The sequence below is a fragment of the Micromys minutus genome (assembly GCF_963924665.1).
Source record: "Micromys minutus genome assembly, chromosome: 1".
Classification (NCBI taxonomy): domain Eukaryota; kingdom Metazoa; phylum Chordata; class Mammalia; order Rodentia; family Muridae; genus Micromys; species Micromys minutus.
The window spans coordinates 219,038,520-219,110,608 of record NC_137969.1 but is presented as its reverse complement, the minus strand read 5'-3'; the positions used below and the strand labels follow the sequence as shown (position 1 = coordinate 219,110,608).

The window sequence follows — 72,089 nt, the reverse complement described above, 5'->3', positions numbered from 1 at the left end:
TAAGAAAGCACTCTCGTCAAGTGATCTACATCCCCAGCTTCTCCATTAACTATACTCTAAAGTGACAGTAGATTCTATCCTACGAGTCATGTTCATATGTATTATATGTGAAGTGTTAAAACACATAAATACAATCGTGTCTTACATCGGTGGTTAAGCAGCTGCTAAATTCAACAGTCTGTGTAACGCCACCACTTAGACTTTCAGCTGGATACTGTGGACTATCCACTATCAATATTTCATAGCCCCAACGATTCTCATTTAGGAAAACTCTCAGATGTAAATTAAAAGCATAAGGACCCATCTGTGAAGCACAGTAACACTGAGGTCTAAAGATGTAAAAACAAAGCAGCCATATATCCCCCCCTTATGTAAAAGTTCGTCTTCAATGTCCCCGCCCTCCCTCCCCCTTGTGCACTTAATGCTTTCCTTAGCAACGGCTCTAAAAAGGAAAGCCTATTTCTTGTCGCAATGAATAACATTGTCTTACAACATGCTGTGCAGTTGGGGCTCATAGACACCCTCCCCCACAGCACTCACACACACTTAAGCTGCTTTTACCCCCAAAATTGCCCGTCATGTTTTTTTGAACACTAACCAGTGTGATTTCTGAAGGTATTGTGTGTTTATAATAGCAGCCGCCCCTCACTAGCCATGGCCAAACTTCCAAATACATAAGAAAAACTGCCCTCCTCTTTTCCCACACTCTAGAGATGGTTCCCACCAGTCTACAACTTCTTAGAAGGCCATGGGTTAGAGAAAGCATTTACTCTGTTTGTCTGTCTTATATTATGATAGATAGCCTTCATTGATTCTCAAGATAATGAATAAATAACTCATTAATTGGGAACATTTTTAGGATTGCTATAGGTCACCACAGGAAAAAAAGTCTGAAAGAACTGGGAGGGTTTATTGTTGTTGTTTTCCTTTGGTTTTTTTTTTTTGTCTTGAGAAGAAAGGGTAGGGCAGACTCAGCAAAAAGCTGGAACTTTCTACAGTATTGCAAAGGTATTAAACTATCTTACACTGAAATGAACAAAAAATTTAAAACGTTTTAATTTAAAAATGTATCAAAATTAGATAGGCTAGGTTTGTTTCCTAGAGGTGGTCTAAACACTGTCAAGCCATCTAACCAAGGTGAGATGGGTAAGCTAATAGCAGCCAGAGCCCTGGGAAGAAGCTTCCAGGAGAAGGAAGGAGAAAGGCACTAACTGGAAGCAGAAAGCTAGCATGGGTAGAGGGAGGCTGGAGGTGGCTCTATCCTCTGGACCCCATTTTATTCCCAACAGCTCTATCGACTTTGTTGCCTTGAGAATAAATACAAAGGACCGTGACAGACACAGTAAAGACCTGACTCCTAGGATCCAGCTGATTTCAGATCATCTAGTGTGGGGAGATCTCTTACAGGGTTCCTCTTGAGATGAAGGGCTGGTCTAGCAGCCTTTCTCTTTTGTTTAGGGAAAGATTTACACACTTACAGCCAGTGGCTGACCAGTTTGCCACAGCCAAACATTAAGGCCCAAGCAAGATCACACGTACTCAAAGCCTATGGCTTTTACAGCTCATACGTTAACTATTCCCAGGAAAGATATATCTGTGGCCAAAGGGTTAGTCCACCCATTCTCAGCAAAACACATGGGCCCTTTTAAGATGATTCCCATAGATGGAAAACAAAACAGATAGAGCTTTAATTAATTTGTCAATGGGCATACTGTATCTATGTTTGTGTTTTGCTGTGGTTCCTTTCTACACATGACCCCAAAGCAGATTCTGTGAATACTATTGCTTACAGAAAAGCCCAGTAAGACATTTTTTACTATACCGCAAGCTGTTTATGCAAAATTAAACTTGTTCTTTAGAGGACCAAAGAAGAAAAAGCTAAAACCTACCTATGAAAGGGGAGGGGGAGGCTCTGAGCTGTGAAGGCAGTTCACCCAGTCTGTGCTTTCCAGAGCTCATAACAACATCTAAAAGGAGCTCTGAGTGGGACACACCTCAGTCTCAGCAGCCCAGTTTCCGGCTGCCCATCCTTCTCCTCACATTAAATACTGAGCAAGGCTCCATCCCCAACACCAAATGAGAAGAGTCCGAACAGACACAAACAAAGAGTTGGCTCTTCTGGAATGTGGCTAATTTAGGGATGAACAAATGCAGAGAAATCTCTGACATGAGTTTCAAACCAAGACTCATGTTCAAATTGTCTATATTAAAGATTTTTTAAATTTTTACAAGACTGTTTTTAGCACTTTTTAAAATCAAATATCCGTTCTCCAACTTCTAAATAATGGGTTCCATTATGATATTCACACATATGTATCACTGTGCTCTGCTCCCTTCCTTCCACCTCCTTGCTCACCTCCTGCTGGCTCCCGTCTTCCCTCCCTTCCTCTCCTCTCCTTTCTGGTTTCATGTCACAACTGTGTATTTAAATCTAGATTCCTTCTATGCAAGAACACATAATATTTGTGGAGTCTTTTTTTCTTCCTCACAATCTTCTCTATTAAGTCCTTTCATCTCCTACATGCCATAGATGGGAGATGATAGATAAATGGATGATAGATAAATGATTGATAGACAGGCAGGCAGGCAGGCAGGGAAAAAGAGATTCCACATATAAGAGAAAATATGACCCCCGCCCTTGGTCTTTCTTATTTTACTTACATGACGGTTTATGGCTCCACCCATTTTAGAAGACAGCTGTAATATAAAGACATATAATGGAGGAAAACTAATTATAGAGGACCTCGACAGGCAGGGGGTTGGCACATCTGGAAAAGGCTGCAGTGGGCAGTCCTCTGCTGCTCTCTGAAGTGCCCCGATAGTTTATTTACTTACTAACAAGGTGAACTCATCTCAGTGGCATTTTGGGCTTTCTGTGCTGCCTTCCCAATTCAGAAACCAATGTTTTCTACAAACATTTTCTCCCAGGGAAAGCCACATGATAGATGGATAAAAAGACTGAAGGCAGACAGCAGAAGATTACATAACAACGTAAACATATTTAATGCCACTGAATTGTAGCCATATGAGAGTGAAAACGTAAATGCTATGTTATGTATCTCTTACTACAATAAGAAATAACTGAGGAGAGAAACATATTGTGTTAATGGTAAAGTAACCTATGCGTCCAAAGAGGAGAAGAATTTATGACTGTACATTTAGGTATTCATCGTGCATCAAATGAACACTAAAACAATGTGGTGAGTGTTCACCACTGGATTAAAATCAGCATATTGACTGCATATGCAGTGCAAGCCAACTACTAACAAAGACGGCCACTCACTTAACAGTTTCCAGATGTTTATAGAAACACAAACTTACTAAACAACTGCCATACTTCAGCCCCTGCTCAGTGCTGCCGGGAGGTTTAACCACCATCCATGTACTTTAGGATTAAAAACAAGAAGAACAACTTAATTTTCCCAATGTTAAAAATAATAATAAATGATGGGATCAAACAGCAAAGCCTCATTCTACTAACAATGCCACCTGAAATATTCACAGAAACTATGGGACCATGTCAAAGTATTAAAAACGCAACTGCCCATGTGACCCAGCATTCCTGGGTTTGACCTTATGTCCTTTGTAGCACTAGTCACCAGAAATGGAACCAAGCCTAGATATCCATCTGTAAACAGATGGATAGATAAAATGAATATACGCATAAAGATAGAGTTTTATTTCGTCACAAAAATTAAATTGTCATTTAGTAAAAAATAAATAGAACTAAAAAACGTTAAGTCAAATCAAACTCAAAAAAGACAAATATTACATGTCTTCTCTCATGTATAGAATTTGCACTCAAATGCACATACATACACACACATGTGTACACGTGTGCCATGCAGCTGGCCACATGTCCATAGAGTCCCAGAGAAGTAAAGTGTGAAAGAACATTAAATTCCTGTGATGGTTTGTATGTGCTTGGCCCCAGGAGTGGCACTATTAGGAGGTGTGGCCTTGTTGGAGTAGGTGTATAGGTGTGTCACTGTGGGCGTGGGCTTAAGATCCTCATCTGCCTGGAAGTCAGTCTTCTCTTAGCAGCCTTCAGAGGAAATGTAGAACTCTCAGCTCCTCCTGCCCCATGTCTGCCTGGATGCTGCCATGCTGCCTTGATGATACTGGACTGAACCTGTGAGCCTGTGAGCCAGCCTCAATTAAATGTTGTCCTTATAGGAGTTGCCTTGATCATGGTGTCTGTTCACAGCAGTAAAATAAGACAATACCCAATACCCAAAAAGGGGGGGGGGTAGCTGGACATGTAGTACACAGGTTAATCCCAGCACTGAGGAAGTAGAGGCAGACGAATTTTTTGAGTTCAAGCCTAGCCTGGTCTACAGAGCCACAACAGCCAGGGCTACCAGGAAAAAAACCTTTATCCAAAAAGGAGGAGGAGAAGAAATAAACAATGGTCAATTTCCCTCCCCCCCCCCCAAAAAAAAAGTACGATGTAAAGCCATAATTCCAAGAGCTCAACAAACCACCAAGCTAATGTATATTACTGGCAAGTTACCAAAAAAAAAAAAAAAAAAAAAAAAAAAAAACAACAACAACTAAAATGCAGCAAGAAAGGGGAAAGGCTACAGTACATACAAAGAAATAAAGAACAACACAGGTCTCGCCCAAAACAACACAAACCAGAAGATAGTGCCATCACATCTTTGAAACAATAAACAAAAATAGCAAACCAACGGATTCAAGATGGCGGCAGGTGCCAGCATCTGCAGAGGCTTCCGGGGAGCTGCAGCAACTGAGGAGAGCACATGGTAGCTCCAGAACAGCCAATAAAGGCAGGGCTTATGATTAGATGCTTTTAAAAAGTGGCTTCGTGAAATTTGAACTGAGACGCATGATGCAGAATTCCCAAAGAATCAATAAAAGTATTATATTGAAAAAAGAGGAATGGCAGTCTGGAGCAACGTGCTTGTTGAGAGAAAAGACTGAGAGGCTTGGTGGCTGCGGCAGCAGCAGCAGCGACAGGTATAGGAACGCAGCTTTCAGCAAAGGAGCATGTCCCTGAAGAACAGGGTGTGTCCTCTGCTGGCCACCATCAGCCTACCCTGTCCCACGGCTGGCCAGGCCGCTCAACCTGTTCCTTCACACTGCTTGCCCTGATGAGAGGAGAGCCAGGGGCCACGGTACTGGTCATGGGCTGCAAACCCTGTGCCCGGAGTGCCAGACAAAAGCAAAAACAAAAAAAAAAAAAAAAAAAAAAAAACAGAGAAAATTATCAAAAAAAAAAGTTACTAAAGAGATTTATGCTAATATTGTACTGGACAAAATAATATGAACACAAAACTTCTTACGTTTTTATAAAAAGAAGTCCAACAATACATTTCAATAAAGTATATGACACAATGCAATTTATTCCCAACACACAAGGATAGTTACTCATTTAGAAACCAACTATTACTTCAACATATCAACAGACTGAATAGCAATATATACATACATACATATATACATACATAAAAGATCGCCTCAGAGGCTACAGAGAAGGTGACTGGCAAACCTCAGCCTCAGCTGTGTGTGTGTGTGTGTGTGTGTGTGTGTGTGTGTGTGTGTGTGTACCAGTCATGTGTGTACAGGTGCATGCATGTGACGGCCACAGTTCAGCCTTGGATGTCACTCTGAAGTTGCTGTCACCTTTGCTGTTTTTTGTTTATCTGACCCAGGGCTCCTCCTGTCTTTCCCCTCCCAGCTTCTTATGTGCAATCTGTGGAATGAGACTCCTCAGACTTGCCCAGTGGCACTTTGTCAACTGCTCTCTATCTCCAGCCCCTCCAGGTCTGTCTAACACTTGCAGCAAACTGTGCAGAGAACTCCCTCAACCTGATAAAGTACTCCAGGGAGCTACCGGACTTACTGTGGCCATTTTGCTCAGCAGTACAACCTCTATTGTCATTCCCATAAGAGTTCGCATTGTATGCTAGTGTAGACAATATTCTAATTGTAAAAACACATGGTGTTTTAGTTATAAATCATGTTGTCTTAGGCCGGTTGTCAATACAAGGGAAACAACAGCTGGTGTACTTGACTTTGCGTCTTGGGTACTGGTACGAATGTATATATCCTGGTGGGTCTCACACAGTTCTCAGTCCATATCTCTTATGTGGGTGGATCTTCTCTGAGCTCTGTCTGGGGAAATTCGCTGACAAGGAATCGTAAAGTCCACATGAATGAGGGTTCACCCTGAAGGTGAATCTAGAAAAGGGAATTTTATTGATCCCCTTCAGATTCATTTGCCTTTTATTTCTTACCATGCTGCGCTGTACAATACAGTGGGAAAATTATTCATAGAAATCTAGTCTGACTCTAAAATACAAGGTAATACAAATGCTTTAATTACTCAAAACTATGTCAAAAAAAAAAAAAAAAAGGAAAGAAGCAGAACTTTACATCCTCTACTGTCTATACTCGCTCTATTTAAAGCTACAGAAATCCAGACAGTGTGGTACTGACAGACAGACAGGCAAATGTACCCATGGATAAGAAAACAATATCCCATACAGCTATGGCCATTAACTTCCAATAAAGCACCAAGTCAGCTCATCGGAGAAGGGAAGGCTTCCCAATAAGACTGAGAAAGCAATTAGGTGTCCACTTGAAAGAAGGGAGAATGAAGAAAACAAACAAAAAGTTTGTAACATTAACAAAAATAGAAAATGCACCCCAACTTAAATGTAAAAACTAAAACCATGGAGAATGAGCTAGAGAGATAGCTCAGCAGTTAAGAGCACTGACTGCTCTTCCAGAAGTCCTGAGTTCAAATCCCAGCAACCACATGGTGGCTCACAACCATCTGTAATGAGATCTGATGCCCTCTTCTGGTGTGTCTGAAGACAGCTACACTTTACTCATACATAAAATAAATTGATTTTTTAAAAAGCATAGAGAAGACAGGAAGCAGTAATAGGTAGATTCTGGAGCTGTAGGCCAGCCAGGGCTACAGATTGAGACTCTGTCTCAAATAACGAAATAAACAAGCAAAGAAATAAGCAATAAAGAGTTAGAGAAAGGGGACAGTGAAGTGACACAGATGTGACCAAACATCATAATGAAACTCATTACTATATAGCATCAATAGATGCTAATAAAAATATGTTTTTAAAAACTGGAGAAAACCCTCGTTACTTTGGGTTAGGCAAACGTTTCTTAGGTGCAGTACAGTAAATACTAAGTATTTTAAGATGTGATAAGCTGGCTTATTAAACTTAAAACTTGCTATGCATGTTGGCATACACATGTACACTCAGTTCTACACAGGCTGAAGCAGGAAGGTCACAAGTTCAAGCCCAGCATGGACCACATCTCCAAAACTAAAAAGTTAACAATAAATGTACAATATTCATTCTTCAACATTCACTATGAGGGAAGTGAAAAGTGGGGCTGCAGACCACAAGACAGTATTTGCAAGTCACATGCCTGAGAAAAGACTCATATGTGGAATAAAGAAGCATCATAACAGAACAATAAGAAAACCCAGCTGTCACAGAATAAAAGCATTAAATGAATATAATCCTCTAAAGAAGATCTTAGGTAGTAAATAAGCCCTGAGAAGATAATTAACATTATTTCCATTGGGAAGAAACAAATTAAAACCAAAATGAAATATCAGGATTAGTTTATTTGTGTTGGATAAGCTCCCCCCAACATGGTGCTAGACAACCCAGGCTGTTTTAAACTCCTGAGTGCTTGGATTCTAGGCATTTGGCACACATGTGTACAATCAAAGCTGACAATATCAAACATTATAGAAGGTAAAGACAATGGAAAGTTCACAGTGACAATAAGAATGTGAACTGGCTTGGGCAGTTTAGAAGACATCTTCACAACTTCTATAGTATGCAGAATCAAAACACGTCCATCCATGTACTTTATATGAGCACCCATTACACATGTCCATCCATGTGGTTTATATGAGCACCCATTACACACGTCCATCCATGTACTTTATATGAACACACATTACACATGTCAATCCATGTGATTTATATGAGCACACATTACACATGTCCATCCATGTGGTTTATATGAGCACCCATTACACACGTCCATCCATGTACTTTATATGAGCACACATTACACATGTCAATCCATGTGATTTATATGAGCCACCCATTACACATGTCCATCCATGTACTTTATATGAGCACACATTACACATGTCCATCATGTGGTTTATATGAGCACACATTACACATGTCCATCATGTGGTTTATATGAGCACACATTACACATGTCCATCATGTGGTTTATATGAGCACACATTACACATGTCCATCATGTGGTTTATATGAGCACACATTACACATGTCCATCATGTGGTTTATATGAGCACCCATAACAGCTTTATTCAAGGTGACAAAAACTTGAAACAAGTCCAAGTCCACTAACTAACAAATTGATACCTATATTATGTGATATCCAAATGATAGGTTATTTCTATCCACAAAAGGAAACAAAGCCCTTAATTGGCTAGTAGATTATTGAAAACAAGCAAAAGTGAAAAATTGACACCCAATTTCAAAATATACTATTTAATGGTCCAAAAATAGCCCATTTTCTGTTGTTAAAGCAAAATAGTTAACTCGCAGGGCCGTGGTAGCATATGGTGGAAGAAGAAAACCAACCTTGTCCCCTGATGATCATATGTATGCTGTAGCCACATAGTACTCACAAGTGTGTACATGCATGCCTACACACACACACACACACACACACACACACACACACACAATGTAATTTTTAGCTATTTTTAAACTTGGAGTTGCTAAAACAGACTATAAACATTATTGGAAACAGGAAACTGATTTCATCGGTATAGGTACTTGGCACACAAGCCTGACAACGTGAGTCTGACCCCAGAACCCACATAGCTGTTAGACGTATGTATTCATTATCCCAGAACTCCTGTGCAAACCAAAGACTAAAACAGGAAAATTACCCAGAAGCCCACAGGCTCCTACCATGGCCTATACAGCTACAAAAATAAAACAACATATGTTGCTGCAAAACAAAGGTGGAAAGGCAAGGAACAACTCCTGAAAGTTGTCCCCTGGCCTTCACACATGTGGTATCTGTGTACATACTTATTAAAAGCACTGGTGAGTACTTAAAGGTTTTTTCATTAAATAAATCATCCATTTTTTTAAAAAGGGAAGATTATGCAATTTGCAAGAAAACCACAAGATTAATAAACATCATAATTCCCAGTGGTATGATCTGTAATTCATTTTCTTTCAATCCAGAAAATATATCTCTGGGTAAAAGGAATGTCTTTACATGTGCAAACACATATACAACAACCCCAATTGGACATGAGATCAAAATTTTGAATTTTAAATGCCTGGTAACTAAGAAACTATGAGAAATGCTGGTCATCACAAAGGGGACCACAGCTACAATCACCCTTTAAGTAAATGTGCTCCTGTGACAACCTCCCTGGGAAATTCCTGAAGAGCCCATTTGTGTCCTTGGGTTGCCTCCTCACTTTCAAAATGTCGGTGTCTTGGTCCTTGTAGGCTCCTGTCATAAAATACATCAAGCTGGGTGGTTTATAAACAACTGACACTTATTTCCTGCCCTGTGGACACTGAGAAGATCAAGCTGGAGGTGTCAGAGGGTTTGATGTCTGACAAAAATTGTACTTCATAGGCTCTCAACAAGGTGCCTTCCGGTTGTGACTTCGTAAACCTGCACGAAGTCAAGGACCTCTCTGACCTCCTACAAAGCACTAGTCCTATTTAAAGGGCTCTTGCCCCATGACATAATCACCTCCCAAAGACATTCCAACACTATCACACTTGGGATTCATTTGGGAGAGGAGGATACACATAGGCCATAGCAGTCAGTTTGACATCAAGGATGAAGAGATGGCTCAGCTGTTAAAGGTTAGGCTCACAACGGAAAAACCATTAAAACTAATCCTGACACTCAACTTCATCGGGGCTTAGCAAGTCAATGACTGCCCAGAGCTGGGGGCAGGGGGATTGCTCCCTGGGAAGCGTACAGGTGAAGAGCTGGAGTTACAAAAGCCAGGTGGGCTTCAGCTGAAATCTCAGCCCTTGGTTCACAGAGAAAGGGATGCCACCGTCTCCTGGGAAGTTGGCTAGCTAGGGTACCCTCATCGGCAAGCTGCCGGTTCAGCAAGAAATCTCATCTCAGAAAGTGGAAATTGAAGAATACACCTAAGGACAACCTCAAGCTTTTACACAGATGCAGACACAGGTGCACAGACACACACACACACACACACACACACACACACACTCCTAATTTTAAATCTCTTTTTAGGACAAGTAAAAGGAACAGCAAGTCACAGCCATTTTTCTGTTGTCAGTAAAGATAGTAGCAAATGACATCTGCATCTGCAGGATAGTCGGGCATTCCACGTTTTTATTTATGTTTACACGCATGGCTGTTCTGCCTGCATACATGTCTGTGCACCGTGCACATGTCTGTGCCTGCAGAGACAGGAAGACACCGCTGAATCCTCCGGAACCGGAGTTACAGATGGCTATGAATCTCAGTGCGGGTGCTGAGAATGAAGTCTGCAGCCTCGAACCTGACGCCTTCGCCTACTCTCCTCGACTCTCTGTGATGGTGCCCACCCTAAGGGCTTCTTCAAGGCTCGCTCGCCAATACTTCCCAACCTCAAGCCTCCAACACCAACAAGATCTACACCCAACCTTCCAACAGACGGCTTTGCCTCTATCCAGAAGTCTAGTGTGCACTTTAAGTGGACCCCCAAGGTCCATCTGGCCTGCAAGTCTGATCCTTCGTCTCAGTCTCAAACGAGAGCACTGCCAAGCAGCCGATTTCTAAACTTGCAAAGTCTCATCTTTCATTTCTCCCTCTCCCACAGTATCTCATCCCAGACACCTGTCAAGCCTCAGATAGAAAAGCTCTACACAGCACCCCTGAAATGATATACCCATGTCACCTCAGTTCAACCCCACACCTGCCCAGTCTAATGACAGCTACCTCATCTCTGTCCTCCTTCCTCCCCCCCCCACTTCCTTTTTCTCTGCCCATTTTCTTCCCTCTTTCCTCTCCACGGTACTCCCAGCTTAGAAACACCCCCCCCCCTTCAGAAAATGAAAAACACAGATGCTCAGTTAGCCCCAAGAGACTTGCACAGTCCTCTGAGCTAGCCCCCCTGGGGACATGATACAATAGAAAAGGTTCTGTGGTGTGCTGGGCTGGAGGAACAACTGTATTAACATAGTAAATGAAGCCCTCTGTGGCTAGCCTTCTGCCCAACCTCTTCTCCAATTAGCTCCTCCAGGTGCACCGCACTGAGCCACAACACGCTGCCAGAAACAGCCTTGTCTCCATTCCTGCTACTCTCACGTAGTCCCTGCTGAAGTGGACTCTGCCCGTGGTGGTTGCTTCTCTGGATGCCAGCCCCTGTGATTTACCTCCTGACCTCAGAGTGAAGAATGAACTTAAATTCATCTTGTGTTTCCGTGACAGAATATATCTTACTCAAAGCAAACAGAAGCCTAATTTTCAAAACCCTCTTTCACAACTCGGGAGGGTCTCACTACACTCTCATCTGACACGATATATCTTCACAGGGCAGAAAGGAAGAGAGAAACCCACTCCCGAAAGCCCTTTTACGGCCCTATAAACCCCTCATGACCCAGGCACCTCCCACTAGGTGCCAACATACCACCATGATGGCACTGGGTGCTTTGAGAGAGAGAGACTCAGACCCTAAGACTTTCTTCAGCGATTCTCCAAGCCCTCACTGAGGAACAGGAGACGTGGTGGTTCAGTGTGGTGCACCTAAGGTGGTTAACTAGAGGAGTGAGTGAGCAGAGGTGAGTTGGGCAAGTGGTTGACACCTGACAGTCATTCACCATCATGGTTATGACGTCATCTTCGTGTTGTTGGAATCAAGTGTCAGGCTCAGACTAAGGCTGCGCCTCATTGAAGAAGTGTTCTTCCAACGCTTTGGGGTGACCCAAGTAAAGGCTCACCAGCAGAGGCTTTCGATCCACGGCTGCGCCAGACACAGTGGAGACGTTGGAGGGTGCCTTCTTCCGGCTGCCGGCTTCTATTGTCCCTTCGCACTCCCTCCTAAGAAGACAGATGATTGGGCATGTGCAGTTCTAGATTGCTTGGGACCTAGTAGTTTATTACAGGCTCCTAACAAAGCTCAGAACACTTCCCATGTGTGTGCAAGACAGTAAAAGAACGCAGATATTCTTCAGTACTGAGAGAGGAATGACCTGAAGTGTGTTTTGTCTGGAACCCAAGTCCCATTGCCATCTCTGCCTGGGTGGGTAGGGACTGGAGAAGCTTTCCCAGAAAGCCCCCAGATGGTGGTCGCTGGGCACCGTCGAGCAGTGCCCAGTGGTGTGAATGGCCAGGAGCCCTCCGCTGCAGAGCACTGTGTAGTGGCATAACGGAGCCTTCTGTGTGGAGTGCCCTGGCACCAGCCTCAGACCCCCGTCTGAATGGAAAGGTCCCTTAATAATGACAAACTGCATTTTACATTCTCGGTCAAGAACAGCTAATCACAAAATTAATGTAGAAGAAAAAAAAAGAGGATGTGACCTGAAACATAGTTGTCATATAAATTAATATATGTAGCATTAACGCCTGCTATATGTGCTCCTTTAATCCACAGAAAATGTACAACCTCAGAGCATCGCCCTTAACCAGCTTTGTAACACAACTTTGGCCCAGTCTTAATTTGAACACACATTGCCTAACACAAGGTGTTCTTACACAACTGATAAAATTTACTAAAGACATTTTCTTTTGAGAATTATTATAAAACTTTAAAAAAAAATAAGCTCTTCACATTATATTAGTTCAAAGAGTTACTCCGGGTGACCAATTCCACCCTTGCAGGACATCAGGGAGGGTATTGCAGTTCTCAATGTGGCCACACGGTGGCAGGGTGATGCCGCACACCAGAGCTGATCTGTAGCGTATAGTCTGGAAACAGCGTGGTTAGTGAATACAGCAGAGTTAAGGCTAGCGTGGCTGAAAACCTATTCCTTCAGAAGGGCTTTCCTTCTGAGAGGCTTCTCCTCTGGTTAATGTATTTGTTTCACAGAGACAGGCTCTTCCAAGAGCCTTAATGAGGCCAACATGCCTCTCATAGACTGCATTGCCTTTTTGGAGAATGTTCAATGGAGTTCCATTAGGAACCCTGTCCCTGGTCTCAATAAGATCTTTACACAGAAAGAGACAAGCTCAAAGTCAAATCCTGCGTGCAACAGGCAGTCAACTGCCTCAGACAAGAGAGAGCAGTAGCTCAACAGGCCTTCATGTTTTCTTGGTCTTCCTTTGCCAGGACGTAGGTACCAGCTTACCTTCTGCAGGGGAGAAGGCAGACTGGGAATCTGACACCTGCTAGGAAAGGACTAAGAATCCACAAGAGAAAATAGAAAGCATACTGAGCATTCATTTGTGGGCCTCCCAACATGCAAAAGAGAGCTGAGGGTAAAGATGGCTGCCGCCAAGCCTGAAGACCCATGTTTGAACACTAAGACCCGCTAGAACTCACAGGGCAGAGGAGAAAATGAATTTGTCCACTGACTCCACAAGTGCACTGTGGCATGTACACATTCTGTGTGTGTGTGTGTCTGTCTCTCTCTCTCTCTCTCTTTCTCTCTCTCTCTCTCTGTCTGTCTGTCTGTCTCACATACACACAATCTTAAAAGAAGGTTTTATGAGCTGGAGACCTTGCTCAGTGGTGAGAGAACTTATTGCTCTTACAGAGGATCTTGCGGTTCCAAGCACCCACAGCCATCCATAATTTCCATTCCAGGGTATGCTATGTATTCTTACCTGGACAGGCACGCGGAGTGCGCCTGGTGTCACACGGCCCAAGGAGAAACACTCCTATACATAAAGTGATCAAAAGCTCGATAAATTCATTTAACTAAAACGTGGTTTACGTAGCCAAAGAAATCTAGAAAATCACGCCAGCAGAGCGGCAGCCGACGGAAACCCCGCATCGGGCCGCGCAGGCAGGAGAACCATGAGTTTGGAGCCAGTGCTGGCTCTAGTGCAAGGGCTGTGAGTCGAACGTGAAGAGAGATGTGAAGAAAATCGTCGTGAAGGAAACTAAGGCAAACGCGAGTGCAGACATCCCCGAGTGATGGGCAGCACACCGCTCCTCTGATCCTTCCACTCACTCAGCAAGCTGCCCTGGGGTCAGCAGCTCAATCCTGATTCGGTTTTGTTTGGTTTGGGCTTTGATTTAGCGGTTGGGTGGGGTCTCTTGTCTGTAATAAAAACCCCGGCTATTGGAAAAAAGGAAGACAAAATAAGAAGAAATAGGAAAATGGGAAGAAGACAAAATAACTCTATAGGAAAACAAAGATCATTTGGTAGGGAACACAAGACACTGGAATGGGCAGAGTTTGGATGGAGCAGAAAGGCTACAGGCGTGTGCGGCACAGGACTGGCTGATCTTCAATTTAAGGTTGTTTATGTTTCTAAGACGTAAACTTCTTTCTCTCCAAAACACCATTTGGCTCACGACACTCCGCACCAGTTACTTGCCGTTGCTGTGGTGGAACACCATGACCATGGCAACTCACAGAAGGAAGGGTTTATCTGGGTCAGAGGTTACAGAGGGATGAGAACATCACTGCCACAGCAGGGAAGCAGAGCACCAGCCACCAGGCATCCATAGGGCCGGGACAGCTGATAGTTCACATCTGTGGAGTCAGAGAGCAACCTGGATTCCGCCTGAGGCTTTGAACTCTCAAACCCATCCCCAGGGATGAACTTCTCCAGCAAGGTCACACTTTCTAAGGTTCTCAAAATGACACCAGCTGGGGACCAAGCATTCATCTGCCAGAGACTATGAGGAACACTTTTCTCATTTAAGCCAAAATATTAGAAAAACCGAATCCGTTTGTTCATGGCTCCGCAGCAGAGATGAGCAAGAGCAATTGTTCTCAGCAAAGCAGAGTTCTTAAGAGACACTCGGGAGTAGGAGCGGGCAGTTAAGAGACTAGAGATATCAACCCCAGGAGTTAAATCTCCAATTTGTATGAAGTGTCTGTGGATAAAGGCCTTGGGCTAGAAGAACAAAGAAGTGACAGTTACCTAGGCTGATAGATGCCATTACCCCCAGCTGCTCATCACATGCACTATAATCCCACACTGTCTCTCAGAAACAGGCAGAACTACAATGAATTAGTGAAAATTTCTGTTGGGGACACCAGGAGGTGCTGGGGACCAAGACAAGGACCTCATATATGTGAGCTACAGACAGCATTAGGAAATGGAGATAGTATTTTCTAAATAACTATATAATAATGTGTAAGTGAAAAGTATTATTCCACAGACGTCAGTGTATGGAGGCCCCAGGCAGAGAATATGGAAAATGTAACACTCAAAAAGAGAAAGGCTAAGAACTTCCCAGACTTGAAGAGAAAGGTGATATTTAAAAGCAAAAAGTCTATCCAGCAAAACTCTTAATTAACATCATGGAAAAACCAAGATATTGTATGACGAAATCAAATTTACACAATATCTTTCTACAAGTCCAGCCTTACAAAGGATGATAGATGGAAAACTCCAACATAAGTAAGGAAACTGCACCCTAGAAACTGCAAGAAACTACTCTTCTTTTAACTAACCCAAAAAAGGTAGAGCTACAAACATAATTCCACCTCTAACAACAAAAATAACAGGAAACAACAATCATTGGTCCCTAGTATCTCTCAACATCAATGAACTCAATCCCCCAATAAAAAGACATAGACTAACAGACTGGATTCTTAAAGAGGACCCAACATTTTACTGCAGATAGGAAACATGCTTCAGTGACAAACACAGACACTACCTCAGAGTAAAAGGGTAAAAAACAATTTTCCAAGCAAATGGTCCCAAGAAACAAGATGGAGTAACCATTCTAAATTTGAGTAAAAATGACTTTCAACCAAAAGTTATCAAAAAAAAAAAAAAAGATAAGAAAGGACACTTCATATTCATCAAAGGAAAAATTCACCAAGATGAAATCTCAATTATAAACATCTATGCTCCAAATGCAAGCACAACCATGTTCATAAAAATGACTTTACTAAAGCTCTAAGCACATATTGAACCTCACACAATAATAGTGGGAGACTTCAACACCCCACTCTCATCACTGGACAGATCTTGAAAACATAAAATAAACAGAGACAGAAAAACTAACAGAAGTTATGAACCAAATGAATTGAACAGATATCTATAGAACAATTCATCCTAAAACAAAAGAATATACCTTCTTCTCAGCACCTCATGGTACCTTCTCCAAAACTGACCTTATAATCGGTCACAAAACAGGCCTCAACAGATACAAGAAAATTAAAATAATCCCATGTATCATATCAGATCACCACAGACTAAAGATGGTCTTTAATAACAACAAAGTGACAGAAAGCCCACATACACATAGAAGCTGAACAATGCTCTGCTCAATGACAGCTTGGTCAAGGAGGGAGGGAGGGAAGGAAGGAAGGAAGGAAGGAAGGAAGGAAGGAAGGAAGAAATTAAAGACTTTTTAGAATTTAATGAAAATAAAGACACAAAGTACCCAAACTTATAGGATACAATGAAAGCAGTGCTAAGAGGAAAACTCATAAAACACCAAAAAGAAACTAGAAAGAGCATACACTAGCAGATTGACAGCACACCTGAAAGCTCTAGAACAAAAAGAAGCAAATACACACAAGAGGAGTAGATGGCAGGAAATAATCAAACTCATAGCTAAAATCAACCAAGTAGAAACAAAAAGAACTATACAAAGAATCAACAAAACCAGGAGCTGTTCTTTGAGAGAATCAACAAGATCAATAAAACCTTAGTCTGACTATCCAGAGGGCATAGAGACAGTATTTAAATTAACAAAATCAGAAATGAAAAGGGAGACATAAAACAGAAACTGTAGAAATAAAAAGAAAATTTTCATCATATCCTACTACAAAAGCCTATGCTTAACAAAACTAAAAAATCTGGATGAAATGAATTTTTCTAGTCAGATACCAGGTTCCAAATTTATATTAGGATCAGATAAACCATCTAAATAGTCCCACAACCCCTAAAAAAAAATAGAAGCAGTTATCAAAATTCTCCCAACCAAAAAAAGCCCAGGACCAGATGGGTTTAGTGCAGAATTCTATCAGACCTTCATAGAAGACCTAATACCAATGCTCTCCAAACTATTCCATGAAATAGAAACAGAAGGAACACTACCCAATTCCTTCTATGAAACCACAATTACACTTATACCTAAACCACACAAAGACACATGGCTCCAGCTGCACACGTAGCAGAGGATGGCCTTGTTGGGCATCAATGGGAAGTGTAGCCCTTGGTCCTGCCAAGGCTTGATGCCGCAGTGTAGGGAATGTCAGGGCTGGGAGGCTGGAGGAAGTGGATAGCACCCTCATAGAAGCAGAGGGAGGGAGGATGGGATGGGGGGGTTGGAGTGGAAACCAGGAAAGGGGATAACATTTGAAATACAAATAAAATATATCCAATTTTAAAAAGCAATAAGTCTAAATATAAACAAATTCACATACAATGCTTAAAACAAAAATGAAAGAAATATGAAGCTCTTACATTTGAGTTTCAGATTTAGGAATGCCCAGCAAAGAAACAAAAGGCAAGACGGGACCAGAGACTGACCTCAACAATGAAACTGTTTATTAGCACAGCACAGGGAAGGGAAGCCATTTTACTGTGGAGGAGCTAATTGGGACCCTTAAAGGAGTGGGTAAGAGGCTTACAGATGAATATGATGCAGCTGAGGAGGGTTACCCAGGTTAAGACATTCCTGAGAAATTTACAGCCCCCTGCTTTTGGAAATGCTCAGTTGCTCTCTCAGTGCAGGCTCTTGTGAGAAAGTGCCTGTGTCTGCGAACAGTCCTCACAGATACCGATATGGCAAACTGAACCCAGATGAGCAAAGACAGCAGGAATGATTCAGGGGGACTTCTGGATTTCTGCAGTCAGGGTGTTCTGTCATTGCGGACCCTGAAAACAGAAACAAAACAAACAACGAAAAGGAGTCTCTTAGCTGTTCCAAGCTAAGGAGGGCCATCTCAGGGACTGTGGAAAAAGAGGGTCCTCGCCAGATGTGGTGACACAAGCGTTTAATCCCAGCACCTGGAAGGCAGAGGCAGGAGGATCTCTGTGAGTTGAGGCCAGCCTGGTCTACAGAGTAAGTTCCAGGTTAGCCTGAGCTACGTAGTGAGACACTGTCTCAAAAAAAGAAATGAAGGGAAGGAGAGAAGGAGGGAAAAGGGGAGGAAGAAAGGGGTGGGAGGGAGGAAGGGGGAACAGAGGGAAGGAAAATGAAGTAAAGGTGGATCCTCTGATTACTTTGCAGGCAGAGAGTTTTAACTCGATTGGCCACGATGGATCACGTGATCGCCATCACGTCCTCTTGGAGAAACATTTTTAAAAGCATTGTTAGAGAGCTGAAACCAAAGGATTGTGTTACAGAATAAGCCTGGATTTGCTAAGGAAGGTGGGGGTGGGGGGAATGGGACAGATAGAGTGAGCCAGTGAGAGGAGGTGGGTGCCCATCAGTAGGAACTTGCATAAGGGCAAAGAGAAGGATTTGTATCGAGTCTGGAAGAGCTGCGGGTATTTGGCAGGGTGGATTGCAGAACGGAAGGATGCCAGGAGAGCTGGTAAGTTGGAGGAGAAAGATAGCTCAACGTTTAGGACTGTGGAAAGAGCCGTGGACGGTAAAGGGCTGGAGAAAACAGAGCTGTCTTGGGAGGTCCGCTGTGGGTGCAGGATCTGGGAAGGAGCTGGTCATTATACAGCTATAGCCTGAGAAGGGTGTGGATCCACAGTGACCAGGGAGCAGCTCAAGAGCGCTGACCCTTCGTGGACAGACAGAGCCAGCAGTTGGATGAGGAAGTGGGACAGGCTGCCTTGAGAGGGACCCTGCTCTCTTGTGTGGAGATGAAAGGGAGACGTAAGAACCAGAACACTTACTTTGGAAAGTTATCAATGAAGGGGCACCCTAGCGGGGGTGAAGTATGGGTGGCATTAAATGAAGCCAAGGGTTCTAGCACAGGTGGAGTAGAAGAATGTGAAAAACTAGTTCCTTCCAGATCCAGTCATTTGGCGTGACACTGGTGAGTCCCACTGCAGGGAGAGCTATAGCAGAAGCAGCAAGAGTCGGGACAGCATCAAAGGAAGGGGACCGGAGAAAACGGTATGGGGTCTAGGGTGAAAGAGACAAAGGACTCCTTGCGGCCCCAGCTCCTCCACAAAATCCAGGTACTCTTACAGATGTCTCAAGAACAAATGGAGGTGATGTAGGGTAAAAGCCACCGGCATCTACATAGAAAAGTCCCATTTGGGAATAGGTGACCTCTGGTTGTTTTAGGAGAGTTGTGCCCAGTAAGTCAAACATGTAAAGGACAGGGAGAAAACCTCAGTATGAGGTTAATAAGCAGGAAAGACTCTCATGGGGAGGAGCCATGGTGGAAGAAAACAGAAAGCCCATCCACAGGTAGAGGCCTGTGGTTACATTGTTTGGTCCCTGATTGTTTGAGCCCCATCTAGAAGCAGTTAGCATTGTTCCGGGGAGATGGAATGAATCCCATCCTTAGCGATGGCTGGGAGATCTTAGCGATTTAGGCAGGAGAGCTAGTCTTCAAGTTTGCGGTGCTGTAGCAGCTAACACGGGTGACCCTGAAGGGTGTTAGACTGATCTGGGGTTTCTTTAAGGTGTTCTGAGAGCTGGAAAGACAGAGACTGATGCAAAGAAGCCTTCAGTTGGTTTCAGTTCTGAGAACTGAAAAATAAATGCCCAGAATGGCAGAGTGATGAAGGGGGCTGTTCTGATGCTAAGGTCCTGTTGTCCAACTGGTTCTTGATCTGTCCTTAAAGAAAGCTGGGAGCCAATTACTGGGCAATAGATACAGGTGGTACTTCCGGGTCCAGGAAGAAAAGACAGCAACCACAAGAAAGGAGAGGAAGGTTTTCTGCCATACTTTGGGGGAAGAAGCCAACAGCCATGAGAGGTCTCGGGAGGAACTGGGGCCTGTGGCCACTGCTAAGGGTGGGTGGTCATGGATGTTTGACAGGGCCTAGGTGGGACTAGCCACTCACTGAAGTTTAGGGCCAGTGGGAGGAGCAGAGATAAAATATAAGGGGAACACTTTTCGAGGTGAGAGATCGGAATGCCCAGTAATTGTGTCCTAAAGCAAGTTTTAAAAAAAAAAAAATGTATGTGTCTTTTATCCTCAGATTCAAAACAAGCCAGAAGGGGGCTGGTAGTGTGGCCGCTTTCTCGAAGTAAAGGCAGTAACCTAAAACTACACGCAATGGAGGGATGAGCTGGATGAACCACTAGTCACTTTTCAGAGATCAGCTAAACTGACTTTAGGGGGTTGGGATCACAGATCTCTTCAAGTTAACAAAGGGGGAGGATCTAGCTACAAAGGCACAATCAAAAGCAACGTGGTAAAGATCTCATCCTTACCACGATAAAGAATGCATCCTTTGTGTCACATGAGTGAGATAACATTTGTAACACACAAACATGGGACCGTAAAGATTATTATAATTCTTACTGAGAGCATTGCTAAGAAAATAGTTTCACACTTACTGGAAGAAGTAAAACATGCAAGAAAACCACCAATAGTCTTCTATAGGGGTTAGAAATACTGATTGTTTTGTCACTGCTTTGTTAAAGCCATTACAAGATTAAAGTCAGGGCTGGAGAGATGGGTCAGCGGTTAAGACTGACTGCTGCTTCCAGAGGTCCTGAGTTCAATTCCCAGCCACCCACATGGTGGCTCACAGCCATCTGTAATGTGATTAAGTGCCCTCTTCTGGTATGTCTGAAAACAGCTACAGTGTACTCATAAATAAAATAAATCTTAAAAACAGAGAGAGGTAAAGTTAATAAGAAAAAAAATTACAATAGGATTAACATAAGCTTTGTCTGGTAAGGTTAAATACAATTGTTCAACTGGCTGGACCATATACCAGAACGCTATAAAAGGATAAAATAAAAAAGGTAATCAGTGGTTTGTCACATCAGACTCCAGCAGAAGAGCCTAGAAGCTTTGTAAGAGAAGTCACTTAAAGTCAGCATCTAATTAATAATTTAAGAAAAAAAATAGAATTCTACTGAGCCACTTTTACAGGATGTTCCAAAGATACCACGTGGATGTATGTCCCAAGTAATTCTCAAACCTGTGAATCGGACGGCAGAATATCTGACAGCCCCCTTTAATCAGGACATGTGGGTGGTTTAGGTACAGAAAGACACAGCTGTGAGGAGTACTCTTCCATATGTGGGTAGTGTCCCTTGGTTGGCAAATAGAGCTTTAAAAGCTGACCTCAGCATTTAAGAAGATAGACGTGTTTCCTAGCTGCAGATAGGCACTGAGGTGCTAAGGCAAGCCAGGGAAGGGCTCGCCATACGTCTGGGTGATAGACATATCAAGAAGAACATCCTTAGTGGCAAATAATTGTCTAAATGCCATTTCCTATGGTCAAATAGAATGTCTGAAGATACGATACAGTCCCTTAAATTGTCGTCAACAAGACATACAGTTAAAAATACTCTGGCCACCTCTGTGGTCTTAAACACCCACTAGGAGAGTAGACTCAAGATTAAAAAGAACTAAGGATGTTCTTCTTGATATGGGAGTAGGGGTGACCCAGAAGCAGTCACACTAAGAAGCCTTTACTCAGTATGTATGAGGACATTTTATAGTCACAGAAATTATAGATAATAGACTATAACGGCCTGCTCATCCCTCTTTTCTGAAGGAATATTAAATTAGCCTGCTGCAATCAAAACAACCCTGGGATTCCACCTCACACCAGTCAGATTGGCCAAGATCCAAAACTCAGATGACAGCAGATGCTGGCGAAGTTTTGGAGAAAGAGGAACACTTCTCCACTGTTGGTGGAGTTGTAAACTAATACAACCACTCTGGAAATCAGTCTGGCCATTCCTCAGAAAATTGGACATAGTACTACCTGAAGATCCAGCTATTCCACTTCTGGGCATATACCCCAGAGACACTCCAACATACAACAAAGATACATGCACCACAATGTTCATAGCAGCTCTATTTATAATAGCCAGAGCTGGAAAGAACCCAGATGTCCTTCAGTAGATGAATGGATACAAAAATTGTGGTACATTTACACAGTGGAGTACTACTCAGCCATCAGAAACAATGACTTAACCAAATTCTTAAGAAAATGGATGCATCTAGAGAATATCATCCTGAGTGAGATAACCCAGTCACAAAAGAACAGACATAATATGCAGTCACTGATAGTGGGATGCTAACCCCAGAGGCTTGGACTGCCCCAGAAACAACTCACAGACTGTGTGAAGTTCAAGAAAAAAAGAAAACAAAACAAAACAAAACAAAACAAAAAACATTATGCTCAATCCTTACACACCAAGAAAACATTGACTAATTCTGGGTTATATCCTGTTTTACATGTACTTTTTGCTCATTGTAACTAGTAAGACCTTAATGCAGAGTATCAAACCTTAAAAAAAAGAAAAAAAATAGCCAAGCACTGACAAAAATGTATTTGTATACATTTATGCAAAATGTTTAAAATTTTTTTTACTTTTATCTTTGTTTTTTAAAATAAAGTTTTAAACAAAAAATTAGCCTGCTGCTCATTGGGAGATATTGAAAACTCCATTTGTTCAGTTTTTCTGTTTAAAAGAGGCTATAGTGATTTGAAAAAAAAGAAATCTTACAATTCTTAAAATGCATGTGTGTGCATGTATGTGCATGGGGGGAATGTGTGTTTACTTACATACAAAATACATTTAGAAGACAGTTATTTTTATCAAAGGAAAGATAATAGTCCAATAGAAAATAAGGTATCCTTGAAGAGTATCAATCATCTCTTAAAGTTAATTTATGCCCTCAAGCAACAGGGACCATGCTGTAGATCCAGAATTGGGTAAGGGTCAAGGAGAGAACATCTTGACCAGAATCACAAGATTATGTATGTCCTATCCTTAAAGGCAGATTTGAGAATTTTAAGTTCCAAAGAAAGATTTAAGTCCATTAGCCATGTTCACTATTATAAATATTTTTTTTTTACATTTTAGTTTTACTATGAACAAAATTAATTGGGACCAAGTAAGACAATTTGGTATTAAGCATGTGATGTAAAAAAAAAAAAACCATAATCACACATTGTCAGACAATATACACACAATCATACATAAGATATAGTTTAACAAACCAAGATTTTTGAGTATCATAGTTTGTTGGAATTCTATTGTTATAACTTTTATTGTAAAGGGGGAACTTAAGAGATTTTTAGTAAAGCATATTGTTAGATTGGGCAGAAACAAAAAGAAGTCTCAGAAAAACTGAGATACCAGAACATGGAAATATAATAAACTTTCTCTACTCGCTAGACAGGATCCACAGGAAGAAAAGCCAACAGGCATGGCAGTGCTGTGGTTTGAATGTGATCTGCCCCTGATAGCTCATGTGTTTGAACACTTGGTTCCCAGTTGGTTGCTGTGGTTAAGTAGGTTATAGAACTTTAGGAAGTAAATCCTTGCTAGGAAAAGTAGTCACTGGAGCAGGCTGTGAGGCTCTCCAGCCCAGCACTTTCTGTTCACCCTTTGCTTCCTGTGTGGAGATGAAATGTGATTAGCCTTGTTTCCTGGCTACTAAGCAGCCTTGTGTTCCAGCTGCCAAGCCTTTCTGGTCATAATGGCCTATCCCCTCTGGAAATGCAAAGCCAAAATAAACCTGTTCTCCTCGAAGCTGGATACTCTAGTATACCAAGAGGAGAGTAACTAATACAGTCGATGATCTTGAAAGTCTTCAGTAGAAAGGCCACATTTAAACAATGCATAAGACTGGGGGTGGGGGGACTAGACAGAACAACATCAGGAGCTGTGAAACAAAGGAAATTGACAATTGTGCCATCAGCATCCTAAACAGGGAAGGGAAAGCTCCCATTGCCTCGGAAGTAAAAGACAAGGACTATGAAGGAGAGAATTAGAAGGCTATAGGAAAAGGTCAGCCTCAAGGCCGATAAGCAGCTTGGACCGAATCTGTTCTCCAGAACTCTTACACTCAAAGCCTTAACCTCTAGAACCTCTGAGTGTAATGATTTGTAAAGAGATCATTTAGATCCATCCAGGCTGTGGTAGTTCACACCTTTAATCCCAGCACTCAGGAGGCAGAGGCAGCCTGATCTAGAGTGAGTTCCAGAACAGCCAGGGCTAAATGGAGGAAGCCTTTTTTGAAAAACCTGGGGAAAGAGGGTGGAGGGAGACAATGTGACCACAAGGGAGACCCTAATCCTACAGGACCAGTGGCTCTGTAAGAGAACATTTCATGTCACCTACTTCCTTCCTTCCCCCCCCGCTATGAGGACACAGAGAAAAACAAGTCACCTACAAGCCTGAAAGAGAGGCCTCACCAGACACCGACATTGCTGCCACCGAAATCTTTGACTTTCTGCCTTCAGAAGTATGAATGAGCAAAGCTCTGATTCATAGCCTTCCAGACAATGGTGTTGGGCTGGGACTGCCCACTGCACTGACTCCCGAGACCTCTGTTTCATCAGTGGAGGAAGCAGAGCAAAGAGGCTCTGGGCTTGGGAACTACCTGCATCTCCTTGCCGTGAAGAGATTTTGTCCCAGATGTGGAGTGCTAGCGACTCCTCACCACCCGGAGTCACAAAATAGAGACAGCTAGGCTTCTGCAAACAGCCTCTTCACAGAGAACTGGAGACGGGATTTGGAACATCATCTACCTGTCTGTAAAGAAAAGTACTGCTCCTTCCAAAAACCAAGAGCTGGGTCCCCCGTAAAATGTATTCCTAAGTCATAGGCCTCCCTCATTCTCAAATGTGTATGGAAAACCAGATCTAGGTTTTTGAGAAGCAGAAGGGAGATTTATTTCAACCATGTTTCCAGAGGAGAAGAGAGCGGTTCTCAAACTTGTGTTCTAAACCCCTTTGGTACTTTGAAATTTTAAATTTCTCCAAGAACCTCATCATTATGAATTTTCTTTCTCCAATTTTACTTTAATTTATGGATATAGATTAATGAACAGAAATTAAGTAAAGTATATGCAAAACTTCAAAACCTAATCTCTTTTTTTCAAGTTTGTCTTTAAGACTTTGCATCATGAGACTCATCAAGAAGTTAAGCAGTGGGGCTGGAGCGATGGCTCAGTGGTTAGAGCACTGACTGCTCTTCCAGAGGTCCTGAGTTCAAATCCCAGCAACCACATGGTGGCTCACAACCATCTGAAATGGGATCTGATGCCCTCTTCTGAAGACAGCTACAATGTACTTGCATATAATAGATAAATAAATTGCAAAGAAGTTAAGCAGTGTATGAACCTCAACTGAATGTCAAAGTGTCTGTCTTAGTTAGGGTAACTGTCGCTGTGGTAAAATTAAAAGCAACTTGAGGAAAAGGTTTATTTCATCTTAACTCTCAGGTAACACTCCTTCACCGAGAGAAGTCAAGTCAGGAGCCTCCAGGCTGGAACCAAAGCAGAGGCCATGGAAGAATGCTGCTTACTGGCTTGCTCCCTTCGGCTTCAGCCTGCCAGGACCACCTGTCCCCAGAGATCTAGTCCCTCCCTCATCAATCATTAATTAAGAAAATGCTCTACAGACGTGCCTACAGGCAGTCTGATGGAGATATTTTCTCAACTGTGGGTCTACTTCCCAGGTAAGTCTAGCTTGGGTCAGTTTGGGGAAAAAAAGGATAGTGTTTATGACATACTAGTGAGTTTTATTTGTCAGTATTTGCCATATTTTAAATTTTTAAAAAAGAGGCTTATAATATGGAGAAAAATATAGACGTGTACTGCTCTGGCTGTCAGATGAAAGGATGTCACCATTATGTCCCCTGTGGAGCACTCTTGAACAAATAAGAGTGACAAGATAAATCCAATCTAATTACTGTAAAAATAATTTTGTCCTCACAGACCATCTAAACCTCTTGGGGACCACAACCTCAGTTCCCTGGAGGTCCAAAGATCCACCTAAGATACTATCTACTCCCATTGACACACAACTAAAATTTGGCAAATATTTGAGTAGCCACCATAAGTAAGCCATTGTGTTTGTTTTTAAAAAAAAAAAAAATTGGTGAAATCTCCCTAATGGAAGATATAAGAAAGATATAAAGTCAAAAAAGTGATGCAAGTTTAGAGCTATGGGAGGATTTGCAGTGGCTTCTGGATGGGAGGAGGTGGCAGAGATGTCAGTGAGAAAACAGCATGTTATTTGGGCCCCAGTGGAGAAGTCCTTTTTAAATACAGTGAAGTCAACCCCCTCCATTTAGTGGGACCCAATTTACCCTGGAATGTTCTTTCTCCAAGGTGCAACTCGGTTTTTAATGATCTCTGATCACAAGTGGCTGCTGAAAACTCATGCACCTCTTTTACTATGTATCATCTTTCAACTGATCATAACCAAAATTAAGATTTTTCAGAGTTTTGTGAACCACAATATATCAGTTTCCACTGTCCAAACTCTTTAAAGTGCTTCTATATTCTATACTCAAAGTCAGCCATTTAAAGGAGTCAGTCAGCTGGGCTGGGGTGAGAGGTATGGCACCAAAGCTTGCCAGCTCTTGGGAAGCCCTGGACACAAACACCACTAACGCCAGAAAAACGAACTGTTTATAAAAGAAGTTGATCAGCGACATGCTGCCATCCAGGGGTATCATGAAGTAGTCAGATCTAGATTGGTGTCTAGATCTCTGCAAATTTAGAGCACCTTCTTAGGAAGTCCAGAATAACAATCCTTATACAGCACATGGTAGCAAACTCAGTGTAAGCACAAAGAAAAACAGCAATGTAGGAAAACACCAGTTCTATTTGAATTATCACCACTAATATCTAAGAATTGATTATTTATAGGAGTACACTGTAGCTATTTTCAGACACACCAGAAGAGGGCACTGAATCAGTTTACAGATGGTTGTGAGCCACCATGTGGTTGCTGGGAATTGAACTCAGGACCTCTGGACGAGCAGTCAGTGCTCTTAACCACTGAGCCATCTCTCCAGCCCTATCAATTATGAAACACAATGCATGTACTTCTAAACAGTGCAGGGGAAAGATGCTGGGGTAGAGGAGTAGAGGGTTGTTCTCTATACTGCCCACTAAGGAGGGCTGGCTGCAGGTGACCTAGCTACTGGCACTCTACAAAGCTGAGATAGTCTACATGTATCTACCAAACCACAAAGGACTCACAAAAACCAACAAAGAAAGCAGATTGGAAATACAGAGTTCAGACATGAGCTGGAAAGAGGAGGAAATGGAGACCAGGAATGTGAAGACAGGGCCTGTCACAGCCAAATTCTACGGAGAGGTAAGTTGCTCTCAGAAGCAAGACCTAAAAGGGCAAGATCCAGACCAGTGGAGTCATCAAGCAAATGAGGTATGAGTAGTTCTAGAAAAAACAGCCTTTGCAAATGCTTGGTAACAGGACAATTAACAATTTCTCATGCTTACCGACACCACTGGAGGGTCTGTTAATGAGACTTCAGAGACAGATGGCATGGAATTGAGGAGGTTCCTGAAGGCAGAACCCTTCCAGTCCTATGATATGTACCCAGAAGAAGAAGAAGTTTCCAAAACTGGCAGATCCTCTCCAAGCCCAATGCTGAACTTTCTCAAGGTCACTACATCTGTGGTCATCAGCACATTCATCATAAGTGCACACACATATGGTATACACTACAGGCATACTTACACAAAACAATGAACATGGGAGAAGAAAACACTATAATTAATGCTTCTATTTAAAATCTAGAGCTTGACACCTTGCGTGGTTTGTTCTGGAGTCTTATATTTCTGAACAGAACATTTGGTCTTCATTTTATATTCCTCACAATAATATAATTAATCACTTGGTACCCTATTTCTGGATTGTTATTATGAAATTAGCTATAAGCTATGGGAAGCATTTTGTAGGATAGGAACAAAAAGATATTTAACACCTACTATGTGACAGGAGCTTTGTACCACCTCATTCGCTTCTTGTAACTCCCAGGAATGCAGTAAGCAAAGTCCTCTAGGAAGGCAGTTTACCTGGAATCATCATTAAGAGGCAAAGTCAGAGTTCACAGTTCAGGCACCTCTGAAACCAAGCAGAGGTCCCTTCCACTGCATCACACCTGACTGAGCTACCCAAGCTTCTAAGATGCCTGACAACCCAGTGACTGGTAGCATGTGTTTAGTCCGTTCTCTCAACACACACCAGGGGACTTTTCATGTAGGGTTTGGATAAAAATCATCTTAAAAATCTTAACCTTCACTCCACTATGAGTCAAGCTACGAAGTGTGACTTACTGCATTCCTAAAATTAGAATCCAAATATCACACTCTGACAATATGAAAATCTATGCTGCTAAAAAACTAGAAATTGATAGTCAATTTAAAAAAGAAATCCATTCTAAAGGGATGGCATCCATCCACAACTGTAAACTCCCTAACATGAGACCTGCATCATCCTTCATAGGAAGGTACCGGAGCAGAACTTAGTGTGCTTCAGATACCTCCCTCAACCACTAGAGCAGTGGTTCTCAACCTGTGGGTCATGACCCCTTTTGGGAGGACAAGGACCCATTAGAGGAGTCACCGAGGACCATCAGAAAACAAACATATTCACATCACAACTCATAACCGCATCAAAATTACAGTTAGGAGGTAGGAGCACAATTTTATGGTGGGGGGGAGGGTCACCACAGCATGAGAAACTGTACTGAAAGGTCACAGCATTAGGAAGGTTGAGAATCACTGCCCTAGAAAGAGCTGTCGCTGTCTGGTTCATCATATAGATAGCCATTGCTAAATGGAATCTCAAGCCCTTGTTTATCGCTACATGATGCTAAATAGCAGTGACTGAATGACATTGTAATGACGTAAGCATAAATGTCGTGCAGTCATGGAAACCTACCATACTCGGGAAGAAGCCTAGTCCTCCTAAAGGACCTGGCCCATTGCTGTTATGAAACATGTAGGACACATTCCATATTCATTTAGAGAGTCAAGTCAGTCGTGAAAAAAAAAATCAGTGCGCATACCAATTCCAAATGCCAAGCAGAAGTTAAAACAAGTAGGATCGAACTCAAATAGCTTGAAAAAGTTGTTTTGCAGATTAACTTCCAGGATGCCTCATGACTATAACATCAGCCAGATTAATCAGCTCGGACGATTGTCTCCTACCTTCTTTATGCTTTCTTCTAAAATTTCATCCTGGTTTTAAAAAAGCAGAATTAGGAGCTTGAAAAACCAGGCAAGAACCAGCAGCCTCTCAGACCTTTCCTTCACACTGGTGATGACCACCCAGCCTTAGCCACGCTGAAACCTGAACACATGTGTCCCACAGCGTCAAACTTCCCAGACCTCCTGCTGTGAGTGCCCGACACAGACCATACCTGAAGCCTGCCGTCTTACCTGAAGCCTGCCGTCTTACCTGGAGTTCCTTAGGTAGAGCCCATACAGAAAGGAAGCAAGCACACAGCACACTGACACCTCAACAGCTAATGTAACCGTGTTTGGACTTGCTTTCCTAACACCTGTGTTAATTAGGAGTGTGGATATAACAAGATAACTTGTTAAAGCTGAGGCACGCGGGTGCACAGGGATTCATTATAGTTCAGTGTGTATGACGTTTTCCATGATAAGGAGCCAAACCAAAATTAGGAGTCCATAATTTTGAACCTTTCAAAAATTAAACTCTAAAACATGAGTTTAGAATAGCTAGGATACAGATCGACATCCCAAAACACTAACAGAGAAACTGCAACAAGAGACCGATAGTTTTACCAAGTGGCAGCTTGCAACACTTGCCCTTTCTTGCTCACAGGACATGCATACATTTATAAACATACATATATATTTGTGTTTCCTCAACACGGTTGAGATTTAGTAGCAGATATATGCCCCCTTTCCTAAGTACTTCAACTTCCCCTAACAGGAAATGCATTCCACTTTTAAATGTAATAAAAATATAAAATTTGTGAAATTTGATATTGATGCTACTTACCTCAGATATTGACATAATCCATCTTCAAATCTCACCAGCTATCACACTAAATCACTATTCTCTACAGCATCGCTCTTCCTAGTCTAGGGTTTAACCTCAAATGCTCCATGGCCCTAGCTGTCTCTTTAGCATAGATAAAGCCCCGTCTCCCATGACATTAACATTTACAAATGTGCCTCAGTGAGGGTTTATCAGGCGTCTCCTTGTGATTAGAATCAGGTCTGACACTTTTGGTAAGTGGCATCCTGTCCTTCCCAATCAGGACAGCAGGTTGTTGCAATTCTCTATTTAAGATAATGGATACCAGGTTCATTCACTATAAAACTACCATTTACCCATTTTACAATTAACAATCCAGAAGGAAATTCCTCTAAGAATTTAAGTATTCCATTTGCCTTAGGGTTTCTCTTGCTGTGATGAAACGCCGTGACCGAAAGCACATTGCTCATGCTTCAATACCACTGTTTATCATCAAAGGAAGTCAGGGCAGGAACTCAAACAGGGCTGGAGTCTGGAGGCAGGAGCCAATGCAGAGGCCATGGAAGGGTGCTACTTTCTGACTTGCTCTCCATGGCTTGCTCAGAATAGTTTCCTATAGAACCCAGGGAAGCATGTTCTCAATTGGGGTTACCTCCTCTAAAATGATTCTAGCGGGCTAGAGAGATGGTTCAGTGGTTAAGAGCACTGACTGCTCTTCCAGAGGTCCTGAGTTCAAATCCCAGCAACCACATAGCGACTCACAACCATCCATAATCCACCCTCTTCTGTTCTGCTGTGGTACATGCAGACAGGGAGCACTTCCACACATTAAATACAATAAATAAATCTTTTTTTAAAAGACTATAGCCATACCTCCCTGAACGCCCAAGCTCATCTGATCCTGGAAGCTGATGTAAAAATAACTAGAGTCAGGCATGGTGTTTGTCATACCCAGTGCTCAGGAGGATGAAGCAGAAAAATTGCTACTCAAGGCCAGCCTTGGCTATATAGTGAGACTGTGCCTCAAAAACCCGGGGGCAGCAGACTATAGATTAGTGCAGAGTATTGTTTAGCATGTGCATGGCCTTGAATCTTACCCCTGGGGTGTAGGGCTGGAGAGATGGCTCAGTGGTTAAGAGCACTGACTGCTCTTCCAGAGGTCCTGACTTCAATTCCCAGCAACCACATGGTGGCTCACAACCATCTGTAATGGGATCTGATGCCCTTTTCTGGTGTGTCTGAAGACAGCTACAGTGTACTTATATATAATAAATAAATCTTTAAAAAATAAAAAATAGCGATTCAAGCCTATGTCAAGTTGACACAAAACTAGCTGCACACTGCTGCCCTTCAACCTTTTACACGCTAGCACAGGAGCCACAGGTGACTCTTGCTTGAACTGATCACAGCTGTGGGATTCATCAGAACAAAGTGTTTTCTGCAGAAGGCACCACTACGGATGAATATCCCAAGTTTCCAGTAGATCGTAATTTTCTAGCTCTTTGCCTAAAGTCACCCTCATTGGAAAGTGTCTCAATAATTACTGTGGTTGGGGACAGTTTTACTCAATAGTGAATTTATTTGCACTCAGACAACTTTCTTTGGAAGTCTACACATCCTACTAGAGCATGTCAAGCACCCATCTGGCAGTGAGACTCCAACTTCACCTCCTCCAGCTCTGGCTCGCTCACTCCCCTCCCCACCAGTAGGCATTGCCGATGGAGTTGGAAAGACAAGAATAAAAGTAGCTGCAGGTGGCTGAGAGAAGGGGGGAGGGGAGGAATGGCTACTGGTAGAGATTGCCTGTGGGTAAGCAGCAGTCAGCTTCTGGGCCAGCCCAAAATGACTCCTGCTCATCCGTGACAAGAAACAACCCAAGCAATCCAGGGGGTCCTTTAAGATGCAAATTCTAATGTGCAATGTCTCTAGAGAACCACCAGATCAAAACTTGCCCAAGACGTCTGGGACATGATTCAAATCTCTGTTTCCAACAATCCAGAACATACCTGCTATCCTGGAGAATTTACTCCTTTCTTTTTCTTTTTTTAAATAGTATCTTATTTGCTCTTTGACAATTACTTTTATACAATGTGTTTTCAGTGCTTTTCTTTGTTAATTTTTTTTTTAATTACGTGTGTTTGTGTGTGTCTGTGAGTGGGTATTTTCAGAGACCGTCAAAGACAAGGGTGTTGGAAACCCTGAAGCTAGAGTTACGGATGACTGTGAGCCACCCAACATGTATGCTGGAAGCTAAACTTGGATCCCTGAGAAGTGCGGAACACACTTTTAACTGAAGTGCAATCTCTCCAGCCCCTTGAGAAAATGTATGCTTAAAGGCAGATTATAGGCATCCCCCATAGGCACACATGAGCATGCACCTTCAAAAAAGAAAAAGAAAAACATGCAACAGTGATTCAAAAATGAAGACCCTTGATAAAAAGTATCAATAATGCAACAAATGCCACATAGGAAAGACAAATAGGAACCACCTCACTCTTGAAAACCAGAACTACTCATTACATCAAACACCTCTCAAAGTACCTGAGTAGCACCACTTACAATGCAAACCTAGGTGCTTAACCATTTCATAAAAACTTACTGGAAACCAACTGAGGCTCCAACTTCTCTACAAACTGCCCTCCAATCCATGGCTTTGTTTCTGGACACGGGGCAGTCTCTTAGGGTCACACACTGTTTGTGTGTGAAGACTGTTTTCCAGACAATTTTTTTTTAATATCTCTGTGTCCCACATATACTCACAAGCCATAGTCACAGAGAAGGTCCTTCAGGGTCCCTCCCAAGAATGACTAGAGTGCAACAGTGTGCAGTTCGCCTGGCTGCACAGCTGGGTTTTCCCTCAAGGAGAAATGGAAGGAGGCGTGAAACACGGAACAAAAGCAATCAGCTAACAGCAAGGCAGTCGGTGCCCAGGCTCGATGGATCCCAGTGAGGTAACCTACTCACTGTGAGCCATTCCCCTGCCTCTCACCTGTCAAAGAGCTGAAGATAAAAAAAAAAAAATCTGTATCACTGGAACTCGTTAATTATCATTTACACAAATAAGGCCAAGTGTAATTATTTCTTTGATAAATAAAAATCTGAATCTTTCACTTCTTCCCCTAGACCCATTCTAATGAGTACACGTTTGTATAAGCTGAGCTGAGAACAAAATGGGTTGTCTCTACTAGTTAATTTCGTGCCAACCCCTGGTCTACACTGCCGAAAGCAGCGAGGGTCCGTCGGGGTCCATCCACAAATGACATGACGGCGAACGGGAAACGAGAAGTCACCTACACATGTCCGTTTCTCTTGCATGGCCACCCCTCATACCCATCACTTTCCAGGGTATGGCATTCCCGCCATACATGTGTACACACATATGAACACACACAAACACATTTTTTGAGACAGGGTTTGTAACTAACTTGACATCCTCCTGCCTCAGCTGCTCAAGTCCTAGGATTATTGACTTGTGCCCTCACCTCCAACAGCCAGGTCACAGTTTTAAGGTTGGGAACGAGGCCACAATCCCACCAGTGAGGAGCTTGAGAGATAAATGTCATAGCTTTTAACTCAAAATATGCACATCCTCTAGACTGCATGCAAGTTGCGTTCTCAGCTGGATAATGATTCATTTCGAAGAAGAATAATTAAATCTTGACCCTCACTATCCATCTTTGCCCCCTCTCATCTCTCAAAATTGCCTTATAACTGGCGTCTGTAATCACATGGTACAGTCAGTGGATGAAGTCCCTACTGTGTGCCATGACTATTGCTGAGGACTTTAGATGCTAAGTCTAAGACAAGTGTGACTTGATACTCTACTCGGTACTTCTTTTGAGGTTCCTCTAACAGGTCAAGCTACAGCTACATGTAATGTTTTCTTAGCAGTAATCCTAATTTCCAAAAACAGCACCAAAGACTCCAAGATGACAACAGCAGGCCAGCCGGGAGCCTTCCAACTCTTCATCTTCCCTCACTGCACGCCCCTTTCATCCTCTATCCATGGCAGCCAGACAAGGTCCACGGCTTCAGGACCCCAGAACAGATCCCATTGGGGCAGCCTCCAGGAGGAGGGCGTGCCAATCTGACCCAGAACTCCGGGGGAACCTTGAACTCACAGCGCCCCAATACTGGGCTCCCTAAAAACTGGCTTTGGGCCTGGAGGCAGTCCCCCGGAAAGGCTGTGAGGCCCAGCCCCCCCCCCCCCCCCCCCCCGCTGCCTCCAAGCATCAAGTGTCCTCCCCTCCAGTCAGGTTCTGCATCCCTCCTGGGGAGTCCTCAGACCTCCCGCCCTCTCCAGTCCTGCCAGCCATAGCCGGTGATGAGCATGATGACAAGGGCCAGCTCCGGATTTCGGGCACCCGGTCGCTGCCCCCGCGAACTGAGCACAAAGGCAGGCGCGCGCGGGAGGAGAACTTGTCACCCCGGATGCCTTGCCCCCGCCCCCGGGGAACCCCGCACTTACTGTCAGTCGCCATGGTCGCATGGGGGGGGGGGTTGCAGGGCAGCCGCCCGCGGCTGGGGTACCCACACCGCGCCCGGCCGCGCGCGTTCTCGGCAGGCCCCGCGCGCTCGAGGGCCGCGACGCGCACAGACGCTCCCGCCGCGCGCACCCGCCGCGCCGCCCCGCGCCCCGTGGTGGCTGCCAACTGGGTCGCCCCCGCCGGCATCCCCACACCCCAGCGGAGCCTGGACAGCCCGCGGCCACCAGGGCTGCCACCGGACCTGCCCTGCCCAGCCCGCATCAGCATCCTTCCCTAAGACAAAGCAGCTAGCAACCTGCCCCGCTCCTCTCCAGGTTTCTTGCCCGCTCTGTTCGCCCGCTGAACAAACACTTGGTCTCCTGTCTCGCTTTTTTTCAGTTCATACAGGCCTGGTGCTTCTTCCCAGCAACGTCGACCCTGAGCCCCAGCTGAAAGGAGCAAAACGGGGAGCAGTGGGGTGGAGAGAAGGAAGGATCACACAGGTGCCTCTGGTGTGTGAGGACGGAGACTCACCAGGCGCTTCTCTCGCCTTCTTGTTTTGTCTCCAAGGTGAAAATAGAACCCTATGTGTAGTAGGCTATCAGATCTCTATTAAGTGAGTTAATGGAGGCCTCTAACTGGAAACCTGCGTGAATTAATGAGTGAATAAATGGCCAATTAACTAATTAGATGTGAACAGGATGGGCGGCTAACGGGTGGATAATTGTGAGCCAGACCACAGGCTGCTCAGATGACTTGTATTAAAGGACCAGCTCGATGAGAAGTCATTCAGTATTGCCTCAAGGACCATCGTGGTTAAAAGGACTTTCAAATGAGTCCACCTGTGGGCGTTTGTTCACAGTGCATCTTGTTGAAGGTTAGAAACCAATTACTGAAAGATCCTTGCATTATTTAGGGACCAGTAGCAAATGAGAAACCCCCACGTGGGGAAGCACCAAGTGGCTCAAGCCCAAAGCCTAAGCACAGGAAGCCGTTGTGTTTGTTGTTGTTTTCGTTGTTTTTGCAGGCACGATGCCTTTGGTCCGTTTGAGGCTATTCATTCAACCCAAACAGTAAGGACACCAGTGGGCATCATCCCAGGCTTGAGTGGACAGAAAGAGGATTCAGGTGTAAGGCGGGGTCAGAAACAGCTGCCATTTGACCAGCTGGGCAAAGGAAGGTACCAAAGAAGAACACAGGAGTCCTCTCTGACCGGTCCGCAGGACTGAGGTGATGGAGTCAGCCCTGTGAGGGTGAGCCACATCCACATTCTGCTGGCTGGAGCTTTCATTTTAATCTGTTTATAACACGTGTGATTCACAAGCACACTTAAAAGTTAAGAAGCACAGACACCAGGTTCATGTTTTAGTTGTAACAACCGTTGATGATAGGTCCCCAAACAAAGAAACATAACAAAGCCCTGAAACAGGCTGGGTGGGGAACAGAACATTAAAAACGCCTCGGGAACTGGGGGCCTATCTGAAGCTCGAAAACCTTGAATCCCTACATTCATTAATCAAAGTGTGTTTTTAAATCGAAAGAGAGGTAATGATGACCCAAAGCCAAGGTTTCATGTGTGGGCAGCAGAGCCCAATGCGAGCTAGAAAGAGCTGAGAAATTAGTGGATTTCAAAGATGGCAGGTCCCACGTGTGACAGGCTTTCAAATGGCTTGGCACTAAATGAATGAGGTAATAGAAACCACGGCTCCTCAGTCTCCCCGCCCTGAAACAGCCAACCACAGGATTCAGGGATTTGGAGTGGTGAGAGGGGCCATGGTGGGAATGAACAGGACAGAGAGAGACCTTGAGGATGGTAAGTAGGAGGATGGGGAGAGAAGCTTAGGACGAAGAAAGGGTAGGAGCAAGAGTTTGCATTTATAATCTCCTCACTGCCTGGTGTGGAGCACACACTTTGGCTTTCTCTAAGTTTCAGGCCAGCCTGGTCTACACTGTGAGTTCCAAGCCAGCGAGACCTACACAGTGAGAGACTGCCTATAATTAAATATTCCTGCCAAGGTAATTTGATTAAGGTGGGGTTCTGAGTTGGGGTTCAGATGTCATCACACACATTGCTTCTCTGTTCAGTTCAATCAACCAGCACAGGTTCTTTGTCATATGGAATTTCCAGGCCCTGATCTATGTCCACTTCCCGCTGGCTCTCTCACTACTCTGACTACTAATACGAAATGAGACCACTGAAGGGCGGAGCAAAGGGCTATGGTCACTTCAGAGTGGACGTGTCACAGCCTGTGAAAATAAAGTTATTTTAAATATGGTTTTTGGGTGGTACCTGTTAGCTACTAGCATTTTATCTGGCACAGGAAGAGAACAAAGTTTGGTTATTTCTTTTGTAAGACAACTTTTGGGAGCTGGTGAGATGGTGAGAGGCTCCTCTGAAGGACCAGGGTTCAATTCTCAACACCCACCTGGCAGCTCACAACCATCTGCAACTCCAGTTCCAAAGGATTCTGTGCCCTCTTCTGGTCTCCACAGGTGCTGCATACATGTGATACATGGACACACACTGGGGCTGAAAACCCACACATGTAAAATTCTTAAAAATAAAAGACTGTACTTTTAACTTTCACATTTTCCTCTCTTTGCAACGGTGTCTAAGTCACCAAACTCAAATATTTCATAACATGCAATTATGACAGGTTGTGCCAACTGAAACAAACAGGTTTTTAAAAATGCAGTCATTAAGTAATAATACCAGTAGGTTCTGGTTTAACCCGTACAAGTATATTGGGAATGGATAGGAGCTAATTGGGGTTGAATTCCTCCTAGGTGAAAGGGCCTGGTACAGTTTCCTAACACTGGGAAACCTCAGGGTCACGGTTGTCTGTCCCCTGATCTAGGATGTCTCAGCTGCCAAACTGTACAGGAAAGGCATGTCTTAAGAGATCTATATGTACAATTATAGGTAAGGCAAGGAGAATGTAGTCTCTGGTAAAGGAATGTGGCAGAAATAAGTCAGAATGGTGGTCCTGCTGTTCACAGTTCTGTATGTGCAAATTCTACATTTGCTTTCCATCTTGCTCATCTAGACAGACAGACAGACAGTTGTGTATGTAGTTGTTTAAATATATAGATATATAGGTCTGTCTGAGACAGGGCTTCTCTGTGTAGCCCTGTCTGTCCTAGAACTCACAAAGATCCGCCAGCCTCTGCCTCCAAGAGATGGGTTAAAGGCGTGAGCTACCACCATCTGGCACACAGAAAAGCCTCTTTCTTTGAAACCACTTTCTAGCAATCATTCAAGAAATAGTTCAAAAATACATGACCAACTCATTTTTAAAAAATACATAGTTAAGGGTTGAGCTTTGTATGTAACCCTGCACACAGAATATTTAGCTAGCTGTATAAAACCCTGGGTTTGAGCCAATACTCAAACCTTCACAGTTATGGAGATAATTCTGCAGTATCTCAATGAGACTCACCTGGAGGTGGAGGGGCAGTCATTAGGCATCCTTAGAAAAATCATGCACACAGAAGCCAAGAACTGCATTCTAACGATTCTGCTTTTCCAAAGGCAATTCCAGAACAGCTTTCCCCGAAAGTATACACCTCTAACCACCTGGTCCAGAGACACATCAGCTTTTTACAATTGAAGATTCCTAGATCTCAAACATCTCAAACAACAAGCCACCAATAAAGCTCTATAATCTGCTTATTGAACACCCTCCTTCCTGTTTAGATCCTGAAGTTGGGGACCCTCTAACCCAAGCAACACTAGCTGGTCACAGGGACTAAAAGACCTGGAATTCCATAGCTAGTAGTTTCTGCTTTGGTCTTCTCTATAGTGAAGGACACTAAATTCTGAGGATTCAGGCACCTGGAAACAAATTCTGTGCTAACAAACCTTCTCAATAAATGGCTCTTGTGTCTAATTTTTAAAATCCAGTTACAAAACAGAGTCCAAGGCTGAGGACTGGGTGAGCAGCTCAGCAGTTAACACTCTAGGAAGAGGACCAGAATTGGGAAATTCTTAGTAGACATGAGGATAACAGCCAGCCTTTAATTCCTGCCCCATACATCAGAGACAGGAGATCCCCAGAGGCTGGCTAAGGAGACCAGCCTAGAGACCCTGCCTCAAGAAATAAAGTTTAAGGAAGACTCATGATCTCAACTGTGGGCTTCCACATGAACACACATGCACATACCTCTACCAATACACATGTGAACAAACACGTACACCATATGTACATGAAAAAGAAAGGAGGCAAAGTCCACTTTGTGTTTTCATTCTCCAGGAAGATGGATAACTGCTCACAGCTTTATAATTAAGTCCTCATATGTGGTCAGAGGACATGGTGGTCTAGCATGCACAAGACCCTAGGAAATAAGAAAAGGCCTCATCTAATAGTTGTCTTAGTCTGCCTCAGTCCTTCTGGGCTGCTCTAATGGAAAACCATAAACATGGATCTCCTACAGATCTGAATGTGCTGTACGTGGAAGATGAGCATAAAAGGCTGTTTTCTTATGGTGGGAAGGAGGAAGAGGCTCTCTGGGTCTCTTCCTTTCACCGAGCCCTCCCTCCCTCATGACCCAGTCACTCTGCAGAGGTCCCCACCTCTGAATAGCGCTGCTGCACCTGGAGGTAGACACAGTTGCTTTCTTTTCTTCAGGTGAGATGACATGAATTCTCTGTCAAAGTACTTGTCTATTTTAGCTAAAATAATAAGATACAACCTTTAAAAGCTGTGTCTTGTTTAAGGAATAATGCACGAATGAGAGGCATGCACTTTATCCTTTTTTTCTCCCCTGCTTGGCCCAAGAGAGCTAAATAACTATAACAGGAAGCCTAAGTTGCAGAACACCAACTTGCAATATTAACATATTCCAAACTAGAAGAAAGTGTGTGCCCTGTGAATTCAGCCCTTATTTTGTCCTTAGAGTTGGCTTCTACATCTTTAAATTCCTCTCTCCACCTCTGGAGCTCATGCCCTGTCTCTCACTGGCTCAGTTTCTTCCTCTACTTCATTCCAATTTAAATGGACCTGCATTTCCAGGGATCTGGGTATTTCCCACTCAGTCCTCAAACAATTAGGCCATGACTTTCTAATCGCAAAGTTCGAAGGGTGAAACTTCAGTTATGTTTATTGCTACAGAAAGTGCTATTTGCTGCTCCCTCTTGGGAATTGCATTGCTTCAGCTCTGCAACACTGATTTTTTTTTTCCTATACTTCCTTCCAAACTTAATGATCAACAGGTATCTTTCAATCTCTGTAGTGAGCCTTAAATAAAAACCCAGTCTGTCCACTGACTTTGAGATCCTCTCCTGGTCTCAAACTGAAACCAATTGTTGACAAACTTTGGTCAACATTCTCTGAGACTTTGACTTTGTTGAGTCAGGCTTATCTGCGACTTCCCCTGAGGCCCTCGTGTATGGAAAAGAAATTTTGCCTAAACCCAGGTACACACTTAGCAAAGCCAGTAATGGTCTGAGGCCAGGGCCTTTGGAGAGCCGAGGGTTCAGATGCTGGGAACTACTAAGCATGTGTACTGTGACACGCCTGATACCGTGTAGAACAAGGACTAGCTTCCTGCCGACATTGTTCCACTTTATGATAGCTTTCTGCCTACTCTGTCCTATCCTCGCCGTTAACCACACACCCTGCAGTGTATAAAGTACTGTATTTAACTTGCTTGGCATTACACATAGCTTATGCAGGACCCCTGGACCACAGGGTCCCTCTCAGGAACCTGTCACTGAAGAATGGCCTGCTGACCTAGGTCAGTGATTAGAAGTACAGGTGGTGCAGTCACACTTGAAGGTTCCAATACTACCTTCAACTCTCCAGCAGCACGGTCCCAGGTATGTCACATAATGCCCCTGTGCCTTTTCCCCTCTTCTGATAAACTGCTACCTAGGACTAGCAGTGTGACAGGATGGATAGATAGATAGATAGATAGATAGATATAGATAAAACATGTATTTATTTATGTATATAAGATAAACATAATAAATACATATATTTGTTTTATTTATATATACAAGATAAACGTAATAAATACATATATTTGTTTTACTTATATATACAAGTGTCTAATGTATATAATGTGCATGAAGTACCCATGGATGCCAGAAGAGGGCACTGCATCCCCAGGGCTATGGTGTGGGTACTAAAGAGTCCTCCAAAAGAACAGTTTAACTTCACAGCCAGCTCTCCAGCCCCAGATCAGAAGCTTCTAACGGTCTCTCTCTCTCTCCCTCTCTCCCTCCCTCTCTCCCTCCCTCCCTCCCTCCCTCCCTCTCTCTCTCTCTCTCCCTCTCCTTCCCTCTCCCTCCCTCCCTCTCTCTCTCTCTCTCTCTCTCTCTCTCTCTCTCTCTCTCTCTCCCTCCCTCTCCCTCCCTCCCTCCCTCCCTCTCTCTCTCTCCCTCTGAAATTCCCCAAAAACATTAACAAAGACTAGCTAAAAGGGAAAGAAGTTTAGAAGGCCTTCTTGCACCTCTGGAAATAAAGTGCTGCAGAAATAACCATTAATGGTGTCCTGTGCTCAACAGAAAGTGGGACTTTCCCAAAGAAAACAATGAATCAAAACCAGAACAGAGCATGCAGAGACCAAGGAAGGGTTGATCTGAGAACTGCTGAGAGACCCAATCAGGAGGGAGGAAGGAGAAGGAAGGAGGGGAGGAGAGAGACAGACAGATTAACTGACTTTAGAGGTGTCAAAACAATAGTATTTCTGGTGTGCAACAAACACAGACATCATATCTTTCTAATGGGAAGCATCAGATAAGGCCCAGCATTCATGTAAGTAAAAAAAAAAAAAAAAAAAAAAAAAAAAAAAAAAAAAATCAGAGCTCCCATTAGAAACCCCCAGCAAAAAGACCAACCACAGGCATGAGAACTACAGACCAACATGGCTGACTTGCTGAATTTCAGATTTTGCAATGATCAGAGACACGGGATGTAAAATAACTGCTTGACTCTTTTAATGAAATACAGAAAAATGATCAAAGAACACTATAAAAAATAACCCATTAATAAAGCTCTCAAAAATAAAAGAAAATAAAAACAAAAATTTAAATGTAAATTAAAAAGTACTTTATATTATTTAATATTATTTTATATTTTATGTTAAAATATAAAATACATCAGACATAAATTAAAAACTAAATGGATATAACTATGACTCGGCTGGACCCGATCCCACCCTCTGATGCCACAAGTTCTGAGCTCGACAAGGTCTTTCAGGAAGCCCACACCTGCCTTGTCTCATTTCCTGTGGTTGCTCAGACTACACAATTGGCTGGAATCCTCTGCTTACTTTATTAATGTTAATATCAGGAAAAAAAGAACAAATCCACCAAAGAATAAAACAAAATGAAGTTCTGTAATACAGCCCCAAGGAGACAGTCTACATTTTCATTCTCCTCTCCAAAGCAATTAAATCCTAATTACACAGACCCAGAAACATTACAGAGAGATTTGTTCAGCACTGTAGACTGCAGTCATGGGAATAAATCATATTTGTAAATCTAAGAAAATACATGGAAAAAATAATAAGAGTTATTCACTAATAGCACATACATATAGATAACTTCATTGGTAATTCGATGTTTTGTTACACACCAAAGACAAATCTTCTGATTGGTTCCTATCAAACTGCAAAAAAGATGATTTTCTAGATATATGTTGTATTTTATTTTTTAATACAATAAAGTAACATCTTTCACTGTTAGTGAAAAGAAACAATTGAAGTTTTACGAAGACAATACATTCAGTTAACTATAGCTAATTGTGTATACTTTCCAAAGGAAGCGATACACCAGTTGCAGAGCAGGAGACTAAGATAAACCAACCACCTAAAACCTGTAACAAAGGGTTAGCAACTTCTGAAGCTTTAGCAAAATTCACATCACTTAAAATTACAATTACCATAAACAATTCATGTTCAATGCCTCTTTGGGGCATTGCCTTCTCTCAAAGGCTGAAGCTAACATGGTACACTTAATTCTCTGGTAACAAGGCTTCCTAGTTCACTTTCCACCACTGTGATAATGACCAGGACAAAAAGCAACCTGGAAGGTTTCTGCCACCTTACAACTAGTAAGAAACGTCTTTCCGTGACCATCAGCATGGTTGGAAAACCCTGAAAAGAGCTACCAGCAACAGCACCCCAAACTTGAGTATGAATTCCCCTAGTCTCTCTGGCAACACAGAGTAAGGGATTCTAGGGCTAAGAAGTGGCTGATGTCACCAAGAACTGAGCAGACTTCTCAGCAGCTTCAGGCTCATGGGGTTTCTGAGTCCAAGGTTCAAATCCTGCAAGGATATATTCATGTAGCAAATACTGTGGTTCCTGTAAAAGTGACACACTCCAAAAGCAAGTTTTTAAAGTGACAAGAGTGTGTGGAGGTACTCTTTAATCCCAGAGCTGGACACAGGTGCATCTGTTGCAGACTAGCCCAGTCTACGTAACAAGTTCCAGGGCATCATTTTGTATATACAGAGAAGGACCCTGTCTCAACCACCCACCTCACCAACTACATGGAGACGAATGGTTAGAGAAGGTGACAAAGGAACCATTTCAATAAAGATGAAAACCCATGAAAAGAACCAAGGAGAAATCAAAACTAAAAACTGGTGCTTCTAAATTAAAAGCCAGTGGAGAAAATCAAAAGCAGTTCGGATAGAAGAGAAGGAAAGATTGTGAACTTGAAATCTGAGGCAATGGAAGAAGTATTATTGGAGAAAACAAAACACGACCCACGAGACAGCAGGAAGTAATTAGCAGACATAACTGAAGTCCCAGAGAGAGAGAGACGCAAGTGAGGACAGTGCAGAATGCATCATGGGTTAGAGCCAGCCACAGGAGACATGGATCAAACTGGTGAAGAACAAAGACTGTGGACAACCAGGGAGGGACTGGAGCAACTCCTGCTAGAGCGTGCTTAGTGTGTGCAAGGCTGTGGTTCCCACCATCAAAAGGATGGCACGACAGACAGACAAAAATATAACACAAACAAGATTAAGGTACACAGGGGGCTGGAGGAACAAACTCTAATTTCCTGCCAGAGACAACAAAGGTTGATGATGGGATGAAAAAAGTCTCCCACCTGTTGACAGAAAGGGGGAAGCTGCCTAACTAGAATTTAAATCTCGCAAAAACAATTTCATTTTGAAATGAAGATATTTTTCAGATGGACAAAATATGATAGAACTGGTCTGCCACAGCACTGAGCTCCAAGAAATCAGTATTGATTTCTTCGGACTAGAAAAGAACCATTTGAGATCAACTCCCAACGGCTTTCACAAAGGAAAACAGAGCACTGGATAAGGTTGAGAACAGCAACAGTTAGGCTGGGTGGCAGTCTACAGTCTCTACTTGGGAAACTGAGACAGGAGGATAGAAGGTCCAAGACCTGCCTGGGCTACACAAGTCCAGCATGGGCAACTTGCCAACTATAACAAAGGACTGGGTATAAAACATTCACTTGCCAGCCTAATAATGTGTTACAGTATATGCAGCCCCAAATTATTACAGACGACATAAATTATTAAATGCCAGGCAATGTAATGCCAGAGCAAACCCAGCCTGTCCCAAGGCCAAGGTCCCTCACCAATGTGCACTGTGGCTAATCTGTGAAGGGAATGGCTGTGTCTCTGCTTGATTACATCCTGAAGGGGCAAGGCTGACACTGCATTTTGTCAAACCATGAGGGAGCTGAGAGACCCTGAGATTATAAAGGCCTGCCCTTTCACCTTCTCTGAGCAAAGCTGCCACAGATGGGTCCTTGTCTGTCATTGTCATGCCCTCTGGTACATGGGTCACAACTGATTGGCATCTCAAGCCTAGTTAAGAGCATCATTTGATATAAAGGCTATTTCCCAAGTCCTGGAGGAAGCTGTGTCTTTGATAGGGTGCCTTGCTTATTTCTCCGTAATCTTCCAGTAAGCTTCCATTAACGACAGTGGGAGTAAGCTTTTGTTTCTTGCAACTGAAAGGGGCCTGCTTGAACGTCTCTTAAAAATTCAGACCTGTAATACACAGCACAGTAGAATGAATAATTCAGACATTTAAAAATATCACATAAAAGGAATTATACAACCTCAAGTCTGGGCTTTGACATTTACATTAACACAGAGAATAAGAAGAATGTGCAAAGAAAATTACTACACAGTCGTTCAAAAGATAAATGAAAATGTGAATAGTTTAACACCCACGAAATTCTTTCCAAGCCATTTAAAAAGTAAGCCTTCTTCAAACTGTAATTTAACTCAAGAATGAAGGGTAAGGAAGGCATTAGTAAGTACGGTTATTTTCCGAAGCTAACCTGAGAAAAATAAAAGCTAACTCTGAGTGCAAAAAGTTTGTTTTAAAGGTATTTGCTCAAGAGATAGGTAGATATATAAGCAGACAGATAGAGGTACCAATCTTTCACTATACCCAAGGTGGGCTGAAAAGACAGTATTTGTTATACCTAATTAAAACTGACACAAGGGAGTTAGGGTTACCTTCAGCTGTGAAATGAATCACAAAGTTAACTTGACCAATTCAGTGATCGGGTAAACACAAACTTCCGGTTACCATGACAAGTATTTACCACCAATACTTCAATGCTACACACTGTCTCTTTGTGAAATGACACGATGTCTTTTATAGGCAATCTGTGCAAAATAAATTACAACTCAGGTGCAGTGTCTCTGCTATGTAATGCTAATCCAAGCTCTTGACCCACACTCGAGCTGTAACGTTCTCAGACAGAGCTGAAGTCAGACAACTGCTTAGTGCTAACAGGATAACAAAGCCAAGCTTTATTCAAGTCAGCATCAGTATTTTTGTCTTAAAATATTATGTACCTGGGGCTGGAGAGATGGCTCAGCGGTTAAGAGAACTCATTGCTCTTCCAGAGGACCTGAGTTCAAATCCCATCAACCACATGGTGGCTCACAACCATCTGTAATGGGATCTGATGCCCTCTTCTGGTGTGTCTGAAGATAGCTACAGTGTACTCATATACATAAAATAAATAAATCTTAAAAAAAAAATACACACCTAAGATATATATCTTCCATGATATCAGATTTGGAAATTACCACTTCAACCCAGACTGTGAACCTTAATAACTACCCATCAGGCTGAGCTAGCCCGTAGCATGGAGGCCGTATGCCGGCAGCATTCAAGCACAGCCTAAGCCATCTCCAATTAGACTCCTGGGCTGAGAAATTAAAGCAACAACACATGCATGACAATAGAAATCTTTTCTGTGATTTACCAAAGTTCTGTGCCAAAGACACGATTTAAAATCTACATGGCTGTCCCTTTGGGCCTATTAGACAATACATAAGCATTACACAACTTATTAATTAATCTTATGTACACACAAGACACACGTGTACATACGTATTCACATATAGTAGACCAATGGAAACTTTAAAGCAAACACTACGAAGGGTAAGGAGTGAGGCCGGGCAGTGCATTCTCTCTGATCCCAGCAGTGGGGAGGCCGAGGCCATACTCGTATGGAGAGTTCCAGGCCGACCCAGCACACACACACGACCCAGCACACACAACCCAGCACACACGACCTAGCACACACAGCCAGACCCTGTCTAAATGAGTAAGCGAGGGAACATCATTAAGCATAAAAACGATGGTAACTTCCTAAGTTATTAGTCACGTTCCTGACCATAAAATTTTCACTCATTAAAAGATTAAATAAAAGGGCAAAAATTTTATTGCACTTAACCATAACACACAAAATATTCAACAAAAACCACAGCCAAATCCATTGCTAGGTGACAGGTACCAGTCATTTCTATATAAACAGTGTTCTAAAAACAATGTTTTGCAACAGAACAGTAAACATTAGAGCGTTGCACTGGGGTGACAGACCAGATTTAAGGAAGAGGACTGACCCATAAATGTACAACTCTTTCCACTGCATCCAAAAGGTGACAGAAACGCTCCACTCATACACACCTTTAACAATTTCAACAAATTAACACATTTACCATTTATTTTGTTAATGATTATAATGTAATTTGTTAAAATTGAAACTTTAACAAAAATGCTAAAATTAAGCTTGAGAGTAACCTTTACTCCAACTCTTGGTCTACGATTAGCTCTCCTATTTCACAGAATGACCTTGTTCTAAGACGTAGTCTATGCTGCTTAGAACACAAAATAACACCATTTCTTCTGCTGGGAAGTTCAAAACTTAAAGCTCCACCAGCCTCCTTGTTCAGCGTTTTCTCTTCCTCCTGGGTGCAGTGGACTCTGTGGATACAAGGTTAAAAATCCATGAATTCTTTAAAAAAAAAAAAAAAAAAAGATTGGCATCTAGGTGACAGGCACAAATAACTGTACACAACTCACCTGCATGTGTGCAACCGTCTAAGCCAACCCACAATGTCCCCACACACATACCACAGACACTAAATGTAAATTAAAACATAAAGATACATATAATAAAATGACATGATGAAGCCAACCCATGCTTCAGGTTGGCCTAGAACTTGCTAACGTGACCCAGTTAGGCCTCGGACTTTCAATCCTCCTGTTTCAGCTTCTTGAACGCTAGGATTAAAGGTTTGTTTGTGGGGCTGGAGAGATGGCTCAGTGGTTAGAGCACTGACTGCTCTTCCAGAGGTCCTGAGTTCAATCCCCAGCAACCACATGGTGGCTCACAACCATCTGTAATGGGATCTGATGCTCTCTTCTAGTGTGCTTGAAAAAGGTTTGTTTAATGAGACTGGATCTCAGAGTATAACCCAGACTGTCCTCAAAGTGGATGTCCTCCGAGTGCTGAGGTCACAGGTGTGCCACCATGCCCAGTCATGCCCAGTGACGTGAGTCTCTAATCTTAAAGATTAAATGGAGATGGTTGCTAACTTAAAATCAGAGCTGACACACATGTGACCTCAAACGAAACTGCACTGACCTCCAATGAGACAACCAGATTCCAAACTTACTGAGATGCCGATGAAAAAGGAGATCTCAGTCACCCTAAATCCTACTTCATAATTACTAAGTTGCTTGAAATTCCATATGCCTTCCACACAATTAGCACAGCCCCAGGGCAGCAACACTGAGTTGTCTAGGTTAGTGCAAAGGGAAAGTGAAGAATCTGATTCCATGACAGTGGATCCTTGAAACACAACACACATTCTGCATCACACAAATGACCATCATTGAATACAGTCCACAGAAACAAGAACCTTAGCAAGACATGACAGAGAAATAGTCCCCATCAGTGAAAAGGAGAAGCATCCAGGGGCCAGATGCAGCAGGGCAGAGGTGACACCAGCAGAGCCCCTAGCCGGCGACACATCCGGGCACTGCCATCAATGCTTACTGGCTGGGGAGTGAGTCCACAGTTACCAGTGTAACGTGGCAGGCTCCACCAGGCCAAAGAGGGTCTGAACGTGCGGAGGGCGTAGCCCTGACTCTGAGGGAGCTAACGAGATGCACGTGTACCTGCTTTGCTGAAGCCATCCTCCTCTTCCTCCTCTGTAATAATGGGCATACTCAGGCGTAAAGACTTCTCTTCCTTACGTTCATTCGGGGCATCACCTAAGGACATTTAGAAGCAGTGAGAAATGACTGTATATAGAAACAATGAATATTGATCTTAGATGCTTCAACACTGAAATTATAGTAAAGTCATTATGCATTCTAGACTAGAAATCCTTTAAATGTTTATTTTCTAATTACCTTACCAAGTACGGTTTCCCCACAACTTTATCTCATCCTTAGCTGTAAATGACCCCTCTCTCCATCTGTCTAATCTTTCTTAAGTATTAAAAGACTGTGTCACTGGGCGCCTGAGCTACCATGAGATCCAACCTCAATAAATAAACAAACAAATAGATAAACAGTCAAACATACATACAGGCAGGCAGGCAAACAGACTGACCAACCAACCACTTTCACAGCACTCAAGAAGCTAAATAAAGCAGGGGGAAGAGCTAAGATCTGACTAGGTCAACCGGAACTATGTGCTGAAACCCTGAATCTACATAAAAACATCATCAAAACCTTCTGCTTTGAATATTGAATATTATATCTTATATTTTGTATCTTCTCATTCTTTCTATTTTGCCTAACAGCAAAATTTGTGAGCCATACCTTATTTGATCTCTATTACATAACACAGGGTGTCTAGTGAGACTTAAACACATTTTCTTAGCAATACAAGACACATGCTCACATCCTTTTTAGTCCTATCTGCCAGTGAACTTCCATGTTCAAACACACTGGAGTTGGGCTGACATGCAGCTCAGTCAGTAGCGAGTTAACCTAACATGCACAGGTCCTGTGCTCAATACACAGCACCATAACCAGGCCCGGGGGCCACATCTATAGTCCCAGCACTAGTGAGGTGGACACAGGAGGACCAGAAGCTCAAGATCTTTCCTGACGCGCGCACGCGCGCGTGCGTGCGTGCGTGTGTATGTGTGTGTGTGTGTGTGTGTGTGTGTGTGGTGTGTGTGGTGTATGTGAAGTTGAAGGACAGACAGACATTACTGACATTACTGGAATTGAATCTGGCCAGGCAGACTGTGCAAACATTTCCTCCACATGAAATCTACAACCTGCCATCCATACTTGCCCAGCACTTACCCAGCATCCTCTTCCCTTACTCCGAGAGGCTCAGCATACTTGTCTCCTCTCACCAGCCTCTGCATTCATCTGCATGTCAGGTGCCCTCTAGTGCCTACAAGCAAGGCTGTTACCACTCCTAACCCAGAGCCACCGCAGCACCCCACTGTAGTCTGTTGCTCCTACGACCACACTGTCCCTGGGCCTCAAGGAAAACTCGGGTCCTGTCACTTTCTTGCTCAAATTTTTCATATTCTTCACCTCTGCCTACCGAATTAAACCCAGGCTGCTGATTCCACTCCTGAAGTTTGGCTGTGATATAATCCTCAACATGTTTTTCTGAAATTACTAAAAGTTATCACTGTTTACACGTGAACATGGACCTCACTCTATACACCCCAAACACTGCCCTTTGAAATACCTCTGCTGGGTGTCTGCCACCATGTGGATGCTGGGAATTGAACCTGAGTTCTACAGAAGAGCCAGTGATCCTAAACACTGAGCCATCTCTCCAGCCCCTCGTTTGTTTAAATAAGAGAAAAGTATTTCTCACACGCATCCATCATGTGCAGAGGTAGTGGGCTGATATGATGCTGCTTGTACTGTAATGCTAAATATTGGCCTGTAGGCCTGACCGCCCCAGAGATGAGAGTCTGCAAATAGACCCAAATACAACGTGACCTTCCCACAAGTTATTCCTAACTGGCGAGTAAGCATCCCTACAGCCTATAGCTAGGCAGAACTGAGACAGGATTAGGTTAGAGGAGAACTATGAGGAGAGGGAGGAACATGAAAAGAGGAGAACACGCCAGGGAGAAGAATCTTAAGTGGGCCACCTCAGTAGTCTTTATTCTGACCAATATGTGAAAGCAATTTTGAGAAAGGGTAGTCTTAAAGAACGTTAACACAATTTTACATCCATAGTAAAAAAAAAAAAAAAAAAAAAAAAAAAAAACAAACCCTCCACTTGCATATATAACAAAATGATTCAAATGTGTCATAGACATAAAAGTGATGCTTAAAGTTATAAAATGTGTAGGAAAAGCACTGAAAAACTGTTCGAAAATACGATTTTTACATGTAACACAAAAAGGCATAAATGATAAAATAAAAAATGATGGATTGCACTTCTTCAAAATTTGTAATTCTTAAGGCAATATTGTAGTGTGTGTATGTGTGTGTGTGTGTGTGTGTGTGTGTGTGTGTGTGTGTGTATGGTACCAGCACTTGGGAGGTGGAGGAAGGGCTCATGGGTTTTAAAGCCATCTGTGTCTACACAGAGAGCCAAGGTACTCTTGGGCTACACAAGTCCCTGTCTTCACAAAAACAAAACAAATCATGACGACCAAAGTTAAATTCCTTTTTCCTCTTGAGACAGTCTCACTATGTAGCCCCATTTGGCCTGGAACTCCTAGAAACTCTCGTACCTCTGACTCCTTAGCACTGTAATGATTAATGCACCATCATGTCCACAGAAATACTTATTTTTGTAAGAACTGTTAAGAAAAAAAATGAGAAATTGAGCTACATCCTGGAAAAATATATGCAAAACAAAATCCTGATTACCAATAAAGATCTCCTAACCAGAATATGTAACTCTCACTATTTGATACTGAGTACACACTCAACTTAAAAATAAAAATAAAAAACAAAAACTGAGGGGCTAGAGAGATGGCTCAGCGGTTAAGAGTACTGATTGCTCTTCCAGAGGTCTTGAGTTCAAATCCCAGTAACCACATGATGGCTCACAACCATCTGTAATGAGATCTGATGCCCTCTTCTGGTGTGTCTGAAGACAGCTACAATATACTTACATACATAAAATAAATAAATAAATGTTTTAAAAAATAACGTATCAGGGGCTGGAATGGGCAGCTCTTCCAGTGTCCAGACAGTTCCCAGGACCCACATGAAGGCTCGCAACCATCCTTAACTCCAGGAACCCGATCCCTTCTTCCGGCCTTCGCAGGCACTGCACACATGTGGAACAGGAGGCAAAATACTCATACACTTAAAGAAGAAACTTTAAGATTTTATCTAAGAAAAAACTGGGGGTGGGAGGCTCATAAGCATGCACCTCTACAGCTGTTAAGGAAAAGTCAACTGGGACCAAAGTGACCCTGTATTATACCCTGAATGGCTATGAAAAGAAATAAACACTGTAATAGCCAAAGCTGCCGACTCTGAAACCAAGTGGAAACTGGCCATTTCTGTTGGGAATCAGAATGGTGGTGCAACAGTTTCCTGTGAGACTGAAACACCCTACCCTGCAGGGAAGCTCTTCAAACAGGAAGGTACACAACTCAACAGCTTCAGGAAGCCCCTGAAACAGAAGAAATTCACTAGGCTCTTCCCTGCCAGAGTAAGCAATAAAAGCTGACAGTCTCTGTCAGAGGAAGGGAAGCCAAGCTTCAAAGAAGACTCTCAGACAAACTGAGCTACCAAGACTCTGACACTAGACCAGTTGCCTGGAAGAAGCAGAAACCAGCTGGGCTGTCTGGAAGTTTAGACCAGTGTCACTTGAAAAGTACACTCTCTAACCTGTTGAGCTGACCATAGGTTGTACAGTTGTTCCAGGCACCCAGCTCTGTGAGCTGTCACCCATGCATGCTAGGGTTAGCTTGGGTGATGCAGCTGTCTTTGAGTCGGTTTTGTTCCTATAAATAACCCCAATAAAACTGGCTTACCAAGTTGGACTTTGATATCCATACTTTGTTTGGTCTGTCATTGGACCCCTGTCATCTGGGGTGAGTAAACGTGTATGCTGTGTCTCCCCAGGAAAAGTCACACAACATACAGTCACTCTGGTAAAGTAGCAGTTTTGTATTTACCCAAGACATGGGATCTGTGGATCACATGACTTAGGTTTATAGAAAAGTTTTACATACAAACTATAATGACTTTTTTCACAACTGCAGAAAATGCCAACAACCTAAATATCTTTTGATTAGTGACTGGATGAACAGAGGACATCGACCAGTGCAGGAACTTGTCATATATGAGTAACAACAGCGTTGACTTGCACGTTTGCCTGTTTCTCTGAAGCAGAGAGAAAGAGAAAAAGAAAAGTCTGCCTGCCAGGCAGTCAGGGCAAGTCAGGGTCTGTTGGCAGATTTCTGGCCTACTGAGGCATGGAATAGTGAGAGGTACATCTGAAGCTCAAAGCAAGGATTAAGAATCCACTGACCTTGGTGGAAGAACAGGGAAGCCTCTGGATGAGAACAGATGTGTTGTGTATATTTCAGCAATGTCTGTTAGCTTGTGGCTTTGTAAAGCACAAAAAGGCTATGAAAAGTGCGCTCACTGCTGGCGTAGTATTGACCTGCAGCCCTCCCACATCTGTCTCTTGCATCATTTCTCTATCTTTCCTATAACCATCTTCACTCCCCGCCCTAGTTCAACCCTCCCCGCCCTAGTTCAACCTCACACCGGTGGGGCTGGAACACACCATTAACTAAGCCCAAACAGCTTGGGGGCTGTTTTGTACTATAGGGTTTTTTTGTTTGTTTGCTTTGTTTTTATTTTTTTTACAATGCTCAACTTTGTCCTAACAGTTTGTCTTCTCTGTACCCACCAGTTTCGGAGTAGCAAGCTTTCCTTGTGAAGTATGGCTGCCCTTAACAATGGGTGTCTTCCTCTGAATTCTCAGATCTGACATACACTTCAATTCTCCCTCCCCAGCCTCAATACAGGAAAAGGAAAACATGCTCAGGGCCTGTAAACTTCCTTCTCAAACCCCTGCGGTAGCCAGGAGTATGCCTGATAAAGTCACTAAGTATCTGTTTATGTTTCTGTTGTTCTTTCAGCATTAACCCATCCCAACCTCAGGAACCTGTGTACACAGCATCTGTGCAATTCTTGAAAAATCAAATCATTAAAATACACAGTTGTTTAAGCATCAAATAAGGAGGTCATTTCAAGGTCATGCCATTACAAAAGACAATCGGGGGTAGTTTGATGAATTTACTGAAGGAGACAAAGTTTTAGAATGCATTACTTATTGGCTTTTCCTAGATGTAAATTTAATCCACATACATCATTACTAATAAAGTTATAAAGCTTGATATAATTTTTAAAGTCTCTTTTAGCAACAAGAGCCCAGGAAGCCATGAAATTTGGTTCGTTTTTAATACTAGATTCCATAATTTTCCCAAACAAGTCTCTTTCTCTTTTTGTGAGACAGGATCTTACTATGTAGCTCAGGCTAGCCTTGAACTGGCAGTCTTCCTGCCTCAGCCTCCAAAGTGCAGGGATTACAGACATCTCCCACCAACCCAGTGCCAGTCTATCCTACACATAAGAACCTACTCTCCCACACTCTCCAGGTCTCTGAAAATGGAAGTACCTTTGCTCCTGGAAGACCTCTTCCTCCCTGCCGGTTCTGCTGGTTCTCTGGTTCTCTTTCTCTTAGCTGCTTTGCCTTGCACTTGTCCAGACCCGGAATCAGAGTCAGAAGAGTCAAGCTTGGACTGGCGATGCCTCCTGGACTTGGATGCCTTGGTAATAGAAACCCAATTACTCAGAGTGAATAACAAGTGAGAAAGGCAGGACACCTGGCATCATGTCCTTTACCACACAGACTTGCATTACACGAAACTGTGTACGACCAGATCCCTGCAGCTGCCTCGCCATCCACTCACCCTGGGTTGAGTTATCGAGAAATGCCGTTGCTGTTATCAAGAATGATAATGAATCAGACACAGAATCAGAAGTCAGGTCTGACTCAGAAATGTTTCCTCAAAGTACCTCCCATGGTTTACCTAGCTCCAGGTACTACCACATGGCCCAGACTGGTCACCATAGGTCTCACATCCCCACAACTGTGACTATTCTCTGTGCTTTAGAACTATAACTACCAGGAAGGAAACCCCAGCTCCGAGCCTAATGCAGGAGACAGAAAAAGCGGGAAAGGAAGATCCAGTTCTAACGGTACCTATGACCAGCAAGCCAAGGGTTTTGTTGTTGTGTTGAGACAGGGTTCCTCACATAACCCTGGCTATATGCACTATATAGACCAGGCTGGCCTTGAACACCCAGCACATTCCAGAGCTCTGGGATCAAAGGCATGCACCACCATGCCACCAGACTTTTCTTTTTTAATTGAATCAGTTCACAAATGCCTTCACTTGCTTAATCAAGTGTCTTCAGTTACTGGTAAGAAAATTTCAAGTATCAGTGAGTCTTCAAAAGCCTTATGTAAGACACCAGTTGCACCTCAAGAGGGAAAAGACCTACAGCCCTGCAATGACACAGCAAAGTAACTTGTGTTACTCCCATAATACAGATTCACAGAAAAAAAATCCAGAAAAACCACACAGAATTAAGAATGTATTTATTGGTACTTAACTTCCTCCCAATGCTCCAGTAAAATAATAATACAGAAAAGCTCAGAAACAAACATACAGTGGAAACACAATTATAATTTTGCATAGGAAAGTGGATAACAGCCGACTAACAGAAAAAAAATGTTAGAAAACAAATGGCCACCAAGGTAAATCATTACAAGACAGCAAACCCCGCTAGGAAATGCACTAAAACCACAGGGAGACATAGTGAAAATCCACATAGGGAACTGTCCTGTTCCCAGCCTCAGAGCTGAGCTATACACCACCTCCCTAGACAACGGGAGTCTATTCTCTGGGAAAAACATACCGGAGAGGTTTAGGGTTTAAAAAAGAAAAGAAAAATGCAAATAAAAACAAAACAAGATAACCCAAGGAGGAGGCAGCAAGTTAAAAGCCTACGGCACACCGCCGCTAGCCACTCTGAGGAGCTGCGGCCTTCTGGGACAAAGCCAAAAGACAAAAACCAGAGACCAAAGTAAGAAGAGAAAAGGATTCATAGGAAATAGAAGGAAACATCAAAAACTGTAATTAGATTAATATCCTTAATGGCAGACACTATATCCTGTGAAAAAAGGCAAAAATATTTTTTAAGAAACATTCAAATAAGAATATTCTCAGAAAAAAAAAAGTCAGCAGGAATACTAAAAAACAAAGTGAATCAACAACAAAAATCAAGGTGACACTTAAGAAACACCCTAACAGAAATGGACCAAAGACACCAAAAAAAAAAAAAAGGTGCAATACAAAATATTATTTTAAGAAATTCCTCAGCACAAAGCCCTCAGAGTAAAACCATGTCAGCCAAACACCAATGACCAATGAAGGAGAACGTGGCTCTGGAACTGCTCTAGAGGAGAAACTGCAGAGCTGCCTCTCTGGCCAGGCACTGAGGCTGCCGGCTGCAGCCCGGACGGCTTGGTTCTGACGTTTAAACTCTGCATATGGAGAACAGAGATGAAAACCAAGGTACCACGTAGGAAAGAACTTAAACAAGGGACTTACCTGGGCGACAGCTGAAAACGCTTTGGCTTTTATTTTTGCTAAAGACACAGCTCTTTCACATCTCTGGAAGGGAAACGAACAAGGAAAACAAGGTTGAAACATAAATGCTAGGGAATTATGGAAATCCAAGGACCTATCCTCAGGACGAAGACTGCTTAGGCACACCCTGATAAGAAATCACGAGTGACACCCTCTGCCTGCCACAGGGCAGGTGACATAATGCCATCCTCACTGGTGGACCGTTTCCTTTAAGGCTCATGGAGGAAGGAGAAACAAAGCCTTCGGGATTAAGCCATTCCTTCATCTACCAGTGCATAAGATGGCTCCAGAGGTCAGATGAAGCACTGCACACAAGCCTCCCCTGCCCGAAAGCTGGGAGCACCTCCCACCAGTCTGCACGGAGAACACAGAGAATGGACTTTTCCTGTGTTTTCATAACACAGACCAAGGGTCATAACACGTATGAAGCAGAATTAGTCACACATAAAAGGGACGGACACCATTAACAGTCTGCTGACCTCCGGCTCTTCTGAAGTGCCTTCACCATCCTCTTCTCCATCTTTAAGTTTGGGTTTTAAGGAGGGATTCTGGAAGAACAAAAATTTTATTCACATATGATAATGTATACATGCTTACGATTATGTTAGTTACGGATAATTAGTAGATTACCATCTTAACAGTGAAGAACATTTACTTTTAATTACTGAAAAACCAGAAGGTAGTTTCAAATTACTGCAGCATGGGTCACCATCTGTCCTACCACTGTGACAAAGGCCAGGGCCAGAAGCAACTGAGGGAGGAGGTTTATTTCACCTCACAGCTCCCAGTCTATCATGAAGGGAGGTCAGGACAGGGACTGAGGAGGCACCTGGAGACAGGAACTGAAGCAGAAGCCACGAACTCTGCTCCCCATGACTTTGTCAGACTATTTCTTTGTACCACCCAGGACCACCTGTCACGGGTAGTATTGCCACAGAGGGCTGGGCCCTCCCACAGCAGTCAGTAATCAAGAACACGTCCCACAGACCTGCCTACAGGCCAAGTCTGTCAGTGGAGGCATTTAACACAGTTGAGGCTTTCCTGGAGCTAACAGAAAGCTAACCAGCACACTGTCTAACATGAAGATTACAAAAATACTGGAAAGAGGGCTTAGTGGGTTATGCTATCCACTGCCACCCTGAGGACCTGAGTCCAATCCCTAGGACCCACCTGTTAGAAGGGGAAAACCAACTCCTATGAGTTGTCCTCTGGTGTCACTGTGGGGGTGAGCTTTGAGGTCTCCTAGTGCTCAAGTTCCACCCATTGCAAGAGTCTCCTCCTGGCCGCCTTTGGATCAAGAACTCTTGGCTCCTCCAGCACCACATCTGTCTGCATGCTGCCATGTTTCCCTCCATGGTGATAATGGACTAAACCTCTGAACCCCATGGTGTCTCTTCACAGCAATAAAATCCTAACTAAGACACAGGGCTAAGCCACAAACAGACAATGCTGGAGGCAGGGAAGAGCCTCCCTGAGGTGCAGTGTCCCCTACTATACAAGAAGTGGGGCCGATGAAACCAGACCCACAGATTCATAAGAAAAAGTCGTTTTCCAAAATTTTAGATGGCCCTCTAATATTTACATGTTGGTAATGAATCCCAAGTTTTACAGCATTAGAATTCTGCACCAAGCAAAATTAGTTTATATGCTGGGTTTAGACTGAAACCAGTTCAACAACATTTACTCTCCGCCAGGCCCATCTGTAAAACCGAGTAATGTCATATCACACACAGGCCTAGAAAGAGACAAGGCCCTAACTAGAAAGGTAATGCCCTCTAAAGCTTCACTCCAAAGCGACGTGGCCTCTCTACAGTACTGCAGATTTAGACATCTGTGCATAACACAGGCGTAGGACAGAAACAAGCATAGCTTACCTTCCTTTCTTTGTGCCAATCCTGATGCTCCAAAACTATGTTCTTAATGTTATCAAAAAAATCCTCCTTTACCAAACTGAGAGCTTTGTCTGGCATGGACTTGTCTGCTGAAATAGAATGCTTCATATTTTGATAATGATCGTGAACATTCAGCATTTCCTAAAAGTGAAAAGAGGATTTCTTTATTTTTTGTGCAATGTGAGCTTTGGAGTGTTTTAAATGATTGTTTTGTTTTATCCTAAAAGACAGGGTCTTGCTATGTAGCCCAGGCTAGTCCTGGAAGTGTAGGTATATAACACCATGCCTAGTCCTTTATTTCTTATCTTTGATGATAATCTTTTTTTTTTTTTTTTTTTTTGAGACATGTTTTTAGTGTGGCCCTGGCTGTCCTGGAATTCACTCTGTAGACCAGGCTGGCCTCAAACTCAGATCTGTCTGCTTCAGACTCCCAAATGTCGAGATCAAAAATGTGCACCACCACTGCCTGGCTTAATGACAATCTTAAGAGCAAACTAACTCAAAATATAATTGCTTTCCAAAGTGACTACAAGTTGCAGGATATACGCTAAAATCACTACAGGAACTATCAATATCTAGTCAATGAAGTCATAGTTTCAGCATATTAACTGTCAACAAAACCACTTCCCCCAACTTCAAGATATGAAACAAACTCACCTCTAATACATCAGAAGTGATGAGTTTCATTACTCGGTCATTAGGGTCCTTAAATTTCTGAGTCACTTCAGTTTGTTGAGCTTTTTTCTTCATTCTACACGAAAGCTAAATACAAAGAAATGCCTTTTAAAATGAACATCTGGGGCTGGAGAGATGGCTCTGTGGGCAGAAGCACTTGCTGGGCAAGCCTGGTCACCCGAGTAGATTCCCAGGAATCCCCATCAAGATGAAAGGAGAGAACAAACACCACAGTGGTCCTACTGTGTACACACATGCATAATCACCTACATACATTATCAAATACACAAATATGCACAACAGTAACAGTTCTTCAAAACTGTTGAATGAGCATCTTTAAAGGATATTTTTAAAGAGTTTAAATATAAGCCCAGAATATAATTATATGAGTAGAAGAAGAGCTCTACAAGTACACTTGGTTTTTTTTTGTTTGTTTGTTTAAATGTTTTAGTTATTTTTTTTTTATGTATGTGTGTACACTGTAGCTGTCAACAGACACACCAGAAGAGGGCATCAGATCCCATTACAAATGGTTGTGAGTCACCATATTGTTGCTGGGAATTGAACTCAGGACTTCTGGAAGAGCAGCCAGTGCCCTTAACCACTGAGCCATCTCTCCCACCCACAAATACACTTGTTAACTAGCCATTTTCAGAGTCCACTGGGCTTTTCTAAGTATTAAATTCTATACAGGATCTGCCCAGGATCAAAAAGTCACATGATTTGCCAAAAGGAGAATATCTGCTCTTCTAATTTTTGTCTCAAGTGCTACAAAACTGAAAAAATTTCTTAGATTGTTATTATATTTATTAGAACGTTTCAATTTTTTAATCAACTGAGATTTAAATTCCTTATTCTTCAAGTAAGCCAGCCCTCTTGACATTCAAATGGAGAAAGGCAGGAGGCTAAGGGAGGCAGCTCAGTGGCTGAGGACTAGCCTCAAATGCCTGAGGCTCAAGGCCGACCCCTCAGCTCTGGAAAGAGATTTTAAAAAGCAGATACAGATGCAGAATCTCTTCCTGGTCTACACAGTGAGTTCCAGGACAGCCAGAGTTACACAAAGAAATCGTGTCTTGGAAAAACAGAAAAGAGAAGAGAAGAAACGATCCTTTTAGGTGACATACCAGCTTGGGCATCGCTGTGAAGTGGAAGGCTCTGTCGAGACGAAGCTTCCTGAAGACAAAAGCTGCATCGAAATGCTGTGCGTTTATCAAGTCCTGCTGAAATCTAATAACCTCATCCCAATCCTTCAGGGCAATTCTGATCTACAACCAGGGGAGAAAAGCCACTCTGTGATACACTGTATTCTTCTTCACAAATGCAAACCTAAACACTGCTATTTCCATGTAAGTCCTTTTTATTTAAACAAAAAAACAAAAGCAGTGCCTGGTTTAAGTTCCTGCCGAGGGAGAGTAATGGACGAGCCTCACCTTTTGTTTCGGTTGGCACAGCTGCGTGTTGTACAACCCATACAGAAGATACAAAGCGCCCACTCGGATCTGGAACGTGTGTGGAGGCAAAAAGTAGCGCCAGGCGAAAGCTAAAGCTTCTCTTGTAAACATGTTCTTTTTTAGATTTCTCATTTTGCCACTGTAAAACAAAGAGGAAATAGTCCCATTGCTAAATAAATATGGACAAGGGCCACTGGAGGCCTGTGCTTCTGTAAGCTATCCCTAGGAACTAGGTGGGGAACCCACACCCAGCCCTCTTGTCATTCAAGCAGGAAGAGCTTATTTTCGACTGTCCTCGACACCACACACTGTCAGGTAACCATGACACTGCTGCCAAAACACCAGCCTCATGGCCAAACTGGCGACTACAGAAAAAGCTTCAAATTCATACTGAGTATGTGAAACATTTAATATGGAAATGTTGTTACAGCTCAGAAACTCTTGTGCATTTTAATTTATACTATACATTTCCCCAATGGGCTCACAGATTCTCATCATTTTCTGCCCAGGGGAAGCTGAAGTGAAAGTTGGAGAGAGCTAACCCAAGTCTCTCCTAAGTCAAGAAAACAGTAAAAGTGACTTTGAGTGCATCATGAAAGTGTTCTGTGACAGGCCTTTAAGTTGGCAGATTAAAAATGTTCTCCATGGTTTAAAGCCAGACACATCAGCAGCTGGAGACCCCACCAATTGGAAAATAAAAGTAGAAGGATCAGAATAGGTTTAAGGCTATCCTTGGCTACATGCTGAGGTCAAGGTTAGCCTGGGCTACAAGAGACCCAATCTCAAAACAACCCAAAAGTTGGCGGTGGTGACCCAGACTGTAATCCCAGCACTCTGAAGACAAAAGGGAAGGACTGCCACAAAATCAGTCTTTAAATACAAGTTTAGCTAAAATGCCTCAAAACACATTTAACACAGGAAAACAACTGATATTCACATAATTATATAATCTTAGCTAATATAATCTATAATATATCATTACAAATGGGGAAGGAAATATAAGTACAATAAAAGAACACAAAATACCTACAGTAGTGTTGAGACCAAAATGATTCCTAAAGAAAATCCAGCTGGGGCCAGTAGCTCTCAGCCGGCAGAGGCAGGGTGATCTCTGAGTTTGAGACCAGCCTGATCTATATGCTCAGTTCTAGGACAGTTGGGGCTTCCCAGAAAGACCCTGTCAGAAAAGAAAGAAAGAGAAAGTCCACCACCTCTCTCTAGTGGCATAACCTAGAAAAACTTCCTTGGTTACCCCCACCTCTTTAGTACAGAGGACAGGTATGGATCTTAGAAACAGGTTAACAGGTTGTGCAAGGTGGGGCTCACCTTTCAATCTACCTGGTACCTTTCCAGGCCAGTCAGGACTATACAATAAAAACCCTGCCTCAAACAACAACAACAACAATAATAATACTCAATTAACTTAAGAAAAAAACTGAAAGACATAATAGATTTAGATTTTTTTAAAGATGGGGTCTTATTTTCCATCCCAGGCTGACATCAAACTTGCAATACCCCTGCCTCAGCCTCTTGATCATTCTAATTATAAGCCTAGGACACCACACTTAATAAAATTAACTTCCTCTAAGCCTCAATTTTCTAACCTCTAAAACATGGACACATATACCTGTTTTTCTGAGTTCTTAGTTAAGTATGTTAAACAATGCTTACATTACAGTGAGCTAGCTACATCAACACCAGTTGAACAATAGGAATTTTTTGTTGTTATTTGGTTTTTTGAGACAATGTCTCCTGCAGAATTCTCTTTGTAGCTAAGGGTGGCCTTGTCCTTCTGGCCTTGATTCTGGGCTTAGAGGAATGCAGCCCCCAAAACCGCTCGATTTCATCATCTGTAATAATTTACAACTACATATTAGTATACATCAATAGTATAAAAAGTTTTATTTTATTCAGCAAAAGTTCTAGTAAGATTTCATTCAATCATTTACCCTTTTCCAGAATGTATATGGTATGGTAATTAATACAAACACCATATTCAAACCTGGACAAGGTAGTGAATGCCTGACCTTAGAAGGTCAGTCTGATAGAAAAGCAAGGTTCAGGGAAGCCATGGCTACACACTGAGGGCATGTCTCAAAACAAGTAAGATCAAGGAATACCACATTAATCACATCATTGTTCTCATGAAGTTCAGTCTAAGAGGGAAATCAAAAAGTAGTAATAACTCTGAACATTAATTTCACACGTGGAACCACCAAATATATTGGTTCACTTAATTCCCACACTATCATGAAGTATTATCTGTTTTACAGACAAAAAAGTTTGTCCCAGATCTCGTGGAGGGGGGCTGCTGGGGAGTCATCTCAGCTCTTCACCGTTACCTAAGACTGCATCTCCAATTATGAAATATACTCTGGAAGATGAGATAAGCACTTAGTGCTGGGGTAGATAGAACTCGATCCTCTCACTTAGTCCCGAAGGACAAAAATCATTTCCTAAAGAACTGTCACTTGGGTTCAAATATGACTGAAGAAGTGGCTAAGCAAAAGGAGATGGAAATTTCCCAGGCTAGGAAACGCCAGTGGAGTACCAAAGCAAGAGCGCAAGGTGTGGGCACTGAAAGGGAGTCTGAGGACAGAGGCAAAAGCGGCTAATGGGCAGAATTCGGGCTTTATCCACCTACAGGCGCTGCACAGAGGCTCAAATCTGCATTTCCAACCTCGGCTGTTGCATGCAAAAAGAATTCGTTCGTGGAAGATCGGCGTGAAAGTTTCTAACCGTGTATTCATTCCAGACGAACAAGATTGTAGGTCGAAAGGCAAAGGTCTGGGTGCGGACGGAGGAGGTGGAGAAGGGAGAGCCAGGGAGATCGCCCAGGCGGAGGTCGGGGACCCAGGCTGCGTTCCCCCGGGAAGATGAGGCACACCTACCAGAAGATGGTCGCGAACTTCATGCTGCGCCAGAGCTCCGCGAAGTCCTCGAAACGCACGCTGTCCATCTCTTGGAAGCGGCTGAGCAGCGTCTCGTAGTCGGTCTGCAGGCCTGGAGGAGTTCCCACGCCATCAAGAGTTCCCGTTCCCGCGGGACGGGTCCCGGCGCCTGCAGGAGTCTCCATGTTCACTCCGGGCTGAGGCATCCCCGCCGCCAAGTACAGGGTCCTGCCTGTGGCACCGCCCCAGACACGTCACGCACGCGCAGTCCGTGAGTTATTATCCGGGACGTCAAGCCCCGCCTTCATCCGGGTCTTTCCTGGCGCCTGCGGCGCTTCTTGCGCGTGCGTGAAAGCGTGTTGCTTTCCGTCTAGGAAGACCGGCGGCGGGGGGTGGGATCCACGCTTTTAATTTCAGCACTTGAGAGGCAGAGGCAGGAGGATTTCTGTGATTTACAAGGCTGCCCGGAGTATGTAGCAAGTTTCAGGTCTACATAGAGAAGCCCTCTAAATAAATAAACAAACAAACAAGACCCTTAAATTAGACAGGTAAGTAAATAATAAAAGTGTCCACTAGCTCAGTCAGTAGAACAGAAAGACTTGATTTCAGTGAACAGCACCCTAAGGTATTTGAGGTCTTCATTGTCTTCTGGCTTATGTAAATTAGACTTAGCCTACCTACCAATCTTCTTTAAAGTGACCCTACAGCAGCAAGCCAACCACCCTAACCTAACGTGGGAAGATGAGCTAGAGAGAACTCCTTAGGAAAGGAACTCCCTTGGTTCTTCCTCATTGCCAAGATCCCCTGCACTATATGCTTACTTAATTGAGCAATTAATTTGTGACTCTCATAATATATGCAACCATTCTGGGCAACAGTTGCTGTTCTTACCCTTGTTGCCTCTGAGAGTCTACCACAGTTCTGTGTCAGGAGCATCTCCATGACACACTGTTTGGCTGAAGTGGCTCTCTAGAAATTCCACTTTTTAGGTTCTCCCAGGAGCTTCTTATGGGTTAGCATTCTGTATTGAACTGTATTTCTGTTCTGAAAGCATGCAAATCTTTAGAAAAGGTATTCTGGGGTGTGCTTGTATGGATGCATTTATTTTACTGTTTGTAATGGTGAGTGTGTGTGTGTGTGTGTGTGTGTGTGTGTGTGTGTTTTCACGAACACATCTCCTGGCCCACGTGGAGGCCAGAAGTCAAAGTCCAGTGTGTGTACATATATTTTAGTTGTAGTTGATTTTTAATTTTATGAAAATAGAATTGCAATAATATTCTTCAAGTTATTTTTAAACATTTCAAGATGTATCTGTTGGGATTCTGTAAACCCCACCCCTCAGTTACCTGGCAATAGCCAGGTATGCTCCGCCCCAGTGACCTGACACTATAAAGGGGGCTGCTTGCCCCCTCCTCTCTCTCTTGCTCTCTTGTTCTTGCTCTCCTCCCTTGCTCTTCTTCCCCTTCCCTTCCCCCCCTCTCTCCACATGCTCATGGCTGACCTCTACTCTTCTATTCCTCTCTCTCTCTCTCTCTCTCTCTCTCTCTCTCTCTCTGCCTCTACTATGCTCTTAACTCCCCCATGACCTGAATAAACTCTATACTGTACCGTCGTGTGGCTGGTCCCTCAGGGGGAAAAGATTCCCAACATGGACCTCCCAGAGGCATCTTCCCTGCCCCCAGGCCTTGCTGCACCTCCATGGGCCATATGCCCCCCACTCTCTTCATCCTTTTCCTAACATTGGTGTCGAAACCCAGGAGTCATCTTCTAACAACAATATCCATTCTGTTATTTGTGGCTATATTTCCTATTTTCACTGTTGCTTAATACTCCATTGAGTTAATACTAATACTCTGTTGAATTAATACACCATTTGTCCCCTGTTCCCTCTTGGAGTTTGTTTAAATTCCGGATTTTGCTACCATAAACAAAGCAACTACAACCACATGTCTCCGCCTACTTTGTAAAGATAAAATATAGAAGAGTCAATCAAATTTAAATTTTCAATTCAACTTTAAAGCTTATATCCTGTGACAAAAATCCTGAAGACAATTGACTTAAAACGAGAAACTGTTAGCTGGGTGTGGTGGTTTATGCCTTTAATTCCAGCACTCAAGAGGCAGAGACAGGTGGATCTCTGTGAGTTCAAGGCCAGCCTGGTCTACAAAGTGAGTCCAGGATAGCCAGGACTGTTTACACTGAGAAACCCTGCCTCGAAAACCACAGAGACAGAGACAGAGAGGGAATGTGCATTGGGCTCCCTAGTGGAGAAGTTTCCACTGATTGTTGTGGGTTTGCATGTGCTTACTACCATGCAGGGCAACTTTTAGCTTTGATTGGCAATAATTATCTCTAGTCTGGGTTATAATGTAACATTTTGATATTTTTATATACTGTGGGAAGATCAAATTGGGCTAACTAATGTACCACCACCATCTCCTTGCTTAAAATTCTTTCTTTTTTTTTTTGCATTTTCATATATACATATATATTATATATATATATATTTCACACACACACACACACACACATATATATTATATATATATATATATATATATATATACACACACACACCCGGTTTGGGTTGCCCCTCCCCATCCCTCCTCTACTGCCTCCATTCCCATTTTAGCCTCCCATTCTCCCTTGCAGTTTCCTATCACAGCGGCTGTTTCTCCTTCACTCTTTTGAAGCTCTTTATCACACGCATTTTGTTTCTGTAGTGAGCTTAGAAACACAAGGAGGCTCTAGTAAGAACCTACATTGCCTGCATCATTTCATGATGAAAATCAGTCTGCATGTGTGTGCGTGCGTGCGTGTGTGCGTGCGTGCGTGTTACTATGTAGCTCTGGCTGGCTTGAAACCTGCTGTTTAGGTCAGGCTGGCCTCAAACTCACAGAGGTTACCTGCCTCCATCTTCCTCCCCAGTGCTGATATTAAGGCATGCACCACCATTCCTAGCTCTCCAAATATTTCTTTGTTGCTGGAATTCCTTCCCTGTAAGAGATATAAACAAAATTTATCACAACTTAAAATCACAATGACAAACTAAGGCATTTACAAAGTTTACACTGGAAACAAATGACTTTACTGGGTTTCCTTACAGAGAATGGGTAAAAGGTTACGTACAGGGGTGTGGGTACCCCTACTCACAAAGGTCTACATGAAAAGCTTTTAGCCAGCAGAAACGACCCCCTACTATCCCCTAGTCTTCCCAGCCTATATACTCTCGCTTCTTGTTCAAGTAGAGAAAAGTTTACACCATAGATATAATTTGAATAATAATTTGTAAATGGGCACAACAGAGCTCCCCAAGGTAGAGTTCCCTTGGTTCCAAGGCCAGTCATGTGGTAACAGGCCCCCAGACCTTAGCATAACAAATGCCATAATGGAAGAACCATTCAGGCCTTGAACCCCAGCAGCAGGTACAGCGCCACCTGCCAAAAGAAGAAATAGGCCTAAGCTGCAAAGTCTACAGCTCTGTGAATCTAAGTTCATTAACCTACTAGCTATTGACTTCTGCAGCTCTGCTTCTGGCTAACTGGTCTTGCTAACTGAAATGTCTTCACCCAGGATGTTTGGTTTTTTGTTAGTTGGAATTAAAAGCTCACCCTCTGAAAGGTTCAGGAATGTGAACACCCAACGTAGTTACCAACCTGCTAATAAAGACTTTCTATTGGCTTGAGCCTGAGTCTGAGTGGTCTGTTCTGGTGAACACCCCACAGCAATGCACAATGTTCTAAATCTCTCATCTCAGTTCTGGTCAGCCTTTCATCACCATGACAAAATACTTGACGTAATTGGTTACCAATCAGCTGGCTTGAGTCATTTTGCAGTAGTTGGACAGACATCATGATTAGGATTTGGCACTCTAGACCCCTGAGTACCAGAAGTTGATGGACTGGTACAACAGCTTCAGAAAGCTTGTCACTTCAGCTCATGAACACCGTGAGTTTGGGGACTGAGAGTTAGCTCAGTGGTTACATACGGTTCTGACCCGCAGAAGCTAGAGACTTACATCTGCTCAGGAAGATGTTTACTGCTTTGGGCCTTTGTTACCTGAGTCTGGCGTGTCATTGCTAACATACTTCACATCTCTGCAACCACCAGCAGCACTTAGTGTCAGCTAAGCCTTCAGTTCCTGTGTCTTAGGAATTGACACTCTTGGCCTCTAACAGTGGCTGCTGTTACAATTCTCAGTTCTGGCCATTGGAGTTCTAAATCCCCAAGAGTAGCTCCTTGCAGATCGTTAGATGCTGGGTCTGCCTCTCTTATGGCTTAGAAGAGATCTGGAACTCTCCCAGTGGCCAAGGCCTACCGTCTTCCACTTTTGCTCTTCAGATTCTTCCATATTCTGCAGTCTTGGGAGCTTCTCTTGCCTTCTCTCCTTCCACCATCTTTCACCATTTTGGGTGCCTCTGCTCACCACAGTTTCTTCCCAGGACTGAAGTCCCTTCAGTCCCCTTCTTGATGCTATTGCTCTCATCACTGCAGCTTGTCACCACAGTGAACCTTGGGCTGCAACTCTTGGGAGTAACACATAGGAGCAGACCTCCTCATTGAATCAAACAGTAGAAAGGGAGAGAGAAAGAAAGGGAGAGGGAAAGGGAAGGGGGAGAGTAAAGGAAGAAGAGGAAGGGAGAGGGCTGTGCAGGAAAGGGTACTTACCACTAAGTCTGAGCACTTCAGGCCAAGCCTGGCCACCTGAGTTTAATCCACAGCACCCAGTTAGAGGAAGGAGTGGGCTGACTCTTGGAAGCTGTTCTCCGGCCCTCACACATTTACTATGCATGTGCATATTTGCATATACACAAAATAAATCATAATAATAAATGGGATTTTAAAAAAATTTTAAAGCATACACAGCAGCCTAGCCATAGAACCAGATGGGCGTGGGGGGAATGTAAAAGAGCAGGGTTCTAAATTGCATCAAGAGCAGCAAAGCTTCCAGTTCCACCACCAATCAAGCTCTTGTTTAAACATCCATCATGAGGCTTACATAAGAGCCAGTGAGATAGTTCAGTGAGCAAAGGCACTCGCTGCTAAAACTGATGACCCAAGTTCAATTCCTGGGACCCACAAGGTGGAAGGAAAAAAAAAACAATTCCTATAAGTTGTTCTCTGACCTCTGCACATAAAGCATGGTGCATGGACATGCACGAATACACACACACACTCAGGCGTGTGCAGAAAGACAGAAACAGAAAAAGAAATAGAGGCAGAAAAATAAGTGAATAAAAGGAAATAAAAACAATAAAAAAAACCTTACATTAAAACTATGCACAAGCCTCACAGTGTGCCTATCACAGCTTTCTCTTGGGGTGCACAGGGAAACTCCCTTGTAGCCTAAGAAAAAATAACACAAGCTAACCAGGCTTGTAGGGATCCCCAGGGGTGAGGCAGGTAGGGGTGTAGCATAGGTAGGAGTGGGACAAATCGAAAAACTTCTAGGAACTATTGTGTCCTCTAACCTGTTTTTGAAATCTTAAAAGGATGAGGACTTACATTACCTTGGGATTTCAGTCTGTGATCACTTGGCTCCACTGTGCCGGGCATCGTGAGGCAGAATCCCACGGTGGGAGGTCGTGACTTCAACAAGAAGCTCATATAATGGTAATAAGAACACAAGGAGAGGGCTGGGGAAATGGCTCAGAGGTTAAGAGCACTGGCTGCTCTTTCGGAGGTCTTGAGTTCAATTCCCACAACCACATGGCGGCTCATAACCACCTATATGAGATCTAGTGCCCCCTTCTGGCCCATAGGCATACATGCAGGCAAAAACGCGGTATACATAATAAATAAGTAAAGCTTTTTTAAAAAGAAAAAGAACACAAGGAAAGGACATGGGACAGGATCAGGCCCCCAAGAACAACAGGATCCTACCTCTGAAAGGTTCCTAAAGGCCGTGGAATAATGACTCCGATCAATGATTAAGCCAATGATGAAGACAGCCACCATAGACCAAACCATGTTCCCTTTGCTCCATCTTTTAATTCTGCACTGAAGACCAAATCTGTAAAACATGAATGTGGGGAGGGGAGCTCAAAACATTACTAATGTTAAATTTAAATGCAGAGCCTTGAGTGAGTGTGTAAAGGGAAGTGGGTGCTGGGCGGAGCCTCTGCTGGGCGGAGCCTCTGCTTGGCGGAGCCTCTGCTGGGCGGAGCCTCTGCTGGCCTCTTCATTTCGGTTAATTCACTCCTCAGATCTAGGATTTCTAACTGACTCTTAAGAATAATTTTAATTAAAATAGTGTCCACCATAGGCTCGCTTTTCTGAACTCTCAGTCTCCAGATGGAAGCACTGTTTGGAAGCACATGGACCCTTTGAGAGGAAGTATACCACTGTGTGCTGGCTTTGAAGATTGAAAGGCTGGCCTGATTTCCGGCTCTCTCTCTCTCTCTCTCTCTCTCTCTGTGTGTGGGGGGGGGGGGGAGTAAGTCGGCTTCCTGAGTATCAGGCTGGCCCTATGCTGCTGCCCTGACTTCTTCTATAAGGCACTATATCACCCTAGAACTGGAAGTAAATTAAACCTTTTCTTCTCTTCCTTTTTCTTCTTCTTTTTTTTTAATTGGATATTTACTTGCATTTCAAATGTTATCCCCTTTCCCAGTTTTCCCTCTGGAATCCCCTTAACCACCACCACCACCGCCTCTATGAAAGTGTTCCCCCACCTACCCACCCATCCCCTCCCTGCCCTGGCATACACTGGGGCATCTAGTCTTCACATGGTCAAGGGCCTTCCTCTTGTTGATGCCTGATAAGGCCATCCTCTGCTACATATGCGGCTGGAGCCATGAGTTCCTCTACATGTACTAGTTGGTTGTTTTTTTCTTTTTTAAGACAGAGTTTCACTCTTCCATCCTGACTGGCCTGGAATTGGCTGTGTAGGCCAGGCTGGCCACAAGTTCACAGAGAGAGGCCTCTGCCTCTCAAGTTTTCTTCATTGTTTTTCTCTGGTGATGTGTCAAATATCCCTTCTCTTCTCATATCTCATAATTATTTTGTTTAAAGTTGACTCTTTTAGGAAATTCGTTATAGCAATTTGTAAATTGTGTGTGTGACTGAAGTCCTTCACACATCCCCTATGGCTCATTGCTTTTACTTGTTTATTTAGCCACTTTGTGGGACTATTTTTAGAAACATTTATTTCCCTTACATTGTGCCTGTTAGAGCAGCCTGTGCCCTGCCTAAGATACCCTATGTCAAATACACAGTATTTTCTTCGGGGGGTGCCTTCCCAGGGTGACCTCATTTTACAAGAAGCCTTTGATTCCATTTTGAATATTATATTAACAACACCATCTGTTCAGCAGTATCATGAGGCACAGACTGGTCACTTATTTCTAAGAGAACGACCCTAAAAAACCATCAGTTAGCTGGGTGCACCTGGGTGTATCAACAAAACAAAACTTTAGAGCTCACTGCATGGCTGGACCTATGAAAGGTGGAGCACCCTTATCTGGAACCCCAAAAGAAAAGACACCTAACACCGTGGAGCTCTGCCAACCAATCTGGCCACCAGTTTGTATCTGGGGATTGACAAAGGACTCCTGACTGTCCCAGGGGCCTCAGCTCAGCTCAGCCTGTCACCACTGCTGACATGGCCTTTCTCGGACAGTCCACTCATGCTCTGTGCTATAGCTTCTTTGCTTCAACAACTCAATTTGACCCTGAGACTCAGCTCTGCCTCGTCACCCTACAATCTGCCTGCACCCACACTTAGACTTCGCCTATCTGCCCTCTGCCTATATGCAGTAGACTTCTTTGAACTTTGCGGTGATGTCCCCAACCCTTTTGTAGCCACTCTGCGTCTATTGCTATTACACACACACACACACACACACACACACACACACACAAAACGGGATGTGTGACCCAAGAGTTAAAGTTAACAAAAATCAAAGTAAAAGAACCTGTGTTTGCACACACACACACACACACACACACACACAATGGGATGTGTGATCCGAGAGTTAAAGTTAACAAAGGTCAACGTAAAAGAAACTGTGTTTGCTAATTGATACCTATCAAGGGTTGATTTTTACAAACGACAGGCAATGAACCTAATGTAGCTGAAACAATTGTTACTCAATAAGTTCTGATGACGTGGAAAGACACAGACAAGTCTCTGTCTCCAACACAGTGCACTCCAGGACTCTGCTGACTCTGCTGGTCTTCAGAGGAAGGATCATAAATCCCAGGAAAATGAAAAGAAAAAAGTCCACAGTCTCACTAAACGTGCAGAGGCTCCGGCAGTTACATGACTCCCAGACTCCTCCACCAGGATAAATAAGCAACAAGAGATCGCTGGCAGAGAGAAGAGACTCGTCAGTGGAGCTGACTGAAAGTTGGACAGGGAGCTCTGAGGACGAGGCTTTGTTTAGTTACGCCCCATGCTGGAGTCGGGGTTGTAGTGACGTCACTCATGTGAAGCCCTACTCAGGTTTTCTGTAAATCACCCAAATAACCTTAGAGGTTCACCACGCTAGATTTGGGTGGAATTGTTTCTGTGGCCTGGTGATTAGGGCTTTCTCTGCAGTGGAGAATTCATGTCCCTTTGCAGCTTCTCAACATATGCTAGAGGTGATGAGTTATATTGAGAGCCTGCCCCTCCCAGAGAAACACCGAGTGGGCTCTAAGGATGAGGGAATGTGGACCTCTTGACCCCACCTACAGGAGTGACTGTTGTGCTAGGACTGCAAAGATACTGATGCAGAAACACAGAAGCTTTGGCCAAGGTTCAGCAGATTTTTTAAAAAGATTTATTTATTTATTTATTTATTTATTTATTGTGTATAGAGTTCTGCTTGCATATACACTTGCACAGCAGAAGAAGGCATCTGATTTCATTACAGGAGGTTGTGAGCCACCATGTGGTTGCTGGGATTTGAACTCAGGACCTCTGGAAGAGCAGTCAGTGCTCTTAACCACTGATCCATCTCACAACATTGGACATGGTGTTTTGTCACAGCAATAGAAACCCTAAGACAGTTGCACTATTTTCTCAGGCTGGCCTGTAAATCACAAAAATCCCCCTGCCTCTCTCTCAATTCACCTCCTGGTTCTCTAGCCACTATATCTAATATAATAAAAATTCAAATATTATTTAAATGTAGATTGTGGTGGTTGGAATACATTTGGTCCAAGGAGTGACACTGTTTGGAGGTGTGACCTTGTTGGAATGGGTGTAGCTAGTCTTCTCCTAGCAGTCTTCAAATGACCATGTAGAGCTCTCAGCTCCTCTTGTACCATGTGTGCCTGGATGCTGCCACACTCCCACTTTGATGATAATGGACTGAACCTCTGAACCTGTAAGCCAGCCCCACTTAAATGTCTTTTATAAGAGTTGCCTTGGGGCCTGGAGAGTTGGATGGCTCAGTGGTTAAAAGTACTGGCTGCTCTTCCAGAGGTCCTGAGTTCAATTCCCAGTAACCACATGGTGACTCACAACCATCTGTAATGGGATCTGATTCCCTCTTCTGGTGAGTCTGAAGACAGCTACAGTATACTCATATACATTAAATAAATGAATAAAATCTTAAAAAAAAAAAAAAAAAAAAAAAAAGAGTTACCTTGGTCATGGTGTCTGCTCACAGCAGTAAAACTCTAACTAAAACATGGATAATTTGGAAATTATTTTATATTGTTCTGCTTTATTAGTAGCTCTGAAAATAGTTTATTGCTCATCCTTTTCAGACACGGACATGTTTTTAAAGTCTAGGGTCAAAAACCAGGATTATTGACTTATAAATCA

The 72,089-nt window shown here is 43.2% G+C and overlaps 1 protein-coding gene across 1 annotated transcript; it reads right to left on the bottom strand.

Annotated features, from left to right (window-relative positions):
• Positions 1–46,187: 46,187 nt before the first annotated feature.
• SNAPC1 (small nuclear RNA activating complex polypeptide 1) lies at positions 46,188–62,545 on the bottom strand. The gene is made up of 10 exons (XM_080927333.1): positions 62,333–62,545; positions 59,421–59,580; positions 59,115–59,255; positions 57,973–58,077; positions 57,298–57,456; positions 55,903–55,971; positions 55,385–55,447; positions 53,383–53,533; positions 47,913–48,008; positions 46,188–46,712 (listed from the first exon to the last, which is right to left on the bottom strand). Exons 1-10 carry the CDS (start codon positions 62,536–62,538, stop codon positions 46,678–46,680), a joined length of 1,185 nt encoding a protein of 394 aa, XP_080783459.1. The 5' UTR covers positions 62,539–62,545; the 3' UTR covers positions 46,188–46,677.
• Between the last annotated feature and the right edge of the window lie 9,544 nt (positions 62,546–72,089).

Coding starts and splice junctions, on each gene's coding strand:
- SNAPC1 (XM_080927333.1), bottom strand. CDS start 62,538: ATGCCTCAGCCCGGAGTGAACATGGAGACTCCTGCAGGCGCCGGGACC. Junction 59,256..59,420: donor TGTGCCAACCGAAACAAAAG/GTGAGGCTCGTC, acceptor CCCTGGTTGTAG/ATCAGAATTGCCCTGAAGGA. Junction 55,972..57,297: donor ATTGGCACAAAGAAAGGAAG/GTAAGCTATGCT, acceptor TTGTTCTTCCAG/AATCCCTCCTTAAAACCCAA.